This window comes from Medicago sativa, chromosome 1 (assembly GCF_051527215.1).
Source record: "Medicago sativa cultivar Bolivia chromosome 1, Bolivia_mono, whole genome shotgun sequence".
Taxonomy (NCBI): domain Eukaryota; kingdom Viridiplantae; phylum Streptophyta; class Magnoliopsida; order Fabales; family Fabaceae; genus Medicago; species Medicago sativa.
The window spans coordinates 92777773-92849073 of NC_140749.1; the positions used below are offsets into that span (position 1 = coordinate 92777773).

The 71301-nt window shown below is 34.5% G+C and overlaps 7 protein-coding genes across 8 annotated transcripts; 1 reads left to right on the plus strand and 6 right to left on the minus strand.

The window, feature by feature from the left end:
* Window positions 1-5899: 5899 nt before the first annotated feature.
* On the plus strand, window positions 5900-7460 carry LOC146959234 (pentatricopeptide repeat-containing protein At2g17033-like). Its single transcript, XM_085740775.1, has 2 exons — window positions 5900-6196; window positions 6277-7460. The coding sequence occupies exons 1-2, from the start codon at window positions 5915-5917 to the stop codon at window positions 7378-7380; spliced, it is 1386 nt and encodes a 461-aa protein (XP_085596901.1). The 5' UTR covers window positions 5900-5914; the 3' UTR covers window positions 7381-7460.
* LOC146959235 (uncharacterized) lies at window positions 7153-11503 on the minus strand. Its single transcript, XM_085740774.1, has 5 exons — window positions 11353-11503; window positions 10475-10942; window positions 9807-9899; window positions 8844-9259; window positions 7153-8664 (listed from the first exon to the last, which is right to left on the minus strand). Exons 1-5 carry the CDS (start codon window positions 11408-11410, stop codon window positions 8008-8010), a joined length of 1692 nt encoding a protein of 563 aa, XP_085596900.1. The 5' UTR covers window positions 11411-11503; the 3' UTR covers window positions 7153-8007.
* A 3255-nt stretch (window positions 11504-14758) lies between these two features.
* LOC146959236 (uncharacterized) lies at window positions 14759-19460 on the minus strand. The gene is made up of 5 exons (XM_085735840.1): window positions 19253-19460; window positions 18419-18886; window positions 17330-17422; window positions 16741-17156; window positions 14759-15459 (listed from the first exon to the last, which is right to left on the minus strand). Exons 1-5 carry the CDS (start codon window positions 19299-19301, stop codon window positions 14839-14841), a joined length of 1647 nt encoding a protein of 548 aa, XP_085591966.1. The 5' UTR covers window positions 19302-19460; the 3' UTR covers window positions 14759-14838.
* A 1681-nt stretch (window positions 19461-21141) lies between these two features.
* On the minus strand, window positions 21142-25128 carry LOC146959237 (uncharacterized). 2 transcript variants are annotated; one of them, XM_085740786.1, is made up of 7 exons: window positions 24922-25128; window positions 24444-24524; window positions 23534-24004; window positions 22883-22975; window positions 22335-22756; window positions 21707-22130; window positions 21358-21613 (listed from the first exon to the last, which is right to left on the minus strand). In XM_085740786.1, exons 1-7 carry the CDS (start codon window positions 24986-24988, stop codon window positions 21474-21476), a joined length of 1698 nt encoding a protein of 565 aa, XP_085596912.1. In that variant the 5' UTR covers window positions 24989-25128; the 3' UTR covers window positions 21358-21473. The 2 variants fall into 2 exon arrangements, with proteins under 2 accessions (XP_085596911.1, XP_085596912.1); XM_085740785.1 differs by having other exon boundaries at window positions 21142-22130.
* A 293-nt stretch (window positions 25129-25421) lies between these two features.
* On the minus strand, window positions 25422-38464 carry ATR (Ataxia telangiectasia-mutated and RAD3-like protein). The gene is made up of 13 exons (XM_085740784.1): window positions 37905-38464; window positions 37293-37588; window positions 37059-37183; window positions 36669-36813; window positions 35949-36527; window positions 35801-35876; window positions 34934-35249; window positions 33116-34408; window positions 29176-32512; window positions 28460-29029; window positions 27142-27765; window positions 26521-26715; window positions 25422-26220 (listed from the first exon to the last, which is right to left on the minus strand). Exons 1-13 carry the CDS (start codon window positions 38326-38328, stop codon window positions 26053-26055), a joined length of 8148 nt encoding a protein of 2715 aa, XP_085596910.1. The 5' UTR covers window positions 38329-38464; the 3' UTR covers window positions 25422-26052.
* Window positions 38465-43028: 4564 nt separating this feature from the next.
* On the minus strand, window positions 43029-44820 carry LOC146959239 (mechanosensitive ion channel protein 5-like). Its single transcript, XM_085740787.1, has 4 exons — window positions 44657-44820; window positions 43901-44194; window positions 43598-43800; window positions 43029-43498 (listed from the first exon to the last, which is right to left on the minus strand). Exons 1-4 carry the CDS (start codon window positions 44792-44794, stop codon window positions 43213-43215), a joined length of 921 nt encoding a protein of 306 aa, XP_085596913.1. The 5' UTR covers window positions 44795-44820; the 3' UTR covers window positions 43029-43212.
* A 17806-nt stretch (window positions 44821-62626) lies between these two features.
* LOC146959240 (mechanosensitive ion channel protein 5-like) lies at window positions 62627-64418 on the minus strand. The gene is made up of 4 exons (XM_085740788.1): window positions 64255-64418; window positions 63499-63792; window positions 63196-63398; window positions 62627-63096 (listed from the first exon to the last, which is right to left on the minus strand). The coding sequence occupies exons 1-4, from the start codon at window positions 64390-64392 to the stop codon at window positions 62811-62813; spliced, it is 921 nt and encodes a 306-aa protein (XP_085596914.1). The 5' UTR covers window positions 64393-64418; the 3' UTR covers window positions 62627-62810.
* Window positions 64419-71301: the final 6883 nt, after the last annotated feature.

The following is a 71301-nucleotide window of genomic DNA, read 5'->3' on the forward strand; positions in this document are numbered from 1 at the left end:
AACATGAAAATAACGATAAAAGACCGACATCCTAATCAAAGTCCTAAACTAAGACTCCCAAAGCAAAGAGACGAGGTAGCTCCAAAGTTAGCCTCAAGCATACTCATAACAAATCAAAGCAACTAATCTTGCAAGCCGTCTACCCATTCATAGAAATAGGCAGCGCGGTCAACCAAACGATCACTAGGGGTTAGATAACATGCCAAAAATAAACGTATAATCAAATGAAAATAAAACAGCATATATAATTTTAAATGATTAATGACAATTAATTAAATCATTCACAATGAATTCAACATCATTATTAAACATTAAGCATACAGGCATGAAGCTACAACAAGCACGATTCCACATCTTCAGATATTCATCAAATTTCATCAAGTATAAAAATCATCAAGTTTCACCAATGCACATAATCACCAAGCACATAGCAAGTATGACACTTATCAAATGTATGCAATGCATTCTAGACCCAACTCTACATGCATGTGGTACCAATCATTGCCTCTTGAATACAATGCATACGTTCATTCAACAAATTGTATTCATTAACATCAACATTTTTCATACATGCATACACCATCAATATCATCATCATTTTGCATGTAAGAATTTGCCACCATTAATAAATCATATTCATTAAAATCAACATCATAATCAGCATCAAAACATCAACATAACTCACCATCAACTTTCACCTTAAAGAAACAATACCGTTTCAAATTCACATTTTACATGAAAGACGGACAACAACAACAACATCAAGACATGCATCGTATAAAACACATATTCATCATTGATTCATCATCATTCCATCATATAAACATGATTGCAATCCATTCACAAATCATCATACTGCGCACATATTTCTATTCCCTTTCAATCAATGGTTTCATACGTCTGTCACGTATACTATATTTTCCACAATCACTTAGCCTAACTCAATTTATTCTAAATGTTTAATATACGGAAGACATATAAACATGTAGGTAGGGGCGAACATTGATAACTTTAAGTTTAGACTTATCTTTCTTGAAAACTTTCAAGGACACATATCTGGTACCCCGACCAAGTCACCATGATGTATAGATGTTACTTTTCGAATTTAGAAGAATGAAGGATTGCAAATGTGACAATAATTTAAACCACTAAAATGAAAAGTGTCACACTTTTCAAACAATGTATAGTCGAAAAATATCTGAACATTTAACTTCAAACATTTAATTAAGTTATTGGATATTGTCATTGAGGTATTTGACACCACAACTCAAATACAACTTAATATTTAAAAATATATTTGAACATTTAACTTCAAACAATGTAACTAAGTACAATAATTATTAAGTTAGAAAAACAATGTTTCTCTAACTTCAAACAATAAGATATTTGACACCTAATGTATAGTCGAAAAATATTTGAACATTTAACTTTAAACAATGTAACTAACTACAATAATTAAGTTAGAGAAACAATGTTTCTTTAACTTCAAATAATGTAACTAACAATGAATCTTCAAATAATATAGAGTCGAAGAATATTCGAACACTTAATTTCAAACATTTAAAAGTTATTTGGATATTTTCAATAAGGTATTTGACACCACGACTTAAATACAACTCAATGTTCGAAATACATTTGAACATTTAACTTCAAACAATGTAACTAACTGCAATAATTAAATTAGAGAAACAATGTTTCTTTAACGTCTACCTTTCTACATTTTTCATCGACATATTTCAGCAACTTAGTACTATATTTTACAAACTCTTTTCCAAAGTACTTGATGTTCCATCCCTCTTTCCAACATCACAATTGCAAATCAATCTCAGTTACTTTTTTGTACAGATAAAAAAGGAGGCCACTTTCAATTATTAAATTAACTATTTTAATTATTCTTTATAATTGTGTCTTCTCCGTTAACAAATGCAAAACAAGAAGAAAAAAGAAAAAATCAAGAAAAAAGAAGAGAACAAGAGAAGAATCTTTCTTTTATAGCAAGGTTAGTTTGCAAGCATATCTAATATATTTCAGATTTTTCTATTCATTGTGAATATAGTTAAATACACTTTCATGTTTTTAGGATAATCTTGGATTCCTCGTACAGATACTACGAATTTATGGATGATCTTGTTGAGATCTTACTGAGATCTGCAATAGTGCAATTGACTGAAAGGAAAAAAGAATATACCAAGAATAACTTAGTTTATGTTGTTCATTGCTCTGTTACTCAACTCCCATTCAAAATACAACACGCGGAAAGTCCCCCGAATTGGTATCTAAGAGCATCCACAATGGAGACCCTCAACTTTGGGGTCTTAAATGGGTCCCACATGGACACGTCACTTTTTAATAATTTTTTAATAATAGTACTTAATAGGTACTCAACCACTCAAATGGAAATCCTCTAACAAAAGGTCTAATAGGGTCCCACAAATATTATTCAATAGCCATGAAAATGATTATTTTAATAAAAAATAATGTGGGCACATTTAAGAATGGGGTCTTAAGTTAGACCTTGGATCTTTTAAGACTCCCAATTTTTTTTCCACAATGGGGGTACCTATTAGGTACGAGGTCTTAAATGGTGAAGACCTCACCATTGTGGATGCTCTAATGGGACTTTGAGAACTTACCTCTTGGTAAGAGACTCGGTCTAGATTAGTTTGAGAAGAGGCTAAGAGAAGTTCTACAAATTAATGGGTTCATAGCGTCTACTGTAGAGGATTTGCTTTCAATAATGTTGTACTCAAATCCCAAAAGAATGACTCATGAATTGACTGACGGCTTCAACTATATAACATAGCTATTTGCCCAAAGGAAGCAACGCAACTCATTCGAGAAGCGAATCGCCATATAAACTAGAAACCTGTTGTGTGTCAACATTTTTTAGTCAGTCAAATTTTACAGAAATGATGGAAACTCAATGACATGTCCTCCACCATCATGATGGAACCAATCACTTTTACAGAAATGAGAAGTGATGTACTTTTCATTTTATTTGTCTAACAATAAGGAGTTCGATAACTAATGTATTCGTGAAAAATATTTGAACAATTAACTTCAAACAATGTAACTAACAATAGAACTTCAAACAATATATATTCAAAAATTATTTGAACATTTAACTTCAAACATCAAATTAAGTTATTTGCATATTGTCAATAAGGTATTTGACACCACAACTCCAATAGCTCAATATTTGAAAAATATTTGAACATTTAATTTCAAACATTATAACTAACTACAATAATTAAGTTAGAGAAACATTGTTTCTCTAAGTTCAAACAATAAGGTGTTTGACATCCAATGTATAATTGAAGAATATTAGAACATTTAAATTCAAACAATATACATAACTACAATAATTAATTTCGAGAAAAAAATGTTTCTCTAACTTCAAACAATAAGGTATTTGACACCAAATATAGAGTCGAAAAATATTTCAACATTTAACTTCAAACAATATAACTAACTACAATAACAATGTATCTCTTAATTAATTATGTTAGATAAACAATGTTCATTTAACTTCAAACAATGTAACTAACAATAATAACTAAGTTAGAGAAACATTTTGTTAACTACATACAACAAAAAATTATTTGACAATAAAACAAAAATTATTTAAACAAAATTATGATAAAAAAAAATCTAGGAATTAACTTCCTCGTCACTACCATCAGATTTAGAAAGACCTGAAACTTCCTCGTCAAACATTTTTTAACTTCAAACAATAGGGTATTTGACAAATAATGTATAGTAAAAAAATATTTGAATATTTAACTTCAAACATTTAATTAAGTTATTTTCAAATTGTCAATAAGGTATTTGACACCACAACTCATACAGCTCAATATTCAAAAACTGTTTGAACTTTTAACTTCAAAAAATGTAATTTACCACAATAATTAAGTTACACAAATAACAAAGTATTTGACATCTAATGTATAGTCGAAAAATATTTGAATATTCAACTTCAAATAATTTAACTAACTACAATAATTAAATTACATAAACAATGTTTCTTTAACTTCAAACAATCTAATTAACAACAATAATTAAGTTAGAAAAATATTTTTCGTTGCTAAATACAACAAAAAATTATTTGACAAACCCAAAAAAAAAATTACAAACAAAACAAAAATTATTTGAACATTTAACTTTAAACACTATAACTAACGACAAAAAATCAACATTTTTTTTTTAAAAAAATAACTAGAGAAACATTCAATCAAAAAGTGTTAAGAAAATATTTGACAAATATAACGAAAATTATTTGAAGAGATACTTCAAACAAATATTAACGAATCTTACCCTGCTTCATTCTCAGCACTGACTCAATTCAAATTAAGACCAAAATCGAACATATTAGCCTCCTCATTGTTGTTGACATTGTTGTTAGTGTCTACCATTTGAAACCAACGACAAAAAAAGAGTTAGTGTGATTCTAAAACTGTGTGCAATAAATTAAAGTAATTACCCTTAAAGCCTCTCAACTCATCCAGGGTAATTTCTTCAATAAAAAAAAAATCAAAATTACACTAAAAAGAGTTTACAGTAGAATGCTATGAAAACTAATTAAATGTCGTAAAAATAACTCAAGGATGCAAAAATCCACGTCCCTGGTATAAAAAATTCTTTTGACTGGGTCAGTCCTGACGCATTGCGTTCGAACCGGAATGAGTTGTAAGTCAGGACTGAGTTGTATACACCCCCACCTAAATCCATGCCGCTTGTATCAAAGTTACATTTTATCTCTTAAATTAATAACTTACAAACTCTTAAATTAAATTAATGTTTACTTTTATTTATAATATGAGCCATAAACAAGTTTTTCTTCTTCTTTTAAACGGTACATTATTGAGGTGGATTGCGCAGCTCAACTCATTTGAACTAAGAGATAAGAAGTTGGAGATTCCGAGTTCAAAGCAAGATGAAAGAGGAAAAAATAAACCTAATAAATAACATTAACATTTATCATTTAATAAAAAAAGTTATGTTGCTGAAAGGTAAAACAACATAAATTTGAACTTTTATTTATTTTTAACAAAAAATTAACAAAATGCGATAAAAGTTCATGTTAAGATGGAGCGGGAGTACTTAAAACTAATCGAGTGCAAGATTGGAATTCTATTTTTTCACCCCATTGAAAATTAGGACAAGTACAAGGGATGATGAAGGCAAAAACCGCCTCCTCCCTGCTAGCATGCCAATATAGCAATTGTTGGTATTTGACCGACAAAACAAGCGGGTTGGGCCAGGATTGATATGCACAAGAAATCAGGTTTTTCATTGAATCGGATGGGTAACCGCCTTACTAAATTACTTATGAGACTTACCTTTTCCACCCTATCCATTTAAGGACCGTAGTAATCATTCTAACCTCATCCTTGTGTTTTTGGTCATTGTTAGTTGTTGTCGCCATGTCTCAATAGAAAATGTGGTTTTCAGGCTATTTGATCATATTGCTCCGAAACTTTCCGAGAAAATCAGAAGGAAAAAAACAAGGATCAAGACTCTCTTAAAAAGAACTTCTTATGAGACTTCGCCACTCAAAATCCAAAGTTCTATCGTTTCAACCAATTTTTCATATTCTCAAAAAAAATCGAAAAAACTTGCTCCAGTTTTATTTATATGTTTGATCATTTTTTACTGTCTTGTTTTTAAAAATAAAATTCACAACGGTTAAAAGGAGAGATTCTAATTGCAGCTTATATATAAACGTACTCGAGTCTATAATAAAAAAACAAATTCAAACCGTGTTTGGATTAAAGAATAAAAAGCCCCCCATAAACATTTTTGAAAATAAAAATAAAAATAAAAATAGACACGTGAGAAAATAAGATAACAGAAAAAGTAATAATAATTACTACTTATATCAGAAAAAGAAGGAAAAAACATTAGAGTTGAGAGGATGACGCTGAGATTTAAACTCGAAATTCAACAATGTCTTCTTCCTCCTCCTCAACTCCAAACCCAGCTTCGTCTTAAAAAAAACAGTAACACCATTCGTTGCACTCTAACGAAACAAGGGCAACGATTCCTCACAAAACTCTCAACCACAAACACCAATACCGAATATCTCATTCGTAAATTCGTACAATCCTCACCCAAATCCGTACTACTCTCCACTCTCACTCACCTCCTCTCTCCCACCACCGCTCACCACCACCTCTCTCCCACCACCGCCCTCCCCGTAAGTTAACTCTTTTCTCCCCAAATTACCCTCATCTCATTTCATAATCTCCAAACTAACCCTTCCATTTCTTGTTGCAGCTCTACATAAGAATAAGCGAATCACAATGGTACACATGGAACCCAACCATCATCGCCGATTTAATCACCCTACTCCACAAACACAAACGCTACACCGAATCCCAGACCTTAATTTCCGAAGCTACTTCAAAACTCAACAACAAAGAACGTGACATTGTTCTCTTCTATGCAAAACTCTTGGACTCACATTCCAAACGCGCTTCTCAAACTGGCTTTGATTTCGCTTATTCTCACCTCAATAACCTTCTTCGCACTTCCTCTTCAATTTACGTCAAACGCAGAGCTTATGAATCCATGGTTAGTGGATTGTGTGCAATGGATAAGCCTCGTGAGGCTGAGAATCTGGTTCGGGAATTTAAACAAACAGATGGTGGTGGGAAGATTCAGCTTCAACCTTCTGCTTTTGAATTCAAGTCTATTTTGTATGGATATGGAAGATCGGGTTTGTTTCATGATTTGAACAGAGTTGTTGATGAAATGGAGAATAATGGGTTTGTTATTGATACTGTTTGTTATAATATGATTCTTTCAAGTTTTGGAATTCACGAGGAGTATGTGGAAATGGTTTCTTGGCTTACAAGGATGAGGAATTCTGGTGTTCCGTTTTCTGTTAGAACTTATAATTCCGTTTCAAATTCTTGCCCAACGATAATGAGGAATGTTGTGGATTTGAATGATTTGGCATTGTCGATTGAAGAGTTGTTGAATGTGTGTATGGAAGGATGGGAAGCTACGGTGGTTAAGGAGTTGCTATCGTGTAATGTGATTTTCGATGAGGTGATGGTGTGGGATTCTAAAGAGGTGAAATTGGATTTGCATGGATTTCACCTGGGTTCAGCTTATTTGGTTACGTTGCTTTGGTTGGAGGAGATGCAGAAGAGGTTGTTAAATGCTTCAAATCATGAGATTCCTGCTGAAATCACTGTGGTCTGTGGGGTTGGAAAGCATAGCAATGTGAGAGGAGAATCGCCGGTCAAAGTATTGCTTAAAGAGATGATGATGAAGATGAAAAGTCCACTCAGGATTGATAGGAAGAACACTGGCTGCTTTGTTGCCAAAGGTAAGGCTGTCAAAATTTGGTTATGTGAATTGAGGAAGCAATGATTTCATTGTATTATGAATGGAGACACCAATGCAATTTTGCTGCTATATATGAATGATGATGATGATAAACTTGACTTAAATGATACATGCTGTGCTATGCTAATTGTGTTTATTGATTTAAATTCCTTTGCTGCTGTTTTCAACTTTTATCAAATGTTGCTTATCCAAGGAAATGCCAAACAAGTAAGAACATTAATTGATAATATAAAGTAGAATTAAGGGATACTATCAATGTAAAAATTGTTTACTCACATCTTATCATATTTAACTACACGTCACTTTATTTTATTAGTTTCTATAATATTTCCACAATTATCTATGTTGATTTGATGCATATGTAAAACTTTGTTACACTAATAGTGTGTTTATCATCAATTAAAATCTTATAGGAATTTTGCTGATGATAACTTATATAATATAAGAATCAGAATTATATCTTTAGTTATCACCGGTTCGATAACAGGTTGACGAAACATAAGCACAAAAGTTTCAATGAAAAATATAAATGCAATATAGCACAAGGTAACAATATATATTCAAGGTTATATTGAGATAGTTATTTTACATATCATTGATAGAAAAGAAAATTATTTTACATCATATCCTCCCAAAACATTATATAGTTGACTAATCCAAGAAGAAAGGCTCCCAACTAATTTCAAACCCCAATTTCGTTAGCGTTATCGCTCCATATTTCTGGCAAAGGGCCAGTGTCAAGCGAACAGAGAGAAGCAAAGAACGGTAAAGAAACACATAAAACATGGCAGTTGAAATGCCACAACATGCAACAATAACATAAAAGATCCAGTTAGGCAAGAAGGTGTAGACCAAAATAACACCGGATATGGTACAAAAAATACCTAGGATTCCTATAGATGTATAAATAAACAAATACCCAAATGTAATCCTTGCTAGACTTGAGTTAACACAAGTTATGTTTGGACTCCAGCTTGAAGGTAGTATAACTGAGGTAAAGCAATGCATAGATACAACACATAAGCTCACTCCAACTCCAACTGATAGCAGGAATATCATGTACCATATATTTTCCTCAAAAATCGGATGCTTTCCGCTTGTATTGTTAGTTTTTATTGTGAGAAGTGCGCTCATCCCTATGGAAACTAGAAGAGCTGCTACAACTAAAAAATTACTTGCAATTCCTTTCAGTTCAGTTATAGCTTTTTCAGACAGTTCTTTGTGTTCCATATAAAATACTTTTTTTGGGGTCATGGATTTTTCATTCTCCATGGTTTTATATATTGGAGGAACTATCTTCTCCACTTCCTGCAGGTTAAAAAGAAATAGACATTAAATTAAGAAGAGGATATATATATATATATATATATATATATATATATATATATATATATATGGGGTTCTAGCAAATCTCTCTCTCTCTCTCTCTCTATATATATATATATACACACACTTGTATATCGAACACGATGAATTATGCAATCTACCTGAAACCATAGTTCTTCACTATGAATAAGAAATTGATGAATTGGTGATCCAAATCTTTCTTCAGCCGCTAACTTTCCAGCTAAGTGGAGAATATTGTTTCCTTCACGATCAACATGTAGCGCCAACATGGTTTTGTATGCACCCTTATGCAATATCAGACGAAATACACTTTTTTGTCGATTTGAAATTGCAATGTGAAGTAAGTTTTGCCCTTGAGGATTGACTTCCATAAACAAATTGGGATTATAGTTAAAAATAAATTTTAAAACCATGATGTTTCCTGATTTTGCTGCTCTGAACATTGCTTCTGTAGTCTTTTCAGATTGTAGGACCTTGTTCTCTTCCTCTTCCTCTTCCATAGCTTTGAACAACAAGCTTAGAAGATCATGGTAGCTAGTAGCATGCTTGTCAAAGGCTAGCATTGAATTGAATATAAATAATTAAATGAGCAAGTTTAATGGATATAATTAAGGGAAATGCTAACGAGTGCCCCAAGGGCACTCTTTAACAACCTTAAATAGTAAATTTTTGTAAGTTTTTATAGAAATTGATGAATTCAATGCATTGGAAATAGAATTATTTGACTTTTTCAATAAACATTTTCTTAATTAGGAATTCTTGAAGAGTGCCCTTAGGGCACTCGTTAGCAAAACCCTATAATTAACTATCAATTCATAAATTCAATTCTGTTTGTTCATTTGTGGCTACATATTCTATGTGTTGAATTGTGATTAGAGAACGGTAAAAATATTGCACACAGAAACTACACATAAACTTTGACCAATTTAAAATAGACATCATGTAAATAAAAAAGCTGACGTTTACACAAGTATAAGGTATAAGGTTAAAACTACCGAGGTCTAACGCAAGTAGTTGGTGCGTGTGTGAGTGTTGTAAATCCTGGGGTGCCAAGTTCAATTCTTGCTCATAGAAAACAGGTAGTATAAGGTTAGAGAGCTAACGTGATTCAGCAAGTACTTGCAAGGCAGTTAACCCCTTTTCATTTTCTGTAGTGGCTAGTCTTGGATATCTATCCAACAAACTCAATGCCATAGCTGTGATTGATCAGGGAAAAAAATGAGTGTAATGAATAATTTATTGAAATTGAAATATTATACAATCCAACAAGAACAAAAGGTAAATGAAATTGACATGTAAACAAGTTGCCATTTCAGTTTTTGGATGAGGATATGTTCCACTTATAATTCAACAAAATTAGTAGGACACATAAAGAGAATAGTCAAATGGAAAGTGAGAGGTGAGCTGGGAAGTTGGTTAGTGAGAAAAACAGGTAACATACGTAGCAGAGTGATGGGTGAGGTGTGTGATCTATTTTGTTATAAGAGGATGTGAAGGCAGGGAGGAAGTGTCTTTGATCATTTGGGCAATGTGGGGTTCTTCCTTCCTTTGAAGAGCTTGCTCCGGGATTATGGGGCTTCAGTCTCTGTAATAGTTACTGAGTTCACAATTAATAATACGCTTTCTTCTTTTCTATAATTTGGTTCCTATCAAAAATCTTGAAAATTTGTTATGTAAAAACATGTAACAATATATTTGGGAACTTATGAGAAATATATGTACTCGACGACTTTTTAATGCATTTGTCAACAACAAAAGAAGAACGACTTACTATAAATGCTGCATGTAAACGTCAAGAAAAACATCTTGACTATGTCTTCAAAGGGTAGATTGATGTGCATCTCATCTAGAGTTTTTTCAAACAAAAAATTAACCATATGAAGATGCCCAGCTACAGATGCCAAATGAATTGGCAACATATCATTTTGGCCTCTAATCCACAACAATCTTGGGCTATTGCCAAATAATATTGCAGCAATTTTCACATTTCCTGAAATTGCAGCTATACAAAAGGCAGTATTTCCATCTGTCTTGCGAATTTCTAAATCTTCCATGTTTGTATGTTTCACTAACTTCGCCACAAATCTAGTTTTTTCCATTGCCACCGCAATGTGGATTGCCGTGTCTCCATTTGCAGTTAAGGGAGTAGATATCCAATCAGGATGAGTTTTATCGTATGATGAAGCCATAGCCCAATCCCCTGATGCAGCTGCCATACAAATACTCATTTTATATGCTCCTAGACATTTCATGTGCATTTTAGAGTATGTATCAGTTTTGTCCAACAGTAATCGTATTTCTTATTATTGAACTATTGTACTTAAACCTTTGTGAATTATGTTAAATTTGTGAATCTCACTATGAGTTTCCACTATATGTGTGCTAAGAAACCTATTTTTTATCCTACAGATGTTGTGATTACCTCGTTTGAACACACAAGGATTTTGTGATACATACATAGGGGTGAAAATGGTTTTATTTAACTCATTGCACCTGGTTGCCATTATATGAAATGAAATATATATATCTGAAAATAGTAACTGATGTTGCAGCAATGATATTATGACAACACAAATGCAAATGTATTGCTAATATGAAAACAAACCCATGAGAGTACATGATTTGGTTTTTTTTATATAACTAAATTACCTGTAGGCTTGTACATGTCACCTACAACTGATACAGCAATTGAATCAGAGCTGGACATAATTTTTTTATCTACGTAAAATCACTAAATAGCTTGTGATAATGATCGAAATGTTTTTTTTTTTATTCGATCTGTGAGTATATGTAAGTAGTGGATGAGCTAATTTATATATAGGTGCAATTGAATGATAGCCTATTAATTACGATACTCTGATAAGCAAGGTTCCTTGTCGTTAACAAGTTGATTTTTTTTTTTTTTTTTTGAGGAATATTATTTACTTCATCTCGATAACCAAGTATGGCACAATAAAATATTAATCTTTTTGGATCTCCACGCATACATTTTATGCTTTTTTGAGTAAAACCTAGTTTTGATACTGACAGTAGAAGGGGCTGGTCACTTAAGTTACTTCAATTCTCACGAATTCATCTCATCAATTCTATACATATTCTCATGAAACCATTTGTCATCTTATAATAAGTTTTTTTTTTTTTTTTTATTCCTCTTCAATAGAGTATAGCATGATATCTCATAAGTGGCAAGAACTTAACTTTGTAACTTTAAAAAACTGGATTCAAATATATCGATAATGGTTGTAAAATGGTTATTAATAAAAAAAATCCTCTTCTTCAATTTAAAAAAATAAATAAATAGAGTGTAGTATGTGTATATTGGTATAATACACACATTATTACCATAAGTTTATTTGTTCGTTTATTTGTTATTCAGAAGGAAATGACGATTATAATGTGTATGTATTTATGCACATACTATACTTTACTGAAAAAAAAAAACTGAATTGAGTTGTACCTTTGAGTGGTGTGAGACCTTTTTTACAAAGGATCGTAAGTGCAAAATAGACAATAAAGAACATGCACTAGCTGGAAAAAAGATAAACATTTGGTCGTCCAAATTTTTCTGCAGTTTGTATAGTAAAGTTGATCAAACAGTCAGAAACTAAGAAAGTAACATGTGGCATAAGAGTATAAGACCAACATAGGAAATTCGTTCTTATAAGATTGACTAACATAACCATCACCTTCCATTGGAGTTAAACCATCTGGAAATTGGAATAGTGACTTTAATGCAAAATAAACAACAATAAACTACAATTTGACATGGCCTAGGACTTTCCATTATCAATCTCTTCCTCAAGCTCCTTGTCCACTAGTCCCTTCTTCTTTCTTAGCATCTTCCCCAGAGCTTCTAAGGGCTTGTAACTGTATCAACCTCTCCAATGAGGTCTCAACATCTTCATTAGCTATCTTAGGCATCAAATTTTCCTCAACATTAGCTGGTGTCATATTAGTCTCTTCCAACAAGCACCGAATAGTCTCGAACAAAAAATGAGATTCAAGATTAAGATAATTCATAATTCATTGCCAACATTTTGAATCCATCAAAACCACAATAAGACAATTCAATATGCATATCCATTCTTCCTCTACCAATTAGAGCCTGATCAAGTTTCTCCACGTAGTTAGTAGTAAATATAATCAATCTCTCAGCAGTACTAGCGGACCAAATCCCATCAATGAAACTCAACAATCCAGAAAGTGTTACAAAAATAAATAAATTATAATTTTAGAATTTTCAATTACTAGTCTCAACAACAAATAAATCAGCGATCCGATGTCAAGATGACTTTGAGTTTATTTATGAATTAAGGGGGTAAGTAATTTAATTAATTTTGGACACAGTTCATTAAAAATTAATTAAAAACAATCAAGGACTATGTCATAAATTAATGTTTATAAGTGTACCCCAATTATTAAGGGTAGTTATAATGTCATGAGAAAAATTCAAAAAATTGTTTGAAATGTCACTAGCATTGGAGTAAACATGTTAAGGGCACGTTCGTTTTAAATTACATTATGAAAAGAAAAGTACTTTGTAAAATATAATGACTTCTAACATGTTTGGAATAACATTTGACACGACACGAGTTTCTCCACGTCCCAATACAAAATTAACGCAATTTTAAGGAAACTAGAATTTGTAGAGGTGGGTGAATGCAGGTGTTTTTTGCTCTATACCACCACATAAACAGACATTGACTTCATGTACTCTCTTTTGTTAGAAGAGAGAGATAAGTAAAGGAAAGAGAAATTGAGATAACATTTTAATTGTTTGGTAAGACGAAAATTAGAATGTAAGAAGAATTGTAGTTTTTTATACTCTTGCTTCATAGATATCAAATAAGAGGAACTCAAGTAAAAACAGGATAAATAAATGGAATACAAATAAACTATCTGTTTTTAGAACAACCCAACATGTTTAGACTAGAACCAAGTGATGAAGTTCAGTGGCTAATGAGTTTTACTAAGGACGAATCATTTGGAGGAATTCATTCGAGTTCGATTCTTTGGTGGAACAATTTTTGATCAAACTTTACTTACCTTTCAATCGAACTTCAGATTACCAGGACCGATTTTTCTTAGGAATCGGAGGGTTAACACTAGAGGCTTAAACATATTTTATAGTGAGGTATTTTTTAAATAGAATAAAAATAATACAAGACTAGCATCCTAAGAGCATTTGAATTAGATGATATGAGATCTCTTTCCGTTTAACTACAAGTTTTGAGTTCAAATCATGTTATGAAAATGTAATAGTGAAATCTCTTGAAGAGTTTTGTTAGCCATTACATATCTAATTCACAAAAAAAATAGAGTAGAAAAATCATATTTTGTTAAGTTCAAAGCTCAAACTTGGATGGGGGGATATGAGGCATCATCTTGTCTAATTGAGTTATGGGAACATCTATACTTATTTTGTCCTATTATATATTTATAATAATTAAAACGAATTTTCGTGGCCTTTTGTGTCCCAAAAATTTGAAGGTTAAACTCCTAGGTTGTGTTGCTTGGCCTTTAAACTGATATCTTGGTTAAATTTATTCGTGTGTATTTTTTTAAGAAATTTATTCGTGTGTATTGAAAGTGAGAAATAAAATCTAAATTAATTTACAAGTTTATTTAAGATTAATGATATTTGTACGATTATTTTGCGGTAAATTTTGGACAATTTTTTTGTTCTTTTGTAGGTAAAAAACAATATAGAGAAAAAAACGGAAGAGAGATTAAGAACACAATTAAAACATGTAAGATAATTTGTTCAAAAGTTGACATAATAGTTGTACAAATATCATTTCGACGTGTAAAACTTTATACTCCTTGTACATATAAACTAAATTCCTATTTTATTTATAATCAAATCATTTAGATTATTACTTTCTAATCAAATGAAATTCATATTATTATTTTTAAATGGATTGTTACTAGTTAAAGAGAAATCAATTGAGAAACATATAAATGCAGTACTGCTAAAGATTATAATTAATATTTCAACTTTAGGTTACACTAAAGAATCATTAGTATAAATTAATATATCACTAAGAAACAAACGTCGAAAATAATTTTACATCACAATATTGTCTAATATTACAAATCCAACAAGTAATTAAAAAGGATCCATTTTACAGGGAATCACCATTTTGACATAATCATTGTTACACGTCGAGTGTAGAAGGCTAGTTTTAAGACTAAATAAAAATATAAAGGATAAAATAAAATAAAAAAATTCAAGGTGATTGGAATAGCACAAAGTAGGTCAATGACATAAAAGACCCAGCTGGGGAAGAAGCTGTAGACCAAAATGACCCCAGAGAAAATAGAAATGATAACCAAGACAAGAAAAGAGGAATAAAGAGACAAATAACCAAGTGACATCCTTGATAATCGAGAATTAACATAACCTCGTTTTTGTGTCCATGTTGATGGAAGTATAATTGAGTTGAGAAGAAGCATTGATGTTGCACACAAGCTCACTCCATATCCAATTGATAAAATAAATAACTTGAACCATTTTTTGTAATGAAGAAAATGAGTATTTTCACTAATCTTATTATTACGAATTGATAGAGCTGCAGTTATGCTTAGTGTTAAAAACAAAGCTGCCACAACTATAAAAGTATTTGCAGTTCCATTCACTTCAGTTACAGATTTCTCATATGATTCTTTATGTTCCTTGTAAAATATTTCTGTTGGGGTCATACCATTTTTATTTTCCATGGTTTTCAATGTAGGAGGAACTATCTTCTCCACTTTCTGCAAGTAATTAAAAATAAACTACTATTAAATATAGGACACTAAATATAAACAAACTATCTTATCCAAAACCTATATAAATGCCATGTCATGTCAACTATCTTAATATATATTGTTAGAAAATCGGTTTTTGGGGAAAATGTTGCAACACTTAAAACAATGAAGAAAACAATGAAGGTTGCACGTTGATCATCAATAAGTGTGTTTTCACTTTAACCTTTAGGTTTAATTCACCCTCACCAATAAGTATATATTAATAGTTGCAAATGGTATGAACATCATGTTCCCTTCATGATACATTGGATGTCTTAAATGTGATTTGTATAAACACACTAAACGTATCTTTTGATAGTAGTGTACAGAAGAATGTTTCCCGCACTTCACTCATACATTAGAGAAGGGGATATGATGATTTAGAGTAAAACAATGGTATGAACATCATATTACCTTCATGATACATTGGATGTGTTAATGTGATTTGTACAAGCACACCAAACATATATTTTGATAGTAGTTTACAGAAGAATGTTTCCCACACTTTCCTCATACATTGGAGAAAGGGGATATGACGATTTAGAGTTAAAAAATGGGAGAGAATAAGACTGTGAAACTTGCCAAATTCGTGTACATTATGGACATCGACCATGTATTTATAACACATGATACATTACTTCACATGAGAAAACAACATTTCACCAAAAATTGCAAATGAGATTAGAACTTTTGATTCAAGAAATGTATTGGTTAACTTACCGTTATGTAATAACAATGAAACAATGCATTCCAATCAAATCTATGAAAAGTTATAATCATTGGAACCCAAAAATATGAGAAAAACACACAAAACAAAGGTTTTTTCGGGCCAAAATTCCACCTGATACTCGGCCCAAAATCACATCTCAGTCTCCGGCGCCTAGCACCCAGTTATAGGGAACCAGCGCCTAAGTTTCTTTTTCTAACGTCCAACGTGTGTTTTGACAATTTTCTTAGTGTTTTGCATCATGTAGTTGTCTTGGATACTCCAATAAATTTAAGATGATTCCATTATTTTGAAAATTACATTTAAGTGTTATATTCCTTAAAAAAAGTTAAGTGTTATATAATTATACATAGAGTGGTTGAGGATGGGTAACTCACTTGGTTGGTCTAAGATATTATAAAGAATGTAAGAAGTAAAGGTTTAGACTTCGAATTCTGATAAGGAAAAAATACAACATAACTGTTAAGATACTAATATTTGTCATTAAAAAAAATATACATAAATTGATGGAAATCATGTACCTTAAACCATGACTCATCACTGTGAATTAGAAGATCTTGATGTATGGATGGTGATCCAAATCTTCCTTTAGAAACAAATTTTCCAGCCAAGTGAAGAACATTGTTTCCCTCGTGATCAACAATTTGCACCAAAACATTTTTGTATGAACCCTTACTCAATATTAGATGGTACACAAGATCTTGTCGGTGTAAAACCGCAACGTGAAGTAAACTTTGCCCTTCAGAATTGACTTCCATAAATATATTCGGATTGTAGTCGAAAATAAATTCTAAAATTAAGATGTTGCCTAATTGTGCTGCATCAAACATTGCTTTTGAAGTTTTTATATATTGTAGAGATTCATCTTCTTCCTCTTCCATTCTCTCAAACAATACTCTTACAAGGTCTTTGTAGCGAGGAGCATTTTCTTCGAAAGCTAACATATTGATTGTAAATATGAGTTAGATTGTTTGACTAATGTAACATAATTACTGATTCGGAAATTAATTTTTTTCATAATATTTCAATATTTGTTTGTGATATATACAGTCAATAAAAATTAGTCCACAAGTTCCTTAAAAAAAACAAGTATAAGGTGGGAGAACTAACGTGATTGAGCAAGCAATTGCAAGGCATTTAGTCCATTTTCATTTTCTGTATGAGCTAGTTCTGAATTTTGAATCAGCAAACTCCATGCTGCAGCTGTGATAAAAATTAGAATAATAATAAAGTTATTGAAACAATATAAAACTAACATGAACAAAAGATGAATTGAAATCAACATATATTCTTTCTCCAGTCTCAAGTATAAGCAAAAATTTATCAAAAAAATTAATGTATTTGATCTGAAATTCAAATCAAATATATCAACTTTGTTTGACCAATTTTTAACTTAAAGGTAGGGACGTTGCCATTTGAGTTTTTAAATATTGAATAAATTCGTTCCACTATAACTAATTTCAACAAAATCTTTTGGAAAATTTAGTACCGTAAAAAGATATTAATTAGCAATATATTTTAAAGCATATTAAATACATATATAGTATTTTTCAATCAAATAATTAAGTTCCCCTAAAATAAAGTTCAAATAGTTAATAAACTACCATAGAACAAATCTTTTAGAACTTGTCAAAAAAACAAATCTTTTAGAAGAATCCGTGTTCGATTTCTAGATGAAATACTAAACACATAAAACATACATACATATACGGATATACGGTACTACTCCACTTTTTTCTTTTAACAATTTTTTTTACAAAATATAGTACTCCACCTACCCTCCAAGATAAGAAGCAATTTTTTTTTTTAATAATCTACAATGTAAGTAAGTATATTATGTCCTCGTGAGCTTAACTCGGTTGGTAAGGACCTTGCATAAAATATGAAGGTCCGGGGTTCAAATCCCGGCCACCAAAAAAAAAACTACTTTTATAATATTTAATAAATTTGTTTCCACTGGTTACTCATAAAACGAACAAACTTTTAAGAAAAATTAATGTTTTTTTCTTTACAATAAGATAAACATGCAAAATTTGAAATTCTAACATATAATATTGAGGATTTTTTTATCCATTATAAGTTATAAGTTATAACCCTACCCAACTAGAAAGATTAATACATGCAAGTTATGTGTAATAGATGTATATTTGATTCACACCAAAACAATTGTGACACATATTGTGCGCACACTCTACTTACCGTAAATGTTGTTGGTAAGGGTCAAGAAAAATAGTTTGATTATATCTTGAAATGGTAAATTAATGTTGTTGTCTTGTTCAATCCTTTGAAACAAAAACTTCACCATATGAAGTTGTCCAGCTGAGGATGCCAATTGAATTGGCAACTGTTCTTCATGGCCTTTAATCCATACCAATTCTGGATTCTTTTCACATAAAATTCTGGCAATTTTCTCATTTCCTGAAATAGCAGCTAAACAAAAGACAGTATTTCCATCACTTCTACGAATTTCCATATCTTTTTTGTTTGCATGTTTAACCAACTTTTTCACAAATTTAGTTTCTTCCATTCTCACTGCAATATGAAGAGCTGTGTCTCCATCCATAGTTAAGGGAGTAGACATCCAGTTAGGATGAGTTTTATCGTAAGAGGAAGCTATTGCCCAGTCTCCTGTTGCTGCTGCCATAGAAATACACCTTTTATATGTTCCTGGACATTATGCACTTCATATATCATTACATTCCCAATGGGGTATGTATAAAAATTAAAGGACATACACAATGTTCATCCAGTAAAATTTGACTCAAATTAAGTAAACAATATTTCGAATTTAAATCTTGCAAATGAAAAGACATCAATCTTGACGAATATTAGTCATTGACAAAGTCGATGAATATTTAAATACTATATCGGTGTAAATATTTTCCGGGCAAATAGTATAAAAATAAGCAAAGAAACTATTTAAGTGGTTGATATATGGTAGTATTTAAATCACAAACAAATTAAATTGTTTTATTTTACTCCATGTGTTAAAATTAGAAATAGATAGTTTGGGATGTTGTTAAACAAACGTACCGTCCTCAGCAGCTAATGAGGGAATGGTAATTGAATTAGGGGTTGACATAATTAAACTCTAAGGTCAGTGCAGTGATCAGACACAGAGAGAGAGAGAGAGAGAGAGCAATGAATCTAAATGATGGTCCGTTAAGTTATTTGTACCTAATGAATAGAGTTCCTTGTCATTGACAAGTAGTTAATTAACCCTAAGCATTATAGATCAATCCGTTTTTGGTGATGACATTTAACTGTTAAGTACTTGAAATTTGGATAATGTGATGTGGCGGCCAAGTATGGCATATTTTATTTACTTTATCTTGGTAAACCAAGTATGGCAGGTTGGAATTTTTCTGCTTTTGGCATCTATCTCCACGCAAGTTGTTAATTTTATACTTTTCTTTTTGTGAAACCAAAGTAGAAACACTAACGATATGATTATTGATCACAGTGGCAAAATTATTGCATGACATTGATAGATAAAGAAAGAAGAAAAATCATATTTATATATACAACTATTTTATATTCTAATTGTGCTCATACTCTCTATTGTTTTAGTTTTCGGACTAATAGATACATTTCTTTGTATATCTTTAAATGTCTCGTAAATTGTTCTAAAAAATGATTGTTCAAATAACATGGAGTTCTTCAACAAAGAACCACAATTGAGTTTACTCATTTGCATGTTTAAATGGATTTTGTATGTACACAACATTCAAGTGAGTGGTCCGAGAATAATTTCATAGCTAAAAAATTTTGCAATAAAAAGTGAATAGTTACTTTCCGAATAATTTTACTGTCAAATTCTTATTGTTTGAGTAATAGCTCTTTACTCAATGCAGAAATAAGCTTTGTTTGATAATTTTAGCACATGTTATTTTCTCCTCTATTCAAGAGTTTGTCAAGGCTTAACCTCCTCTAGCTCTTAATATCAAAGAAGTTTACTGGATGCAGCCTCCTCGTTAACTAGATTAAATACAATATTAATTGTGCATTTAGAGGTTCATCTAATCATGCAGCATGTTGTGGTATTATTAGAAGTAGAAATTCAGCCTCCATTGACAATTTTGTTTTTCATGTTGATATTCAATTTCCTCTTTATGCAGAGCAATATCATGCACTTTTGGTTATTAAGATAACTCATTAAAAAGGTTGAAATAATATGTGGTTGAAGACTGATTCTCAACTTCTTGTTTTAGCTTTCACCAATCAATTTGTTGTATTTAAACATTGGAATCAATCACGCCAAATTAAAATTGATAGTTGACGGTCCTCCTCGTGAGTATAACTCAGTGAGCAGGACAATACATTGTTATATGTAGGGGTCAGGGTTTGAACCCCGGACACCCCAATTATTCACCTTAAAAAGTGAATTCTAGCAAGAGTAGTGATATATGTACATCCATTTGGTACAACTTTGTTGACAACTTTAATTTGTTATCTTCTCATTGGTCCAAAACAATAGAGAGAGAGAGAAAAAGGAAGAGAGAGAATAAGAATATAATATGAGTATGAGAGAGAAAGTTGTCAAAAAGTTGTAATAAAGTGGTTGTACAAATATCATTTCTCTTCTAGCAACTAACCTACTTGACCCAAAAAAATTGATAGCTGACATAATCCAATTTGATTGAAAAAATTGGAGAATTGATAAAAAGCTCCACTAAAACCACCAAGCTGAGGAGCTCTACCCTTGTTCAAGTAAAAAATGGATGACTTAACTTTCTCTATAGAAGGTAGCTTATAGAGCAAGTTAGTATCCTCATGATAACAAGCTTGGGGATCACTTTGGAAATTAAACCATTATCTACACAATCATTAGGGACATCATAGAGATTATTGTAAAATTCCAAAACATGATTCTTAATATGAGTAGGATCAAACAATTAAATCATCTTATTGAATCATAGTCATTTGCTTGGAAGCATGTCAAATTTTAGCCATTATGTGGAAAAATACAATTTTTCTATCCCCATAAGTAAACCAATTTAAAGAAGATTTTTGTTTCCAAAAAGCTTCATCATAACTTAAGGCTTGTTGCAAGTTGGATTGAGCCTCAGTTTCCTTGTTGAATGAATTACACATCCTTGATGTGTTGATCAACTCTGACTTTAACATTGCCAAAAGTATCAAGATTCCAAACTTCAGGTTGTATATTATTAAGACAATTAATTACTTTACATATGTCTCTTGAGATTACAAATTCAATCACTTACAAATTCAATCACAATCTAGTATAAATTTTTCATTCCATGTAAAAAAGAGGCCAGTTATAGTCAATCCCCATTATGGACAAAATCTTAGCTGCACATTCTTGGAAAAAGACTCGTAGCAAACGCGCAGCGATATATAAAGAATAATAGGAAAAGCAAACAAAGGCGAAACCTGGCATAACACAAAGTGGAAAAATGGAATAAAAGACCCAACCAGGGAGGAAATCATAGACCAAAACAACACCAGACATAGTAGAAAACAAACCCATGACCAAAGCAGAGGCATAAAGGAACAAGTATCCTATTGTCATCCTTATTATCCTCGAATACACATAACCTCCTATTAGCCTCCAAGTTGAAGGGAGAATCACTGAGGTGAATAAAAGTACCGATGATGCACAAAAACTCACTCCAACTCCAATTGATAGAATGAATATCATGTACCATATGTCATCACAAAATAATATTGACTTTGGACCGACAGGATTAGTACGAATTGTGAGTGCTCCAGTTATCCCTAATGTGATAATAAGTGTTGCAACTACTATAAAAGTATTTGATATTCCATTCACTTCTTCTACAGCTTTTTCAGATGATCGTTTGTGTTTTTCATAAAACAATTCTATTGGGGTCATACCATCATGATTTTTCATGTTTTTGAATGTAGGAGGAGTTATCTTCTCCACTTCCTGTAAGCAGTTTAAAATAGTTATTAGACTAAAACAAATCCTTCCAGTCATTATTATAAGCAAAAGTTTACTTTTCAGATACATTGAATAATTAATATATTTAGTCTATATTATAACCCAATGTAACGGAGTTAAACGGTAAGACATGCATGATTTTGACTCATAAGAAATGGATGTTATTGATGTAAGAAATATGTAATGTACCTTAAACCATAACTCTTCACTACAAATAAGAGCTTGATGTGTAGGAGATCCAAATCTTTCTTCAACTGTAAACTTTCCAGCCAAGTGAAGAATATTGTTTCCCTTGTGATCAATATGTTGAACTAAAACATTCTTGTATGAACCCTTCTTGAATATTAAACGATATACACTTCCTTTCCTATATAAGATAGCAATGTGAAGTATGCTTTGCCCTTTTGAATTGACTTCCATGAATAGATTCGGATTGTAGTTGAAGATAAAATCTAAAATTATAATGTTTCCTGATTTTGCTGCCTCAAACATTGCTTTTGAAGTTTTTATAGATTGCACAAGTTGGTCTTCTTCTTCTTCTTCTTCTATTCTCTCAAACAACGATCTTAAAAAATCTTTATAACCACTGGCGTGCTTTTGAAGTTGAAAGGCTTTATTGATTGTAAATATATGTAAATGAGTTAGTAATTTGATTAATACGTACATATTAAATTATTTTTGTGATACAATTGAAAGGAATTTTTTTATAAATAATAAAAATTGGGGAAAGAACTAACATGATTTAGCAAGCAATTGTAAGGCAGTTATCCCATCTTCATTTTCTATACAAGCGAGTCCTGGGTTTTTTTCCAATAAACTCTTTGACGCACCTGTTATGACAAAAAAATTAAAATTAATAAATACTTTATCTTAACAAACCCAACATGATAAAAATAACTTGAAAATAAAATATACAAATATTGGGAATATTAAGATTTACACTGTGAAAATAATTAATTTGAAAAGCTCATGATGATTAAGTTTAGAATTTAATTGTAAATCAAATCCTATTTAGTTAAAGTAAGATGAATTTATTTAAAACTGAATCTGCTCTTAAATTTAATTTTTCACATTATTATTATGTTAAAACCAAGGAGACAAACGTGAAAATTTTGAAATTGTGACAAGTATATATGTGCTTGATCTAGTATAAGCTATGAAGCACGGACACCGTTCGTGTTTCGGTGTCGTGTGTCGGTGAATTGTGTCATTTTTTCAAATTAATATTGATATTCGTGTGTCGGTGTCACGCATGGTGTCGGTGTCCATGTTTCATAGAGTATAAGTGTTTTTTTTTCCAATGCCTGTGTAAGTGTTGTTGATAGTTTCATAGTATATATTTGTACTATGCTTACCGTAAATGTTTTTTTTTTGAACAAGATGCTTACCGTAAATGTTGTTGGTAAGGGTCAAGAAAAATAGTTTGACTAAATCTTGAAATGGTAGTAAATTAATGTTGTTGTCTTGTTCAATCCTTTGAAACAAAAACTCCACCATACGAAGTTGTCCAGCTGAGGATGCCAATTGAATTGGCAACTTTTCTTCATGGCCTTTAATCCATACCAATTCTGGATTCTTTTCACATAAAATTTTGGCAATTTTCACATTTCCTGAAATGGCAGCTAAACAAAAGACGGTATTTCCATCAGTTCTACGAATTTCCATATCTTTTTTGTTTGTACGTTTAACCAACTTTTTCACAAATTTAGTTTCTTCCATTCTCACTGCAATATGGAGAGCTGTGTCTCCATCCATAGTTAAGGGAGTAGATATCCAGTTAGGATGAGTTTTATCATAGGATGAAGCCTTATTCCAATCCCCTGTTGCTGCTGCCGTACAAATACACCTTTTATATCTTCCTGTATTTCATGTGCACACACTTCATAGCATAACATTTGACATATAAATGGAATATAAACTATCTGAAAAATTCACTATATAACAAATAAAATAGTTTATATTAAGGGTAAAATAAAAATGGAAAAAAGTCACACCAAAAGTTTATATTCTACTCCCTCCGGTCCTTATTATAAGAAACAATTGACTTTTTTGGTTCATAGAATAATTAATGTATCTTGTTATAAATATAGACTAGATACATCACTAACACAATGAATCTAAAAAGTCAACTTTTTCTTATAATAAGGACCGGAGGGAGTATTTATATAGCGTAGATAATGTTCGTAAGCTATATTAACTAATCCGTTTAAAATAAAATAAAATAAAAAAAATTAAACACTTGTTTGATTTGATATCTACAATGGAACATAATTTAAGAAAATAAAATAAAAGACGTACTGTCAGATGCTCGTGAAAAACGTTCTTGAGATTCATTATGCCTTGCTTCTAATTCCACAACAACATCATTCTGTTGTCTCGCTGCACAGTTTAACAAAGATGTTACTATTACTTCTTTTCTTTTCTTTTTTTGAATGGCAAAGATGTTGTGAATAATATGTTGATTATAAAATGCCTAATATGTTGATTATTAAATCAATAGAATCTAACAAGTTGTGAATAAACAAATCAAACCTATTCTTCTACCAAAAAAAAAGAACTAATCATACCTATATTAGCTTAATTTTATGAAATTTTATGTAAAGAAACGTAAGTGGTTTCCCTTTTTAATATAAAAAAGGCCATCCATTTTTATCATGAATAAAATGTAGAACGACATAAAATAACGAAATACATTAATTAATTTAAACCAATCACATGAGCTCAAAAGATATAAGATTTTCATTACATTGAATAATAAAGAATTTGAAAATCATACCCTCAGGCATGCACACTTCCCGTGCAGCTGGTGAGGTAATAGCAGTAATTGAATCAGAGTCGGACATAGTTAAAACATATAGGTGGGAGGGAGGCTACTGATCAATCTCTATCTGAAAATTCCTACTGGCTACTGGTGATGTGAAGATGATTATTACTTATATAGAAAGAGTTCAATTGAACGATGACCCATTAAGATACGTACTGATTTGAGTTCCTTATCATTGACAGGTTGAATATTTTTTACTTGGATGCTACATTAATTGCTAAGGACATGAAATTTTGATCAAGTACCGACCAAGTATAGCATATTATATTTTACTTTACCTTGCCCTGCATGCAAACTAAGTATAGCACTATACAGAGTCAGGAATTTAGCTATATATGTTTTGCATTTCCACGCAAGTTATTATATACTTTTCTTTATTTGTGACCCCGAAGAGGGGGAAAATGACATGGCGCCAGTAAATATTTTTACGTCACTTTGATATGCAATGGAACTTATGCATCCACAAATCATCATAATATCTATAAATGATATAAGCAACAAACTAGGATTCATATACAAGATGTTCGCAATTACCCTGAAGAATATACATTGCAATGCCAACTCTAAAACAAGTTTACATGAGAGGGATATTTGTGAAGCAGACCCCAAGCAGTTGAAACTATGTAATGTAGCGTCAGGATTCATTTAGATGCAGCTTCAAGCAAAGTCTGGACTCTGGATCTATGTCGATGTTGACTATCTCGCATCTCAAGCCAATTTCACCATGATTTTTCAAAACTACAGATCAGTGAGTTTGAAGGACACATGTCATCACTGTGAATCTCCATTTTTCCAAACAGGCGGTTGGCCCAACCCCATGAGCCATGACAAGGACAATATATCTGCATAAATGCTTACTTTATGCATTCATCTCCAATAGTCTCACAGTCCAAGACTTGGTTTGACCATAATAAGAAAAGCTTGATCCATTCTTTCCTCAGCATTCTGTTTGCACATCTAAATTGCTTCTATGTATACATGCATAAACAACATTCAGTGATTACACCAAGGATCGAAATGAAACTGATAACATCATACTCGTCTGAATCAATAAGTGAAGATCTTCTAGAGCCATTTAAATCTTCAAAACCAAGGCATCCACCATACATACATCTTTCCTAGATTCTTGTGAGAGACTGCTTCAGCAATTAGCCTGCGTGCCTGACCTTCTACAGCTAGAGGTAATGACGGTGCAGCTCCAACACCAACAACCACTCCTTGTAACCTTGCCTCAATATTACTAATAGCTCGCTGAAAAATAAATTCCATAAAATTTATTTAAACAATAATTTTAATTGCACTAGTCTTTTGCAAACTATATAACCAAGGATATAGGTCGTCTACTTAAATGAATATAAGATAAACCACAAACACTGACGCTTTTTTTTAAAAATTGTTTTAATATAAACTATTCCTAATGAAATAATTATGATCCATCTCATTCAGTGAAAAAAAGCTTAGTTGACATTGTATCCCCAATAGAAAAAAAATCAATTTTCGGAAGCAGCTGATTTAGAGCCAATTCTTGTAAACAACAGCTCAATATCAAACCTGTGCATGAGGATTCTGAACTTCTACGCCGCTGGACTTGTGAGATTTTGTCCATTCCACAAGAGGATCGTGGATAAAAGTTTCAAGCACGCTCAAGAGAGTCTCCCTGTGTGTCCTCAATACGGAAAGTGTGATTTCGCAAACCCTCAAGAAGATACCCTCATATCCGGTGATGCCTAAGCCATCAATCATGTTCTGTAGGTTTTATTGCAAAACCAACCAGAACCAAGAGGTCGGCATTCGTACACATGAGAACAAAAAAATTAGCATCAAGTGTGATAAAATATCATCAGCATGAAGTATATAAAAATTATATCTTAAGTGCAAGTGCATGACCTGCATTGCTTGTAGAAATAATATGTATGATATATTATGATTTATTTTCCTATTTAGTTATAATTAGGAGACCATTATCAGTATATGTCAGAGTTAGTACTTGGAAGCTTCTGTCATCGCCGTAATCATTTATAAGCAATAATCATAATTCAAGTCTTTTTTTTCCTTCTCTCTGTATATAATTCAAATAATTTCAAGAATATCTATGTCTTTTCAGAGGGAAAAGATAAATAACATAAAATATGGCAGATTTGCATATGTTTTCCAATTACGGGCCTCTCTTACCTGTGTTAGCCTGAAAGGAACAAGTTCGGGTTTCTCCAATTGCAAACCTTTGTCAAATAAGCAACTGAAATCAACGTGAACACAATCACCGCTGGTAGAATCAAAAAGAATGTTTTCACCGTGCCGGTCACCCAGTCCCACAATATGCCCAACCATGGACCAAACAGCAGTCGTGTGAGCGTAAGCAACACGTGCTCTGAACCACGCAGCAGGCTCAGAAAATGTTGTCAAGAACCATTTATGGAAAACAGGAGGAAACATTGGAAGTATTTTGTCCTTCAGCATCTCATCCTCTGCCATTTTACCTTGACATTGATCATAAATTCGCTTAATTTGAGGATTTGTTTTCTGCCGATCAAACTTCCCACAAGTAATATATATGTCTTGAAGAATTTGTCGAAGCCCACGAGTGTGGGGTACCCACTCTACCAGACCACAGTCCTCTGTCAGAGGAATCACGGCAAATGTGCGAATATATAGCTTCCTTCTACGACTTTCAGGATATTTGGATAGCAGTCGGTTAATCATTGCTGTGAACTCCATCATACGAGCATCTTTACGAAGGTCATCCTTGGGTTTGCAGAGAAACGGGCGCTCAAGGCCGTCACTGCCCATTAGAATAATCTGAGATAGAAAGGCATTCATCAAGAAGAAGGTAAAGTGATACATAACAGCAGATAACATTGGCATTCAGTTAAGTTCTACTGAAGACAGATTCCTCAGACCTGCCCAGCATCTTAAGTTAACCAAATGGATCAAGGGAAATGTTAGCATGTTCCCTAAGGCACAAGTTAATGAACTAAATACAGAGATATTTTCTCAGAATTTGTGCATTCAATTCTTCAAAAGTTTAAAAATCGTTTCTTTAAATACAAATTTCTATTTTTAGATAACTTAACATGTTCCCCAAGATTCATCGTTTAATATGAAAAATTAATCACCCGGTCAAGTACAGAATGGTCTGGGATGAAAAATTAGGGTTGCATGTCACATCAGTTTTATGTGAAATGCAACCCTAAGAGAACCATTTTTCCTCTGGGATGATATGGTCATCCCTCCATGAAATTTCAAAACTTGATAATAAACATGTGCATTTGGAGATTACCCATCCAATTATTAATGTGCATATGCAAAGAATGTTCCTAATTATAAGCAATAACAATATCGTATTTTGTTCTCATGAGTTATGATGCTTACTCGTTTTAAATTATGTAAAAAATGTTGTACCACACCATGCACGTAAACAAAATTAACTGCCTACTCAAAAATCACTAAAACAACACAGGCATATTCAGGGAGAAATTCAGTAATAACGTACTTTCTTAGGCCGCTGAAGTGATGATAGAATTTCAGCCTCGTCAGCAATACCTAATATAGTAGGAAGATCTGTGGCAGAAAATATATTAGACATAAGTGAATTACCCAGATTCCCATCATAAGCTGGCAGATTTACAGTAAGAGATTGTTGAATTGGCATTATAATTCCCAGGGGCATCATCCTCTTTAGAGCACTAAATTCAGTTGAGAGATTAATTGTCCTTGCTCTTGACTGACCAGCATGGAAGCATAACTTGATCAAATGATCGATTAGGCTAGCAAATTGAATAAACAATCTGTTCTCATCACTTCCTGGCTTGAAATCTTTACGTGCACCTTGTATAATTTCAGCTGCTGCTTCGCGCCTTGAAGGAACGGTGGATTTTGAAACTGCAGCCATAATCCATAGGCCCTGTTGTGGATACTGTTTGAGAACAGTGGTAATGATAGATTTGACTAGTTTAACAATTTCACCATTTTGATGGCAAATTCTTGAAACCAATTGTGGTAGCACTGTCAACCAATGGTATGTTGGTAAATCCCTCAAACAGAGTGCCATAATCTTCGTTACCTGCCAAAGCAAAAGACAAAATGGTAATTACTATAAACGCAAAAAGCAGTGAACAAAAAGAATGTGAATGTTTCGTAAAAAAAACTAAAGAAATGTCTATGTATTGAAAACAGAAAACAAAGAGAGAAGAAAAGTTATCCACCCACCTGATTTAGCACAGGCTGTAAATCCTTTTTTGATGAACCACTTCTTAGACACATGCTTCCAAAGTCAAACCAAAGGGTTAATAACCTTGGAAGTGCCTGAAATAGATTCTTGTGTCCCCTGTGAAGTCCTTTTGCATACAATAACAACACATCAGGAACATAAGACCACCAACGCTTCTCATTATTTAAGTTTGAAGAGCCAATAGCAACACTTGCAAAAGGAACTAGTCTAGGGCCAAGTTCAACATTCTCCTCCTGGCGTTTCCTGGCATCAACAAGCACTTCATCACAATACTTAGCGGCATAGAAGTATCCTTTCTCCCATTTAGGTTGCAGTTCCCTCACCCTGGTATAAAGACTTGTTACATCTTCCTTCTGTTTCTGCCCGGTGTAATGAGTCCACCTTGAGTACAGAAGAAGGGTCTTCGCAATGTCTTTGTTCTCATTTGGAGCTTGACTTTCACAAACAATAAGTGGGGGATTAAGTGGTACAAGGGAAAGGCTAGTAATAGATGAAATTACAGCAGCACCTAAGACCTCAGCAGGCATGTTCAAGAGAGACTGTTGCAGCACTGCTATGGCACCGTCAGCCCGCCGGGTGCTCCAGAGGAGTTTTGCTTTTTCCATGTGAACGTTAGGTGTGCCAGAGGCCTGGGCTTCTAAAATTGCTCTGTTGGCTGTTTCATAATGACCAGCCAAGCGACATAGTTTTGAATATTGAAGCCAGCAATTGCCAACTTGAGCACCAAGACTACTTGAACCAAAAATCAATCTCCTGAAAGCTAGGAGTGGCTCCCTAGCCCAGAGTGATGATTGTGTAATTCTAAGTCGATTCTCCCAGTTGTCAACTAACTTAGAGAAAGCTGGATCATCTAAATGGAATGATTTCTTTAAGAAAAGGTCATCTCCCAAAAGAGAATGGAAGTCCTCCAATTCCCGTAGAAAGTGAAGTTTTACAACAAATGGGTAGGCCCGCGTGTAAGAATCCATTCCTGCAGCAGCTATGGAAGCAATTAGTGACTGCTTGGTTAAAGTAATTTTCTCTGCAACTGAGTAGTGATCCCTCTTCATCATTGCTTGGAGAATCTTTGCGACATTCAAGTCAAATGAAGCATTACTTTCCGAGCTACTGCAAACTAAACTGTTATCTTCAGCTCCACTTAGGTACTCATCCATCAAATCCCACCTTCCAAGCCTCCAGGCAGCCTGCACACCTTGCATGCACCATGCTTTCTTGTACCGAGGAATCCTAGAAACTAAACCATCAACATGAGTGACCATTGCCTGAAGGTGGCACATATTTAGTAAACAGTCAAGAACATCTGAATGCCTCTGAACTGAGGTCGGTTCCATCTGCAAAGCTTGTTCACAAGAAGTTAAAACATCAGCCCAATTCCCAGCCTTTTTGTTCATTAATAGATGATCTTGTAACCTCAAAGATTTACTTAAACATGACAGGCCAGATAGTCCATCAGGCTCATCCAAACAGCTGTATATTTCCATAAGATGGGAAACATCTTCATCCTCGAAGATGCCACTCTTCTCGGCAGCAGGGTTGAAAGCACCAGACTTTTCCCTCACATGAGACTCAAAGTACAGCAACGACCTGGCATAAGCCTGGCACCTAAGAGAAGCCTTAGCAAGAGTCACCTTCGGAATCACAGATAGAAGCTCTGAGACATATTTACATTGTACAATGAGTTGGTCTTGATCTGTCAGGGAAACTGGACTTTGATCCTTTGACTTTTGTTGCTTAGAAAGAGATGATTGAGAAAGGGAGAGAGCAACTTCTTGTTCAACATCATCCACCCACTGTCCAAGATTATCAAGAAGAGTGAACACGGATTGAATACAGACTTCACTTTGACCACCACTGAATCCATTAACTGGAGCTCCACTATTCTCTGATGCAGCCGCATCAAGAACAGATAGGATTTCCTGTGTTATGCTGTGGCGTGCCTCCTCAGTACCATGACATACAGCATTAAGAACCAAGTAGGGAAGCAAATATATTGCTGTTTGCATATCATGGCGTACAATACCTCGACAAGCATTAAAGATGCTTGCACGAGATCCAGTGGCATGCACAGTCAGTTTTTTTATCCAAAAGAAAATCCATCTTCTAAATGACAGAGATGGATGGTAAATAGGGCCAGCAGATGTTGAGTCGGCTACTTTTGGAAGAAAAAACTTAGATGTTAAGCATGGGGCTATTATCTCTTTCACATAATTAGAAAACCTATCCCATAATTTCTGGCCCCTATTATTCGTCTCGTCACCACCATTGGTAGTCCCGATCTTAGTTGAAGCATTCTCATCCAGTGAAGCCCCACAACCAGCAAACTTTAGCAAATCCTGTATAGCCACTGCAGCAGAGTCTTGAATAACAGTATCAGGTGCAGATCTAAATGCCCGTGCTAGATGCTTGTGGATCAGCTCAAATATAAGGTCATCATCAGAGCATTGAATTTTGAAACGTTGACATGAAAACCCTTTTACCTTAGCAGGGTCAACAGCACCAAGGGCTCCAAGACAATCAGCACAGACCACCTTCAACCGCAGCCCAACTGTGGTCCTTGATTCTTCTGCACATCCTCTTAATAATGATGTAATCAGAGAACTCAAAACATCCAAGTCTGAACCAGCTTCAGCAGAGATTAGATCCGTAATATCCTTCCATCTCAAGTTCAGAAGTTTGTGAAGCTCAGATGCTACCATGTACCTCACATTTAAGTTCTCATGATTTAAACCATCAACCACGTCTCGTAGTTGATCCTTCAAAGCCATTGTCCCGCGAGCATCCTCAATTTCTTGGTTCACTTGCACCAAAGCAGGTATACTGGGCAGCGGAGGGAACTCGGATATATGCTGCTTTAGGATATCCCTATTCTTTAAAACAAGTTCTTCTAAAATTTTTACCACTTTGCCCAAATGTATTGAGGGATTTTCTTTGTCTCTTTCCAAGAAGGGAAGAAGAGAAGCAAAAACTTGAGAAATTATATGCTTAATGCTAGATGGTGAAACTTCAGATAATTGCTTTATGAAAAAATGTAAGACAGACAGACCCTCCAATTGCAGTGATTCTTTATCAATAGCATGCAAGAGAAGCACCATCAGTTTTGGCACATAAGTATTAAGGTGAGAACCCATCATTCTAATCAGCATCTCGATTCGGTTTAATGCTTGTTTACGAAGCAAGAGATCGTCAGAATGGAGCATTTTTCTGTCTATGCTGTTAAGAAGGAAGACAAAATGATTCCTCAAAAATCCTGGAAGATCTTCTGCACCGGTTAGAACTTTGGCAATGCCTTTAATCATCTGAGGCACTCTAGCTAATCTGTCAACAAACGGAAGAATAAGTGAAGGACATGCAAAGCTCATGTACCCTTTGTAAGAAATATAGTATAAAAACCATTTATATCTCTTCAACTAACTGCTTGAACTTTCGGGATAATTGGTTCACCGTTAATGACCTGGTATCAAAGCATCTATAACCAAGCTTTTTAGAGCTTGGTCCTTGCTAACCTCATTCTTCCAATAAAAAGGTTGAATTTGACGCATAGGGTTGGAGAGTCTATGTGTTGTCCGTGCTTCAAACACAAATGCCTCTCACTTGAGAGGGGGCGTTAAAAATAAACATAAAAAACTATTCATATGTCTTCCCCTAACAAGTAGAGCTTTTGGGATTGTTAGTTCATGACACTCTTAACATTACTTTCTTTGTTGTTAGAACTTGTACAAGTATGAAACCTTCTTTTTGCTTATAGTATAATATAACACTTAATATAGCTAAATCTGAGGCAAAAGCAACATAGTTTCTGAGACAAACATATGAATTTAAAATATTAGTATCCAGATTTTATAGTAGCCAACCACAATGTGATCGACAAAGTGCACCCGTGAAAAAAAGTGCAATCAAGTTTCAGACGTATCTAGTTACCTTTTGCTTATCTCATCTGAATCGCCAGCATCTGTAAAGCATACAAGTTCATCTAGAAGATTCGGTAAAGCAACAACAAATATTTCCTTCTTGTCAGAACCAACGAGTGCTTGGTAAAACTGCACAGCAGAAAGTAGCGATTGGTCATCTGTTTGATGAAGAGCGAAGGCAAGCACTTTTGGCAGCCAATCAATTATCAGAAGCGCCATAGGGCTTTGTGGGTCCTCTATCGCACGCACCATATGAGTGTTTACGCACTTGGCCAACTCATTTAAGGTGTCAACTGCTTGACTATTATACTTCTGAGCCACCACAAGCTTTGGGAGAACAGAAGGAATCATTATCTTGACAAGTTTTTCAGTCTCAACAGCAAAAACAGATTCTGCAAACTCCTTCACCAAGACCGGGCGGCTACCAAGTCTCTCAGAGAGATAATCATACAGTTCATTACGAATATGAGCATATTTAGAAATAATTAGTTCAAGACCTCTACTAAGATGGAAGTGACACGATTTGTGTATTAATCTTGACGCATTCATTCTCACAGTCACATGTTTGCTATCAAGCTTATCAACCAACAGTATAAGAGAAGATAAAAACAGTTTGCTACCTATATCAACAGAAACCATTATTTCTGCAGTACATTCCATTAAAGTCTCTAATATATGTGGATCTGGACTATCAGTGACTGTCATGCCATGTTGAACTGTATCCAAAAAACTTTGCTCCTTGCTTTTATCCGGATCTCCAGCAAATATTAAACTCAAAATACGGCCATCCATAAATGAACTAATATGACTGCAAAATGCATCTCTCAATTCCTTGCTCCTACTAGTCAATAAATATTTTACACATTTTATCCACTCAAGCCTTGTATTGAGCAGAATATCAGGGGCACCATGTGCAAGGATGCGATGAATAACTTTCACGCAGGAAATCTGGACATCCTCTGATGAATCATCAAAAAGAAGATTAAAAAACAAAGATTGCAGCTGCATGAAACTACAGTCCAAACTAACTTCTGCATCTACCAGACACGCATCAGATCGAAGAATGACGGGAGGATGCCGCTCATTGTGATTGCGAAGAAATTTTTTATCGCATTTTGAACAGCTGAAACCTTGCAGTAAATCATCTATCGTCCAACTCGATCTTCCACTTTCCCCCTTTAGAAATAACCGGCACTCGTTCCTAGGAAGACCGGATTCAGCTCGTCTGCATCCATGAAGGCATGACAATAGGCCAAGAGATATGGGAAGAAGTTTCTTTACCTCTTTATCTGTTCTTAAGTACCTGCATATTGTACAGAGAGAAGTAAACAACCAGAAGACTTGTCTCTCTATTTTATTCGCAAGAAACAACTTTCATCCACATACTTCTGTGCCAAAAACTTAAAAGAACTATTACATTACTGGGTAAAAAACAAAAAGAAACTGCTTAACAATAAAGAAAAGTCATCATAAATTTGAAACAGTGAAAACTGTTTAAAATCAAATCAATTATAGGACAGGCAACCCACTTAAAGAAAAAAGATTTTCTCATTTCAAAGTGTGTGGTTCATTAACTGAATCCAACTAGACTAAATAATATTGAAAAGCAAGCTCCATGTGCATACATGATGACTTTTTAACAGAAAATCTGTTCTAGGAAATAGACCCAACGGTTCAAAGGAAAGAAAATAACTTAAGAATATAATCTTTGAATCAGCTCCTGCAATTGAGACATTGAAATTAATACGCCTATATTCAAACTAACCAAACGACAAGTCTGACATGTTATTGAAATATGTATGCAAAAGTATCTACAAAGTTTACTTACTCCATCCTTTCAAAGACAGGAGGTGATACATCAAGACCAGACCACAAAACCATCACTGGCATAGAAATAGCTGCTTCAGTCCTGACTTCTTCAGCTTCATCACGAAGACCCAAATCTAAAACTTCAAGAACAGCTTCAGTGCTCAAGCCTGGACCTAACTTCGATAATACTTGAAGAGAGAGGCATTTAATTTTCCATGGCAATTGATTATCAATAGCAATGAGCGTATGAGTCCAGGGAAGTTTAAGCACAAAAAGCATAAGGTCTACATGGTAATTCTCATTCTGTAATGGGTTGTTCTCCTTGAAAGAGGCACCTGATTGAGAGAAGTCACAAGTAAAGGATATATCGAGAGAAATCAGTGAAATCCCTATATTTGGTTGCTTAATAACAACGCCCCCCCCCCCCCCCAGAAGAAACAACACCCTAGCTTAATGTGCACAAGGGCACAAGAGGACAGTACCGTAAATCTAGAATGCTACTAGCAACAAGATATTAAAGAACCCTTAAAAAGAGCCATGGGTGGAAATGGTAGACTTGGCTCTACAATAATATAGTATTTAACAAGACTCTCAATATTATTTTAATGCCTTCAATGCCGTTATTTATATCTAGAAACATTTCAACACAAAACAAAGCATTGAGAGATATCAAACACGTCATCATGATTCATGTCCAAAGTCTACCAAAATCCAAAGAATCCATTGAGAGAATAATAATCCTTATAATCTACTTGCCATCAAAGAAAATCAGACACAAAGTAATGTAATCACCTAGAAAGCAGTATGGTGTTTTCATGCTAAGGAATAAAGGAAAAAGTAGATGTTAATTCACAGAATCAGTTAAGAGGTAAGGTCCAAAACTTACTTTGCAAAAGCAATACGCTGTGAATTCCTTCTAGGTAGGTGGAAATATCTACAATAATCGAACTTCCTTGTTTCGCCTATAAAGACATAGAACTTAGTTTGTTGGAAAATAAACAAATTATATAATAGGACTTTGCAACCGTTCCTACCTGCTCAGCTATCCAAGAAAGCCATACAAGCATCTGCTGAAAGATTCTGATAGACAGATCACTCTCTGGATACATAGAGAAGGCAATGCATAGATTGCTGAGTGCAGATAAAGCAATATCTGGCCTCAAAGAACAAGGTCCAGCAGCGGGAGCATTTAACGATTGAACAAATGTTAGAAGAGATTTATTCATATGGTTAGCATAATCTTCTACTCTTTGCCAAGTAACTATACAACTATATTTGCATTCCACCTCAATACTGGCATCTGCAACATTAATTTCTTCATTTAGTTTTTGGCGTTTGATCTTAAAATTATCCATATCCTGAATGGACCTCTTTTGGCCATGCCTCTTGCTTTCAATTGACTTGTTTTCATTTGATAAAAGGGCTACATTCTTAGTGTTTCCTAGGATTCCCACAAAAAGATGTGCACCAAGAGTAGATACAGCTACTTGAAAGCACTCTATCAAAGGTAAACATGGTTCCGGATGACAGAGTGTAGATATGAGATGCTCTGGCTTCCATACATGAGGGGGGCAAACTTTAGCAATTCTAACATAAGCACTGCATAGTGCAACCTGAAAAGAATAATTTTAAGTCCTCTTGATCAATTCCCTTCAAATCTATAAACTTGTAGAAACTGGAATAAAACTTTTATGAATAGCTCTCTAGTTAACAAAGCTGCTCTAACAAAAAAATAAGTAAGTATCAATGCTAACCTTAAGTTCCTGGCTTTTAGTTCTCCTCAGTGATCCAAAGAATACACCGACTAAATCAGTAGCTGTTAATTTGACGATATCTACTGGACAGCTAGAGTGGAGTGTATTGAGGCAAACACCCAACGATGAATCATAAGCCATGTTTCTGCAGGTGAGCTCCATCTTAATTTTAATGTTTGTACATTGTAAAAGACTTCGAAAAAATAATATTTACTTTGTTTTTTATACATATTTTTTTTTCTTCAAAACAAAACATCATATTGTAATAAAAGTAACAATTTAATCAAAAAGGAAGCATAATTTCATAAGAAAATCATTGAGCAGGGGCCTAGCCATAGTGTACTGTTAAAAGACCATTCATATGAGAAGAAAAAGCAAACATATCCAAACCTGAAAGAAGGAAACCCCTCCTTATCCAAATTCAAGATAGTAACTATTGAGCGGATTAAATTCTGATAAGGAATTAGTTCATAGCTTGTCACCGTCGCAATGATGTGCACAAAGTCAAAACATGCCTTGCAGAAAAACATAAATTGTCAGACAATTGGCATCATTTCCGATAAAATATAAGTGAAATAAGGTGGAAAAACATGAATTTTCAAATTTTCATCAACCATCACCCACCATATGCAGATCAGAATCCCCATAGCATAAAAGAGAACACACGGAAGAGACAAACGAAGCGTGGATCAATCCTTCAACACAGAGTGTTCCTTCAGTTAGACATTTACTAAGAAGCTTCAAAATCCAAGTTGCAAAAGGTTGCAACCTGCTTTTGCCAGTCAGGTCAATCAACAAACCACAACCATCAACTGGTTTATTAGCGGGTGGAAGATCTTCAACTCCAGAGAAGGTCTCGGAGAAACACTTAACCATCACCCTAGAGGAACCGTGTGATAGAGAAGCCACGTGTAAAATATCTATCAATGTGAAAACAAAACAAAACAAAAACAGTTACTAATTGAAAATAAGGTATATTTGGATAAAACAAATTAATTAAGCGCTTATAGCACAATTACTTATCATATAAATGCATGAATAAGTTATTTCTACAACAAAAGATAAAATAAAATCAAATTGTATTGTATTTGTAGTATAAGTTATAAGCTGAAAACAATTTAATTTAATTTAATTTATAGACATGTGGTAAGTTGTTTTGCATAAGTTAGAAAACAAGTTGGGAATAAACCCTAAAATGCTTGCGTAAAACAAGTTAGTTAGTTTAGTACGTAATACCTTGAATGAGGAACATGCAATCAACGAAGAAATGTCGATAAAAATCTCGTTCAGCGGATCGAAGTAAGGATAAAAGTGAACCGATAGTTTCAAAGAAAATCCCATGACGAGAGCGAAAAAGAGGATCGGCGAGAAAAGGAAGCAAAGGAGCAATGACAGGTAAAACCCCAGTGGCTTTGCCGTGATAGAAGACTCCGGGATTGTTTTTGGCCGTGTAAGAGATGAGTCTGACTGCAGCACCGACTTCTTTCTCTTTTCCGGCGGAAGAAGGGAGGAAGTAAGTGTGGAGAAGATTGAGGATGATTCTACGGAAGCGGATATTCAAAACTTCGTCATCGGAATAGTTGTTAGAAGTTGGAGAAGAGGATGCTGTTATGCCTTCTCGAATTTGCTCTACTAAGTTACCGAAGGTTGCCCTTGTCATCTTCTCGCTTTTCTTTTCTTTTCTTTTCTTTTCATTTCATTTCATCTTCCCTCCCAAATCTACGCTTTTCTTTTCTTTTCTCTTTCCGGAAATTCAATTTCATTTCTTATTTTACTGTCGTTTTCTTATACTCACTCACTTTACACGCACTATGACCAATTTTGACCCGTTTTGACCAAGAGGCTGGACATGAACATGGGCCTGGAACTCGATCTCACTTGGGATTAAAAAAAATACCTTACTACATACACCCTCACTATTGTTACTCGCAATTCCTTATATTGTGGATGTTTGGGATTTGGTTTGAAACAATTGAGACAAAAAGTCATCCATTCGAAAAATAAAATAACATCTTGTTTTGTTTGGTATAGCTTCCTTGAATTTTTATTTTTTGGATTCAATATTGTTGTTTTAATTTGATTGGTTCCTTCAAAACAAATTACGGGTGTTCCTTTATTTTTTTTATCAACATATAATAATTATGTATTTATATTGTATCAATACAAAGTAAATAAAATCAATATATAATAATCATTTGGAAGAATTTGAGTTTGATTCTTGTGTAGAACAATTATTGACTAAACAATCCTTTCTTTATGGTCGAGCTTTAGATTTTCATAGTCTTTTCCCCTAAGAATCAATTACAAGATTTACACACAAAAGCAACGGTATATAATATTCTAAAAATTAACAATATAAAATAACAAGAGTCGATTATAATTGGAACATTCTTGTCAAAAAATTTGTGTTTGGAACATATGAAATACAAATAAAAATAATAGTATATTTTTTTTGGTAGTGAAAATAATGGTATATTAAACTAGTAAGAATTGTTAAGAAAATAAAAATCAACAAAAATAAATGTATAATAATTTCTTTTGAGGGGAAATGTACAATAATTTAAATAAAAAAGTGTTTGTGTCTAATATCATAAGATAAGATAAGAACTAGTCAAAAATAAATAAATAAGAATAAGATGATGCATTGTGCCTTTCTTTTTCAAAAAAAAAAAAAAGTCTTTGTTGTATTTTACTCTGAAGTGTCACAATTGTTCCAAGTTTAATTACACAAGTCAAATAATTAGGGCATGAGTTTGATGATAGAACAACACAAAATAAGGTAGCAAAGTACAATACAAAATTTTATGATATTGAACAATTTTTTCTTATGCAAATCTTGATTGACAAACAATTATGTTGGTATTTTAGACAACTTATACACAAGACAAAAAGTTGTGGTGTGATTTAGTGAACAAGAAATTTTTTAGTTTTTGTCATTTCATTTCCCCGAGTTTGTCTATCTCTCTAATAGTTTTACAATTTAACACGATACAACACATGCCCTTTTTTTTAGCAGATCAAACGCACTCTATGAGTATCTATTAATTATAAGTTGACTATTTTTTAAGAAAATCAACTGAGGTCAATTTATGTGGCTATTAGATTGGTCAATCACATAGGGGAGTATTACTAATACGATACAGGTTTGTTCAATGGTGCACGGGCATCACTTGACAATTCGCATTCATCAACGATCAATGCACTAAACCCTAACCACACATTCAAAGCAAAAATCTTGCCAACCCTACTCTACTGTATTGCATTGTGAAGCCTAGTGTCAATGTAGGTGTCGCGTGAAGGCAGTTGGCGTTATAGTGTATTTGGTTTCATTATTAGGAAAGTCAAAATGTATTGAATTTAGCCTAGTGTCTTTGTTGAGTAAAATAAATTTTGCATGTAGAGTTAAGGCTAAATTACATTCGAGGTCTTTAAGTTATTTAATTGTATTAAATTGGTTTTTAGTTTTTTTCGTATCATTCACGTCCTTTAAGTTATTTAATTGCAATAAATTAGTTCTTTTAAGTATTGTTTATAACACTTAGGTCCTTTAAGTTATTTAATTGTAATTTTTAGGTCCAGAATAACTTACATTTTTAAGACCTGAAATCTCCCAAATTATTATGGTAAAATAACTTTAAGACTTTGTTGGTACAGGAATAACTTAAAGATCAATTTATTACAACCACAAAGATGGAGAAGAATATAAACATGTTAAGCTTGAGTTTTTCTCGTTTTCAAATTCATAAACAGAGAGATAGTGAAATGGCAACACAATTTTAGGTGTTTTATTTTGGAAGTTTTAATATTTTGACTGTGTTATGGTACAATTGATGTGAGACTTGGTTGGACACTCATTTTTAAAATTTGATGTGAGACTTTGACTAATGAAGTGTTTTAATTTTGAATATTTATATTTGACAAAGTTCATATGCTTTTGTAGATTTGTTTTTTGATATACCCGATTAATTCAACCCAAACCAACCCATTGTTTATCGGTTTGGTTCAATTTGGGTATTATCCCAAAAACGTGTAAATTCAACACAAACTAATTTGTATACTTTTGATCGATTTAGACAATGAGTTCATTCAAAATCGAACCAAACCGATCTGCAAACATCCTTACGGACAAGTGTTGCATCCCTTATATGGGATCATCAAAGAAAAAGAAGTTCATGATCCAAGACCACAAACTCGCGATGGAAGAAGTTGAAGGTGAGAGGTGGAGTTGATGGCGTTGTTTGTCCAAGAACAGACACAAAGATTTGACAACACACTTGATGCTCGATATTTTGATTGAAAAATGATTGGTGTATACCTCATATCAGGGGCGGACCTGGCCTGGGCCTAGTGTAGCAAGTGCCACACCAGCCCAGGCCCAATTTTTTTTTTTTTTTAAAGTTATGCAGAATCTATCGTTCTTCCCCTTTCTACCCAGACAGACATGCTCACAACACACAAAACACCCTAAGAACAAGAGTAAAACCCTTCTCACCTTCCGACCAAAGCTTCAAACTTTCCAACCAAAAATTCAAACCCTTTTCTTCACTCCAACAATGGCTTCAGTTTCTGAGTTCAGAACAAGAGTAAAACCACTATACACCTTGGATAATTCTTCTTCATCTTCATCAGCAGTAGCAAGTGATGATGGGTCTGTTACATTGATGGAGTATATGAGTAAGGGAGGAGGAATTGGTGTGAATGATGATTTGGTGATTTTGATTGATCATATACAGTATGCTTGCAAGAGAATTGCAGCTCTTATAGCTTCTCTTTTCAATTATAGCATTGATAACCTAAGTAGTGGTTCTGATAGGGATGCTCCAAAGCCTCTTGATATTATATCAAAGTGTTTTTATTCTCTTGAATTTTATGAGTTTCGATGATGATGTTTCCTTTTTGTTTGTCTTGGTTAGTTTTATTATGTTTTTCCATTATGTTTATGTGTTGTTAATTGGAAATTCTAACAAAATGGATGGTTGAAAATAGTGGGAAAAATTCAGTATAGCATGAATCATGAATAAAAAGCACTTTAAAAGTTGGTTTTGTATCTTTAAAAAAAAAAAGGTTTTGTAAGCATGAATTAGGTCAATTATAGCATTAGAGTCTATCTATTTGACATACTGTATTGGAGTAATTTAATATCAATTTGTTGTATAATTGATTCAGAATGAAGAAATTTTTTCCAGTTTTGCTTAGAGATAAAGGTATTAGTAATGATGTAATTTTAACTTATTTTTAACAAATAGAAAATAGAGCATTTTCTTTGTAATTTTGGTTGTTACAACTATTTTTAATATAACTTCTTACCATAGTTACTATTATTTAATTATTTGATACAAATATTGTGCCTCAGTGATTTTCCGAGTCCAGGTCAGCCCCTGCCTCATATGGATGCGTACACCTTGAGAGAGAAAGAATGAGAGAAAAGCATGTGATAAATAGAATGAGAGAGAACCATGTGATAAATGTGAAAGGTTGATAATATTATATATATATATATATATATATATATATATATATATATATATATATAGAGAGAGAGAGAGAGAGAGAGAGAGAGAGAGAGAGAGAGAGAGAGAGAGAGAGAGAGAGAGAGAGAGATGAAGATAAAATAGGATGCTGAATGAGTGTAGAAAAATAAATGATATACAAATATCATTCTTTATTTTGTTATTATCTACATGATTTGAGGTGGCTTATGGTGCAATTGTTGCATGTTTAACAAATAACTTTTTTAAGCATACCCGACAATCATTGGGGCACCCCAACTCAAATAAAGACTTCTACATAATCATAAATATGAAATGTAAAACTTAACTGTACATAATTTTCTTTTTTAAAAATCAGTATCATAAAAATGACTTTTATGGTGGAGAAAAAAATATATAAACCACAAAGATGACTTTTACTGTGAAAAAGTAATCATCGCAAATGTAGGGCATTTTTATCCTTTTGTACAATAATGTTGGGTACAAAAAAAAGGTGGTAGGCCTGTCATGATCTTCCAAAAGGCAGCGCAAGCTAGATTGAGGGGCATTCCATAACCATTTAACTATGGAGAGCAAGAACAATGGGAGGATTGGGGAGAGGGTCATGATGACCCAAGACCACACAGGATTCAAAAGCATGTATGAGGAATTGTAAGTGTTCTAAAAATTCCATTTTTTTTAGTCCATCAGACAACCATGTGTTCATCCAGGATCGATAGATTTGGCCAAGAACAATCCTCGACACCAATCACACACCGATTACGCGGTCAAACTGTTATACACATCTAGAGAGTCGCGACTCAGTAAGGTGTTGGATAAGAGGTATCAACGAATACTCATTATTTAAACAAAACTGCATGAGAAAAGCATGTACCAATAGAAACTCTTTGATTTATCAGCTAAAAACTAACCTTAGTAGATATCAAGCTAATCTACAGAAATAACCATAAGAAACTCTTTACATAAAGCCTACCCTGCTAAAATGTAACACTTCGGAGCACATAATGCCACGCAACATGAGGCTACTAAGTACATGGTGGATTTCACCCTTCTACTCAATTTGTGATTGTTGTCCAACTAGCTGGAAGACGATCAGAAGTGGTAGGCAAAGCTCTAACATTAATGTCGAGAGGCATGAGACGGTACTGAATGTCGAGATCCCTGAAAATCTTCATCAACTCTTCAATAAGAAGAGACCTCCTGATATATCTTTCTCCCATGTCTTGGAAGTTCATTCTATGAGTTGGCCAGATTGCCACTTTAACCATGTTCAATTGATCGTGATCCTTCAAGACTATAAACGGTGAAGGATACCAGTGCTCCTTCTTGTTATCAATGAAACTGCATTGTAGTCAATAACGATTTTAGGTCATCAGATATATATACCAACAAATATGCAAAGATAATAAAGGAGAGACAGCTTTCAGTTTCAATACATACTTATGTATTCTGTGTTTCATGAGTGAAATCTTTTCAGGTGGGGTAGCTACATGGATACAGAATTCAATAGAATCTCCCATGTCAGGACTACGGTAGAAATTATGTATGGCCTTAGTAGCAAGGACACTGTTAGGGATCGTTATCTTTTGATTATCGTATCTCAGAAATACGGTGGTCAAGATGTTCATCTCTTCGACAACCATCTGAAACCACAAGCAAAAATGAGGGGAGGGGGACAAAATTAGACCAGGTTTGCATTGCAAGAAGACAGAATCTATAAACTCCTAGAGATATATACATTACCTGGGTCGCATCAATTTCACATCTATCTCCCACATCAAATGGATGCATTACAAATAAAAATATGATTGCTTCAAATACAGTCTTGCATGTGTTTCCGAATATAAATGCAACCAAGACAAGTTGTGAGCTCACAAAAAGAAGAAATTTGGTAGTAGCAATTTCCAATATCAAGAGCCAAATAACCAGTATGATAATGGCAACTAAGAAATTGAGCATTCGATGAAGTTTGTTCACTGCGGTTTTGGTGTCATTCAATGTCAAAGCAAGCGCTCTCCTCTCCCTGAAGGCATTAACCTGGACAATAAAATGAGCAATATTGCTGTAATTTGTAAATATTATAGAAGTAAACACATTATACTTGTATGTAAAGTGTAAACAAAATCAAAAGTAACCAGGCACGAATACTCTCTCGATGCAAATTTTTGTCTTAAAAAGATTCGTCAAAGCATGTATGATTGAAAATGAGCACAAGAAGAAGAAAAAAGATAAAGCCAAGTTTAATCAGATGCAACTAGTCTTAGGCAGGGTCAAACAGAGCTTAGGTAACTATGGGTTTATCTAATATATATACTACGGCGGGTAAATGTTTACAACAAGTGAATAATGTCAGGAAACCATAATGAAAATGTGATGCACATCAAGGAAGTGCTATCAAATTTTGCCTCTAAAAGGTATTCCATCAGACAAACAACACTAAAGAAGAAAAGGAAACATATGAAATTACACGGTTTATGCATCATACGCGTTAAATCTTACCACCCAGTTCTTCAACGCGGATTTGCTGATTTTCCCAGAATCAGACGCTCCTTCAAATAGATTTATGGTTTTTATAGCCTCATCTTCTCGCATAAAACGCATTAAGTCCTCAGGATATATAAACCTGCAGTGCAGCATAAAGGAAGAAAATAAAATGACAGAGAGAAAGGACTAATAAACAATGGACCACTTGTCATTTATTACATGTAATGCATATTAAATTAGACAGAAACCTTTTCTTTATTGGTCACACTAAACACTCAATTGATTATGTCACATAGGAGAGAGAAAGAGAGTTTAAATAACACATAGTAGTAGTAGTAGTATAAGTCCAAGACGACGACTACTACTACTAAGATTAGACATCTTCTCGCATAACCATTTACGAATTTCCTACAATGTTTATCTTGATTTTTTTTAAAATTATGTCATATATTTTAATAACAAATGCACGTAATTGTCAAAAAAAAAATAACAAATGCACGTAAATGTGTTTTAATATATAAAAAAAAAATTCTCTATTATAAAGATTTGGCTTCATAGAATGCAAAAGTACACGTGTACATATATGGTGCTTAAGCTCACTAAATGTTATTAAACTAATCCACATCAGCATGTACATTTTCAGTTTTTAGTGAGAAAGGAATGCATTAATATGATATTTAAGATTAGACATTTATCATATCATTAGTCAACTATGCATTTATCCTATAAGATATCCATACATTGATGATATCACAAAATTAAAGGGGTAATTGATGTTTTTCTTTTTTGAGGGGAAGGGGGTAATTGAGGTTATTTAATTGATTTTTATTTTATAAAATATTGTTTCTAACTTTCAACATTTTCACACTGTTTCAAAATTCAACGTGTTGGAACAAAATGTGTTTAACAATGAACCTTAAAGAGTTTTGATGATAACAAGGTATTAAAAATTGTAAATTGGACTAGCTAATATTTGTTCAAGTATACAGGACCATAATTATAAAGTTACATCATCATTGGTTCTGAATGAGCAAATAAAGAGCAAAAGAAAATGAAGCTTAGATGATTCTGAAGGCAAAGCGCTCCTGAAGTCAAGCTGCTCCTGAAGAAATACCGCTTCTGAAGTAAAGCTGCTCCTGAAGAATAGTGCTTCTGAAGTCAAGAGGTCCAGAAGCCACATCGTCAGAAGCTGCGTCATCAGAAGCTGCAGAAGTCATATCATCAGAAGCTGCATCATCAGAAGCTGCCTCATCAGAAGCTATTTCACCAGAAGCTGAAGATCAACTGGATTTGCAAGAACATTCAAAGATTGAAGAATCTACATTGCAAAAGCTGTCTATTGGATTCGAAAACACAAACAAAGGATTAGTGGAGTTTGCAACGGTCATTTCAAAGGTGTTTGAAGGCGTGTGCTTGCATTTTGGACGAAAGCGTTGACATTGTACTTTGTACGAATTATACAACCACGTTCTCCACTACTCTGCTTTGTGTCCACGCTACAGGACAAGAAAACAGCTCCAGAATACGGTCTCGCCTGCATAGATGTTCCTTTGGATAAGGAATGGATTTCAAATTTGTTCTTCATAGGACAACAACCAAATCAGGCAAAAGATCATTGGTGAAAGATCAAGCTTCAATAACGACTCTTTGGTGTGCTGGCAATTTCACAACGTCTCTTTCACACCTCTATATAAAGGAGTGAAGACCTAGAGATTTTGTAATGCAAGAACGCTGAACGAAAGACTCACAACATTTTTACAAGTGCCAAACCTCTGCTGAAATTGTTCTGCATTCACTTAGAATTTCTGTGTCTTAAAGTCATATCTTAGAAATTCTTAAGTCCATTGAGTCTGTATCTGATTTGTATTGTGAGCACCTCTGATTGTATATCAAGTGTTCAACCTTAAACAATTTTCTGTGTAATTTTGTTTAGTTAGGAAGTCTCTTGCAATTGTGCTTGAGCAGGAAGTCTCTTGATTGTGTTCTTGAGCAAAGGAAGTCTCTAGCTTGTGTGCTTGAGCAAAGGAAGTCTCTTGCTTGTGTGCTTGAGCAATTGTAATCAGATATTACTCTTAGTGAAATCTCCTTGGAAGTGCAAGGGGGACTGGACTACTTCCGGATTGTGGAAGGAACCAGTATAATTGCTTTGTGTCGTTCTTCTTCTCTCTCTCTGTTTTATTCCGCTGCATTTAGATTCTGATTATCACTTCAGAAGCTGTCTCGCTTAGCTTCTGATCAGTGTGTTCAGTTTTTAGGAGAAACGAAGAATTTTTCTAAAACACAATTCAACCCCCCTTCTTGTGTTTTTCTCACCTTCAATTGGTATCAGAGCCTGGTTTGTTGTGTATCACTTAACCGTGCAACAGTCAAAGATCTGAGAAAAACATGTCTACTCCTCCTCCTACTGGTTCTGGTGAAACTAGCTATAAACATGTCTCACATGATTATATTGATAGTAAGAAAACCAGTGTTGGAAAAGTTCCAAGGTTCAATGGAGATGCTGAAGAGTTCTCTTGGTGGAAGACCAACTTTTACAGTTACATCATGAGCCTGGATGAAGAATTATGGGATATTCTGGAAGATGGTGTTGGTGATTTAGTCCTTGATGAAGAAGGAGCTGCTGTGGATAGAAAGAAACATACTCCAGAACTGAGGAAACTTTACAAGAAGCATCATATTATCAGAGGAGCCCTTGTCACTGCCATACCCAAAGCAGAGTATATGAAGATGAGTGACAAATCCACTGCTAAAGCTATGTTTGCTTCTCTCTGTTCAAATTATGAAGGGAGCAAGAAGGTCAAAGAAGCAAAGGCTCTTCTGCTTGTACATCAGTATGAGCTATTCAAGATGAAGGATGATGAAACTATTGAGGAGATGTACTCAAGGTTTCAAACCTTAGTTTCTGGGCTACAGATTCTAAAGAAGAGCTATGTTGCTTCTGATCATGTAAGCAAGATTCTCAGAAGCTTACCTGCCAGATGGAGACCAAAAGTGACTGCCATTGAGGAAGCTAAAGATTTAAACACTTTAAGTGTCGAAGATCTTGTTAGTTCTCTCAAAGTTCATGAGTTAAGTCTTAATGAACATGAGTCTACTAAGAAGAGTAAATCAATAGCTCTTCCATCCAAAGGCAAGTCATCAAAAGCTCTCAAAGTGGTTGAATCTGAAGAGGAAGAACAGTCAAGTTCAGATTCTGAACCAGATGCTGCTGAAATGGCCATGCTCTCAAACAGACTTCAATATCTGGCCAAGAAGAACAGAAAGTTTCTCTCCAGAAGGGGTAACTCCAGAAGCTCAAAGAAAGAAGATCAGAAGGGATGCTTCAACTGTAAGAAGCCTGGACACTTCATTGCTGAATGCCCTGATCTTCAAAGAGAAAAGTCAAAGGACAAGTCAAAGAGGTCTACATTCAAACCAAGCAAACTCAAGAAGCAGATTAAGCAGAGTTTAATGGCAACCTGGGATGATTTGGGTAGTGAATCTGGATCTGATAAAGAGGAAGCTGATGAAGATGCAAAGGTAGCTGTTGGGTTGGTAGCAACAGCAACTTCAGAAGCTGGATCAGATTCAGACTCAGAAGATGAAAACGAGGTATATTCCAAAATTCCCAGAAATGAACTTGTTGAGTCACTTAAAGAACTTCTTACACATTTTGAAGTAAGAACCAATGAGTTGAAGGATTTAAAAGAAAAATATGCTGATTTGGTACAACAGCAAAAATCAACTCTATTGGATCTGAAAGCTTCTGAACAAGGACTTAGGGGCTTTGACTTCATGTGTAAAACATATGAAGATCAGCTCAGGTTCTTATGTCAGAAGCTACAAGAAAAGTGTAATGAAAAACCTTTAAGTAACCATGAAATTGCTCTTGAAGATTTTATTATATCTGGCATTGACAGAAGCAGAGTAGCTTCTATGATTTATAGCATTTACAAGAACAACGGCAGAGGAATTGGTTTTCCAGAAGTGAAACTTGAGAAAACCAATCTAAAATCTTGTTGTGAATGCATCAAGGAAGGTCTGAAAACATTCTTTGTACCAGAAAGGGCTGAGTTGGAAACTGTTGTTCAATCAGAACCTGAAGCTTCTAGTTCTAAGGCTAAGATTACTTCAAAGCCAAAGAACTATAAGTCAAAGGCTATGATCAAATCTGATTCCAAGACTTCAAAGGTCAGGATCCTGAAAAGATCAGAACCTATTCCTCAGAGTCTAGTGAAACCAAAATCTGGGGTTCTGAAGTCTAAGTTTCAGAAGAAGATAGTTACTGCTTCTGAAGTACCAAAACCTAAGGTGATGGTTAATCAGAAGCAACCCAACTCACAGCACAAGGTACAAGAAGTGAAGAGTAAAGCCTTAAGTACTAACCTTCCAGGACCCATAGAACAATGGGTACCTAAATCTAAAAATGTCAATGATGCAGGTATGTCTAAGAGCAGTGCCAAAGCAAAGATCATGGTACCTAGACAGCGGTTGCTCAAGACACATGACAGGAGACAAGTCCATGTTCCTCAGCCTAACAATGAAAGAGGGAGGAAATGTGAAATTTGGGGGCAACCAGTCAGGCAAGATCATAGGTACAGGAACTATTGGTAATTCCTCTACCTCAATTAATAATGTATGGTTGGTAGATGGTCTTGAACATAACCTTTTGAGCATTAGTCAATTTTGTGATAATGGTTATGATGTGCTTTTTGAAAAACCCAACTGTACAGTAATCAACAAGAAAGACAAATCCATTGTGTTCAAGGGAAAGAGAGTTGACAATGTCTATAAAATCAATTTTTCTGAACTGGCTGATCAGAAGGTGGTTTGCCTACTATCAGTGAATGATAAGAAATGGATGTGGCACAGAAGGTTGGGACATGCTAACTGGAGGTTAATCTCTAAGCTTAGTAAGTTACAACTTGTGAAAGGGCTACCAAACATTGACTATCATTCAGATGCACTCTGTGGTGCATGTCAGAGAGGGAAAATTGTGAAATCATCTTTTAAAACCAAAGACATTGTTTCAACCTCAAGACCTTTAGAATTACTCCATATTGATTTATTTGGACCAGTGAGTACTGCATCCTTATATGGAAGTAGATATGGATTAGTCATTGTTGATGATTACAGCAGATGGACTTGGGTGAAATTCATAAAGAGTAAAGATGTTGCGTGTGATGTATTCAGTAGCTTCTGCACTCAAATTCAATCTGAAAAAGAATCAAAAATTTTGAAAGTCAGAAGTGATCATGGTGGAGAATTTGAAAATGAGCCATTTGAAGCTTTTTGTGAAAAACATGGAATTTTCCATGAGTTCTCTTCTCCTAGAACACCACAACAAAATGGGGTTGTAGAGAGAAAGAATAGAACTTTACAAGAAATGGCCAGAACCATGATTCATGAAAACAATTTACCAAAACATTTTTGGGCAGAAGCAGTGAATACAGCATGCTATGTTAAAAACAGGATCTATATTAGACCTATTTTGGAGAAAACAACATATGAACTCTTTAAAGGAAGAAAACCCAATGTCTCTTACTTTCATCAATTTGGATGTACATGTTACATTCTGAACAACAAGCTCTACCTAAAGAAATTTGATGCCAAGGCCCAAAGAGGAATCTTTTTAGGTTACTCTGAAAGGTCAAAGGCATACAGAGTGTATAATTCAGAAACACTCTGTGTTGAAGAATCTATGCACGTTAAATTTGATGACAAGGAGCTTGAAGATAAAACTTCAAAGCAAGGTGAAAGTTTTGCAGAGATACAGGTTCCTGAAGCTACTCCAGAACCTGATCAGATAGCTGAGTCTGAAGATAGTCCAGAAGCTGAACCCACATCAGAAGCGCAAGATGAAGCTGCTTCTAATGAAGCACAAGATGTCTCACATCAAGTAGATCCTCCCAGAAACACATTCAAACACAAGTCTTCACATCCTGAGGAGCTAATCATTGGAAACAAAGATAGTCCAAGAAGAACACGATCACATTTCAGACAAGAGGAGTCAATGATTGGACTAATCTCAATGATTGAACCTACAACAGTTGATGAAGCACTTTCAGATGATGGATGGATCCTAGCTATGCAAGAAGAGTTGAATCAATTTCAAAGAAATGATGTGTGGGATCTGGTACCCAAACCTCAGCACAAGAACATTATTGGAACAAAATGGGTATTCAGAAACAAGCTGAATGAGCAAGGTGAAGTAACAAGAAACAAAGCCAGGCTTGTTGCACAAGGGTATAGTCAACAAGAAGGCATTGATTACACTAAAACGTTTGCTCCAGTTGCAAGATTGGAAGCAATCAGGTTACTTCTTTCCTATGCAGTTAATCATGGCATAATATTATATCAAATGGATGTCAAGAGTGCATTTCTAAATGGTGTCATAGAAGAAGAAGTGTATGTCAAGCAACCTCCTGGATTTGAGGATATTAAATATCCTGACCATGTTTTTAAACTGAAGAAATCACTATATGGCTTGAAACAAGCTCCCAGAGCTTGGTATGATAGACTAAGTAATTTCTTAATCAAGAATGATTTTAAAAGAGGACAGGTTGATACTACACTCTTCAGAAGGACCCTTGGGAAAGATATTCTTGTTGTGCAAATATATGTTGATGATATAATATTTGGTTCTACTAATGCATCTCTTTGCAAGGAATTTTCTGAGTTAATGCAGGATGAATTTGAAATGAGCATGATGGGAGAGCTGAAGTTCTTCCTTGGCATTCAAATCAATCAATGCAAAGATGGAGTCTATGTTCATCAATCAAAGTACTCAAAGGAGCTTCTGAAGAAGTTCAAACTTGAAGATTGTAAAGTGATGAACACTCCAATGCACCCTACGTGCACCTTAAGCAAAGAAGATGAAGGAGCTAAAGTAGATCAGAAGCTGTATAGAGGTATGATTGGTTCTTTGTTATACCTCACTGCATCTAGGCCAGATATTTTATTCAGTGTATGCTTGTGTGCAAGATTCCAATCAGATCCTAGAGAATCTCATATGACTGCTGTCAAGAGAATCTTCAGGTATTTGAAAGGAACAACTAATCTTGGACTCCTTTATAGGAAATCCTTAGATTATAAGCTAATTGGATTCTGTGATGCTGATTATGCTGGTGATAGGATTGAAAGAAAGTCAACCAGTGGCAATTGTCAATTTCTGGGTGATAATCTTATATCCTGGGCTAGCAAAAGACAAACAACTATTGCTATGTCTACAGCAGAAGCAGAATACATTTCAGCTGCAAGTTGTTGTACACAACTACTTTGGATGAAACATCAGTTGGAAGATTATCAGATAACTGCTAACAGTATTCCCATTTATTGTGATAATACTGCTGCTATTTGTTTGTCTAAAAATCCAATTTTGCATTCAAGAGCCAAGCACATTGAAATCAAACACCATTTTATCAGAGATTATGTTCAAAAAGGAATTTTAGATATACAATTCATTGATACTGAAAATCAATGGGCTGATATATTTACTAAGCCTTTAACTGTTGAAAGATTTGATTTTATAAAGAAAAATTTGAACATGCACTTTGTATCTGATTAAATGCTTGCTTGCTCCTGAATAGGATTTTAGGTTCTGAAGTTAGTTCAGAAGCGGTAGTCCATCAGAAGCTCTTTATTGAGGTTCTGAGGAAAACTCGCTTCTGATGACGTCAGCATCTGAAGTCCAGAAGCTGGATTTATTGCTTCTGAATAGTTGAATTAGTGGAAGCGTTGGGAGTTACTTTTTAAAGTAACTTCTGGCCCACTAATTTGGTAGTTACTCTGTGAACTTCTTACGTGGCCTGTATGTGTTGGTGTATAACTAAAAGGGCAATGATGATTTAATAGCTTTGAAAGTACTTTTCACGCGCCCCCAATTTTGTCATTAATGTTATGTTTGTTTGTCTCTTTTGAATTGCAATCGTTTTACTTTTAACACTTTGACAATTCACACACTACTCACTCACAACAAACACATTTGCTCTCAAACCTCTTGCGAAGTAAGCGCATTCTCTCAAAACTTAGAACCCTAAAATCTTCATCTTCTTCAAATCTTCGTCAATCATCAAATGGCATCATCAAGCTCAAAAGTTTCAGAATCTACATCAAACAAGCAAAGCGTATCAGAATCTGGGTCAATCTACAAAGAGAAGACTATGGATATTCCATGGGAATCCTTAATAGTTCAAGTAGAGTCACCGGTGGATTTTGCTTCACTCAAGAAGTATGAAGTAAACATGGAAGGATTGATAGAGACTCAGATGCTGTCTGAGTATTTCAAGATGCTAAATGGGCCAACATATGTGAACTTGGTCAAGGACTTTTGGTTAAAAGCTGAAGTGTACAATGAAAAGCCTGCAAAAGTCGTAAGCAAACAAGCTGGGTCAAAGAAAGGGAAAATGGTCATGGATATGAATCCTACATCATTTGATAGCTTAGAAATAAGGTCTGAAGTGATGGGCATTCCTATAACCATCACTGAGGACGTTATAGCTAAAGCTTGTAGGATGGATGCAGAGGGAAGATTCTAAGAAATAGTCAGGAAGGAAGATGTCCTGCTACAAGGTTACTACAACACTCTTTTGGGTGGGAAGAAAGATGCAAAGCCTTCTGAAATGGAGATTCACAACAGGATGTTGGTGAAATTCAGTAATGATTGCTTCTTTCAAAGAGCAGGAGGATCTGACCAACCTAACAATCAACAGAAGCTAGCAATTTACTTCATGGCTATTCTGGAAAAGATAAACTTCCCAAGATATGTAATGGATCATCTCTGCTGGGCCATAAATGAAAGCACTATCAGAGGAAGAAAATAAGTACCCTATGGAAGATTGCTGTCTGAAATCTTTTATCAAGGAAGGGTGCTGGAGTTCTTAAAAAGGACAAGGAGTGCTTCTGATAGATGTTTCGAAGTCTCTACTGCTGAAAGGACTATCAGTAGCAGGAGCTTATGCTCTATGAAGTTCATCAAAGAAGCCCCTAAAGATGAAAAGTGGTTAGAGATGACAACTGCTGAAACTGAGATAATCAGGGACTTTCCTCCCATCTTTAAGGAAAGTGACTCTGATTTCCTAGTTCAATCAGTAGCTGAGTATGTCCTGGAAGAAGATGCAAGCACTCAGGAGGAAGCTGTTCCTGCTAAAGTAAAGAAGGTAAAGAGTGCCACTGCATCAGAAGCAATTACTGATAAGGGCAAGCAAAAGAAGGATGTCAAAAGAAAGAGGGGGAAAGCTGAAACAGTTTATCACAAGGAAAAACTGGATGAAGCTTTGGATGAAATAGAAAAGGAGGAAGCTGAGCCCAAGCTGAAGAAGAAAAAGGCACCTGTTGATATAAAAAGCTCTATGGTTGAGCTGACTCCTGCCAAGGCCAGAATGGCTAAGGAATTTGCTGCTTTTAAGTTATCAGAGTTACAGGAGAAGAAGAGAATAAGGGCTGCTTCTATTCCTGAGAAAAGAGTGACTTCTGATATGAAGAAAGAAGATAATGAGCAAGCTGTTCAGATGCTAGCTGAGATAAAGAGGAAAGAAGCTCAGCACAATCAGGAAAGGGATCAAAGGCTCAAGGCTTCAGGACTGGAGAATTGTGATGAATTTCTCAAGAAGAAGTCTGAAGAAGTCAAGGAAGTGGCTGTTAAAGCTTCAGAAGCGGTTCTGAAAGCACCTAGTGATACCACTTCTGTAGCTGGCTCTTCAGTCAAGGTATGTCAGATTCCAGTCACCTCTACCCCCATTTCACCCCTTTCACCACAAGCAACTGAGCAAGAAGAAGATTCTTCTGTTTTAGACAGTCTTGCTCTCCACTACTCAGGTGAGTTACCCATTGTCAAGTTTACTTCAGAAAAGGCCTCTGAAGCAACTCCAGAAGCAGCTGCTTCTGAAAATGTTGTTTCAGAAAACCCCCACCAACAAACACCTGAACCACATAAGCCCACAACACCCCCACAATCACCAACAGCTACCATTGACCCCCAACTCAACACTCATACATCAACTTCACCACAACAACCATCAACAGAAACTGACTTTCAACCTTTACCTGAACACTCCCCAGAACCAACTCCCATGGATGTTGACATCTCTCTAGTCAATGTTCAAGCTCCAACCCCTACCACACACATTGCCTCTGACCAGCCTTCATCTTCAAACACACAAACACACTTTACCATCCCAGTTCCTAACCCTGTTCAAGATTTGGAAATCAGTGATTCTGATCTTGAAATCCTTGAACAACCACCCTCAAACATCCTGGAATCTGAATATATCAATGCTGAGCTTCTCACAATCCTGAGTCAGTTGCATAATCTTGTGGATCAACGTAGGACAATTGATCTCACAAGTGCATATGAAGACTCCTGGGCATCTCTTCAGAACCGGGCAGCTGAGCTGATTGAAGAGATCAAGGCTAAATGCATCAGAGTCAAGCAAGCCTCAGTCAGGAAGTTAATGGAGCATCTGAATCAGAGTCTTAGAGTAAGAAGTTCTACACTGCTCCTGGCAAACCAGCCTTTCTTCTTAGAAACGGATTACTTGACCAGAGAAGCCAGGTTGTGTAAGCTTCTGAAGAAACAGATGGCACAGCAGCAGCAAGAAGCTAAGGAAAGGGAACAGGCTCTTCTCCAGAGGCAACAACAGCTTGAAGAACTGTTGCAGAAGAAGATTGAAGAAATGGAGGAGATGAAGAAACAACATCAAACCAACACTTAGTTGCACACCCTTGTGTTTTCTTTTTGTTTGTTGTTTGTTTTGAATTCCTAGTCCTTGCTTCTGAAACCATTCTGTTTTAATTCTCTTTGCTTCTGAATGCTTACTGATTCTGACTGTTTAGCTGCTTCTGATATTTTAGATATTCATGTTCATATATTTTTGATCTGATTAATTTCTTGTATACTCTCTTTTGTTTGAGTTTTTCTCAAATCTTTTTGTCTTTTATGTTTTTTTTATCTTTTTTTGATAATGACAAAAGGGGGAGTATATGTGACAAGTATTTAAAGGCTCTCTGAGCCCCATTAATGGCATTTGAAATTTTTTGAAAAACTTCTATCATTTTTTTTACCTTATTGGTATAAGCTATGAACGAACGAAGGAGTATCAAAATTCAAGTAAAATTAATTGAACCATTCTTCTTATCTATAAGTTAATTCTTTCAATGATTCAATTTTGTTTTTAAGCTCTGATATTTTTTATTGTGCGAAAAATGAATTTAATTAACCTGGATAGAACTTAGGGGGAGCTTACAAACCTCACCTTAAAGACTATCAGACTCAGGGGGAGTTTGAGCTTACAAACCTCAGATTCTGAGCTTACAAACCTCAGAACCCCAAAGTCAACTTGTTAATTAGATTAACAACAATTGATCAATTTTAAATACTTTTGTTTGTCATCATCAAAAAGGGGGAGATTGTTGGAACAAAATGTGTTTAACAATGAACCTTAAAGAGTTTTGATGATAACAAGGTATTAAAAATTGTAAATTGGACTAGCTAATATTTGTTCAAGTATACAGGACCATAATTATAAAGTTACATCATCATTGGTTCTGAATGAGCAAATAAAGAGCAAAAGAAAATGAAGCTTAGATGATTCTGAAGGCAAAGCGCTCCTGAAGTCAAGCTGCTCCTGAAGAAATACCGCTTCTGAAGTAAAACTGCTCCTGAAGAATAGTGCTTCTGAAGTCAAGAGGTCCAGAAGCCACATCGTCAGAAGCTGCGTCATCAGAAGCTGCAGAAGTCATATCATCAGAAGCTGCATCATCAGAAGCTGCCTCATCAGAAGCTATTTCACCAGAAGCTGAAGATCAACTGGATTTGCAAGAACATTCAAAGATTGAAGAATCTACATTGCAAAAGCTGTCTATTGGATTCGAAAACACAAACAAAGGATTAGTGGAGTTTGCAACGGTCATTTCAAAGGTGTTTGAAGGCGTGTGCTTGCATTTTGGACGAAAGCGTTGACATTGTACTTTGTACGAATTGTACAACCACGTTCTCCACTACTCTGCTTTGTGTCCACGCTACAGGACAAGAAAACAGCTCCAGAATACGGTCTCGCCTGCATAGATGTTCCTTTGGATAAGGAATGGATTTCAAATTTGTTCTTCATAGGACAACAACCAAATCAGGCAAAAGATCATTGGTGAAAGATCAAGCTTCAATAACGACTCTTTGGTGTGCTGGCAATTTCACAACGTCTCTTTCACACCTCTATATAAAGGAGTGAAGACCTAGAGATTTTGTAATGCAAACGCTGAACGAAAGACTCACAACATTTTTACAAGTGTCAAACCTCTGCTGAAATTGTTCTGCATTCACTTAGAATTTCTGTGTCTTAAAGTCATATCTTAGAAATTCTTAAGTCCATTGAGTCTGTATCTGATTTGTATTGTGAGCACCTCTGATTGTATATCAAGTGTTCAACCTTAAACAATTTTCTGTGTAATTTTGTTTAGTTAGGAAGTCTCTTGCAATTGTGCTTGAGCAGGAAGTCTCTTGATTGTGTTCTTGAGCAAAGGAAGTCTCTAGCTTGTGTGCTTGAGCAAAGGAAGTCTCTTGCTTGTGTGCTTGAGCAATTGTAATCAGATATTACTCTTAGTGAAATCTCCTTGGAAGTGCAAGGGGGACTGGACTACTTCCGGATTGTGGAAGGAACCAGTATAATTGCTTTGTGTCGTTCTTCTTCTCTCTCTCTCTGTTTTATTCCGCTGCATTTAGATTCTGATTATCACTTCAGAAGCTGTCTCGCTTAGCTTCTGATCAGTGTGTTCAGTTTTTAGGAGAAACGAAGAATTTTTCTAAAACACAATTCAACCCCCCTTCTTGTGTTTTTCTCACCTTCACAACGTTCATTCTAAAATTTGAAATTCTTCTCGAATTCTCAAATCCCTTTTTCGTTGAGTGGAGAGTTTGGTTTTCGATTGTGTCCTCCTTCAATATACGTTGACATCTAAATGTAAATTTTACATATCATATTTGTAATTTTTTTTTCTAAATTAAAAGCACAATTTAAAGAGAATATATGACATCTCAACTAGACTTTATTCATTTTTGCTTATATATATTATATTATTAAAAAAAGGGGGAGATACAAATACAAATTAGGGGGACATAAACCTACCCCAGTAAATCCACACAAAAGTGTAGGTCGACCCTAAACGGATAGTACAAAAAATTAAAACAACACAAGTGGGTCAACTTCTAATTAATCCTAAAACTAATCAAAGGTTTTGCGTATATATGTAACTCATCAAATTATTTCCCTAATTTATCTATCATATAATTTTTTAATAAGCATGTATTTTTTCAACTCAACATATCACATTAGCGTTTTTCCATTTTTAGATTCCTCCAAAGACCAAAAATGAAGGAATTTAAAATAACGCAAAAAAATAAAATGATTTTTTTATATTTAATATAAAAAATTAAGCTAATGATATAAAAACTAACAAAATATTTCATCATAATGTTTGAAGTTATGAGGGAGTCTTCAATGGGTTGGATCTTCATATTTGGCTAAGAGAAACCCCACAAATGAGATTGACACACCCCTAAAAAAAATGAGATCGACACCACATCTCACTTATATGTTACTCAATATGTACTTTTGCATCTAATGTGTAGAAGTTTAACTCACACACGACACATTAACATCTCTCCCTTAAGCGTGAGACTCTTTGTATCTATGATATGGTGAAATAACCAAATAAGGCAATTTCGTAGAGATATGTTTTCACTCATTTATTTCATGAGAAGAGAAAAAATAAAGTAGAAAAAGAAATCAGATGAAAAAAAGAATTTGAACATGAGAGAAAAAGTAAGGGAGAATAGTGAGTTGTTGGTAATTTTATGGGTTTGTTACGTTGAAGAAAATTGAGATAATTTAGTAATTATGCTATCAAAGTACCAAACTCATTAAAAAGTCAACATCAATTTAAAATGTCTAATAAACATCTACAATTTTCCTTTTTCAGATTCCACCAAAGACCAATAGTGAAGGAATTTGAAATAATAGATGTTGAATAAAAATATATATTGCCTTGACAAAAAAAAATGCATGAAAATGAATGACGTCCAACATCTAAATGTTAAGATTAAAAATATTAAAAAAATAACACGAAAAACTAACAAAACAAATTATCATAATGTTGGAATTCCCAGTGTAGCCTACATTAGGTTATATCGTAACATTATGCTAAGAGAAACCACAAAAATTAGATTGATACCACATTTTCATACAATTTTTTTAGTTCATATCGCTTATATGTTATTCAACATCTTCTCTTTTCTCCATTATAATTTTAACTCACATTTGACATATTAACATCTCTCTCTCAAGTGTGCAAGTCTCCACGTCTGTAATTATGTGACATAGGCAAATAAGGTCAAATGAAGGCACAACATTGTCATAAAGATGGGATGGTAGTAATTAAATATAAGGAGGTTTATATTTCTTACTTTTATGAGAAGAGAAAAAGGAAATTGAAAAAGAAAGAAGATGAAAAATAAATTTGAGATTGAGATAAATGATACAGGTAAAAAAAAAAGAATTGTGTATTTGTCGATGAGGTTATAAGAAATAAAGTGAGTTGCTGGTAATTTTATAGGTCTATCGATGAAGTTTGATATTTTTGGGTAATTAATTTGCCAAAAAAATATACCTAATTAAAAAACACTACAACATTTAAATCTTTTTAATAAGCACGAATTATGTCAACTCAACATTCTACGTGAGAATTTTTCTATAGTTAAATCCAACCAATGATCAAAAGTGAAGAAATTTGAAATAATATAGATTGATTAAAAAATAGTGCATGAAAATGAATAACATCCAAAAACTTATATTTAATACTCCCTCCGTTTCAAAATGAGTGTCGCTTTAGCCAAAAAAATTTGTTTCAAAATGAATGTCACTTTCAGTTTCCAATGCAATAATAACTTTTTCTTTTCAATTGTACCCTCCAATTAATACTCTGCACACTCCTTCCAAAGAATTACTTTTAAAACTAACCAATAGTTAATAAGGATAATTTGGTAAAATAACTATTCTCTTTCTTTTAATCATTGCATTTCTTAATATGTGTGTAAACACCTAAAACGACACTCATTTTGAAACGGAGGGAGTATAAAAATGAAATAAATGACATCAAAAAACTAACAAAATAGTTAATCATAATGTTCAGAGTTTTGAAGAAGACTAAAATAGGTTAGAACAACACATTATGCTAAGTGCGACTATAAAAGTGAGATTGACACCACATCATCACCAAAATCTTAACACATTAGTTATATTGATCATCTCACGTATCTATTTCTTAACAATTGACACATTAACATATCTTCGTTAAATGTGAGACTTTCTTCGTTTGAGATCTGGTGACATAGCCAAATAAAGCTAGACGAAGGCAAAACATAGTAAAAAAAGGTTGGTTGATGGTGGTTTCATGGAAGGAGATTTATGTTTGCACATTTAATGAAAAAGAAAGAAAGAAAAATAGAAAAAGAAATAATATGAGAAAGAAATTTGAACATGAGAGAAATGATAACGGAAAAAAAGTAGTGTGTGTTTTGTCCGTGGAAATATTAAGAAAAGAGTGTGTTAGTGATAATTTGATGGGTTATTTGAAGGAGTACGAGATTTATGAGTAATTATTTCACCAAAAAATAGACTCAATAAAAAAACTCCACATCAATTTAAAATGTCTAATAAACATGTACACATGTACTTTATCAACTCATCATAACATATATGTAGTTTTCTATTGTTCAATCTCATCAAAGATCAAAAATGAAGATATTTGAAATATAGAGGTTGGATAAAAAATTGAATGAAATCGAACGACATCAAAAAATATATATTGAATATTAAAAAATTAAGATATTATATTAAAAAAATAAAAAAATTAAATAATTCATCGTAATATTTGTAGTTATAAGGGAGCCTACAATGAATTGAATCATCACATTTGACTAATAAAACTCCAGAAGTGAGATTGAGATTGACGCCACATCTTCACCTAAAACCTCAAGACATTAGGCATATTATCAATTCATTCATATGTTGCTCAATATATATTATTGCATCCAAAGAGAAGTTTAACTCACATGACACATTAACATATCTCCCTTAAGGTTAGGAATCTCTGTGTATGTGATATAGTGAGATCAGATCAAAGATACAACATCGTAAAAAAATTTGGTTGGTAGTGGTTTCATAGAGGAGTGTTTTTGTTTGTTTCTTTCATGCGAAGAAAGAAAGTAAATTAAAAAAAGAAAGAAGATGAACAAGGAATTTGAACATGAGAGAAATTACGAGGGAACAAACTAAGGAAAGTATGTTTTACCCATGAGAGTATAGGTAATATAGTGAGTTACTGATAGTTTATGGATTTGTTGAAGGCGTTGGCGATTGCTGGTAATTATGCTACCAAAATATTAGACTCATTAAAAAAATACCACATCAATTTAAACTGTCTAATAAACATGTATTTTGTGACCTAACACATCTATATTTTCCACTATGATTCCACCAAACACCAAAAGTAAAGAAATTTATAGTAACAAAGGTTGAATAAAAAAAATTGCATGAAAGCGAATGACATCTAAAAATTAAAATTTAAGGCTAAAAATTCAACAAATGACAGCCAAAAACTGAAACAAAAAAATCATCATAATATTATGTCTTATGTGGAAGCCTACAATGGGTTGTATCATCACATTAGACTAAGACCAATCATATAAGTGAAATTGATATTGCACCAAACGTAAGATATTAGATATATGAGTCACCATACTTATATGTTGCTCAACATCTATTCTTGCATATAATGTGAAATTGTTACTCACAATTGACAAATTAACATCTCTCCACTAAGTATCATAGTCTCTGTATACGTGATCCACTACCAAGAACCGCTCCCCCACAATGTTGAACCGGGATAAGATACCGTCGTTGGACCTTCAAGGGGAGACATCACTGGTGTGGATCGGCACATTGGAGAAAGAACAACCACACAGGTGAGAATGATACCACATCTTCATTCAAAACTTTAAGGTTTAAGTATGTGTTTTTTTTCCATTTGTTTGTTGTTCAACCTCCACTATTTTATCAAATCTTTAGCTTTAATCAATACATGATACATAATAATATTCTCTATGTCAAGTATAACCAAATTCTAGCCCGTGCTTGGCACGGGTGTCCAAACTAGTATATATATATATATATATAGAGAGAGAGAGAGAGAGAGAGATGAAGATAAAATAGGATGCTGAATGAGTGTAGAAAAATAAATGATATACAAATATCATTCTTTATTTTGTTATTATCTACATGATTTGAGGTGGCTTATGGTGCAATTGTTGCATGTTTAACAAAGAACTTTTTTAAGCATACCCGACAATCATTGGGGCACCCCAACTCAAATAAAGACTTCTACATAATCATAAATATGAAATGTAAAACTTAACTGTACATAATTTTCTTTTTTAAAAATCAGTATCATAAAAATGACTTTCATGGTGGAGAAAAAAATATATAAACCACAAAGATGACTTTTACTGTGAAAAAGTAATCATCGCAAATGTAGGGCATTTTTATCCTTTTGTACAATAATGTTGGGTACAAAAAAAAGGTGGTAGGCCTGTCATGATCTTCCAAAAGGCAGCGCAAGCTAGATTGAGGGGCATTCCATAACCATTTAACTATGGAGAGCAAGAACAATGGGAGGATTGGGGAGAGGGTCATGATGACCCAAGACCACACAGGATTCAAAAGCATGTATGAGGAATTGTAAGTGTTCTAAAAATTCCATTTTTTTTAGTCCATCAGACAACCATGTGTTCATCCAGGATCGATAGATTTGGCCAAGAACAATCCTCGACACCAATCACACACCGATTACGCGGTCAAACTGTTATACACATCTAGAGAGTCGCGACTCAGTAAGGTGTTGGATAAGAGGTATCAACGAATACTCATTATTTAAACAAAACTGCATGAGAAAAGCATGTACCAATAGAAACTCTTTGATTTATCAGCTAAAAACTAACCTTAGTAGATATCAAGCTAATCTACAGAAATAACCATAAGAAACTCTTTACATAAAGCCTACCCTGCTAAAATGTAACACTTCGGAGCACATAATGCCACGCAACATGAGGCTACTAAGTACATGGTGGATTTCACCCTTCTACTCAATTTGTGATTGTTGTCCAACTAGCTGGAAGACGATCAGAAGTGGTAGGCAAAGCTCTAACATTAATGTCGAGAGGCATGAGACGGTACTGAATGTCGAGATCCCTGAAAATCTTCATCAACTCTTCAATAAGAAGAGACCTCCTGATATATCTTTCTCCCATGTCTTGGAAGTTCATTCTATGAGTTGGCCAGATTGCCACTTTAACCATGTTCAATTGATCGTGATCCTTCAAGACTATAAACGGTGAAGGATACCAGTGCTCCTTCTTGTTATCAATGAAACTGCATTGTAGTCAATAACGATTTTAGGTCATCAGATATATATACCAACAAATATGCAAAGATAATAAAGGAGAGACAGCTTTCAGTTTCAATACATACTTATGTATTCTGTGTTTCATGAGTGAAATCTTTTCAGGTGGGGTAGCTACATGGATACAGAATTCAATAGAATCTCCCATGTCAGGACTACGGTAGAAATTATGTATGGCCTTAGTAGCAAGGACACTGTTAGGGATCGTTATCTTTTGATTATCGTATCTCAGAAATACGGTGGTCAAGATGTTCATCTCTTCGACAACCATCTGAAACCACAAGCAAAAATGAGGGGAGGGGGACAAAATTAGACCAGGTTTGCATTGCAAGAAGACAGAATCTATAAACTCCTAGAGATATATACATTACCTGGGTCGCATCAATTTCACATCTATCTCCCACATCAAATGGATGCATTACAAATAAAAATATGATTGCTTCAAATACAGTCTTGCATGTGTTTCCGAATATAAATGCAACCAAGACAAGTTGTGAGCTCACAAAAAGAAGAAATTTGGTAGTAGCAATTTCCAATATCAAGAGCCAAATAACCAGTATGATAATGGCAACTAAGAAATTGAGCATTCGATGAAGTTTGTTCACTGCGGTTTTGGTGTCATTCAATGTCAAAGCAAGCGCTCTCCTCTCCCTGAAGGCATTAACCTGGACAATAAAATGAGCAATATTGCTGTAATTTGTAAATATTATAGAAGTAAACACATTATACTTGTATGTAAAGTGTAAACAAAATCAAAAGTAACCAGGCACGAATACTCTCTCGATGCAAATTTTTGTCTTAAAAAGATTCGTCAAAGCATGTATGATTGAAAATGAGCACAAGAAGAAGAAAAAAGATAAAGCCAAGTTTAATCAGATGCAACTAGTCTTAGGCAGGGTCAAACAGAGCTTAGGTAACTATGGGTTTATCTAATATATATACTACGGCGGGTAAATGTTTACAACAAGTGAATAATGTCAGGAAACCATAATGAAAATGTGATGCACATCAAGGAAGTGCTATCAAATTTTGCCTCTAAAAGGTATTCCATCAGACAAACAACACTAAAGAAGAAAAGGAAACATATGAAATTACACGGTTTATGCATCATACGCGTTAAATCTTACCACCCAGTTCTTCAACGCGGATTTGCTGATTTTCCCAGAATCAGACGCTCCTTCAAATAGATTTATGGTTTTTATAGCCTCATCTTCTCGCATAAAACGCATTAAGTCCTCAGGATATATAAACCTGCAGTGCAGCATAAAGGAAGAAAATAAAATGACAGAGAGAAAGGACTAATAAACAATGGACCACTTGTCATTTATTACATGTAATGCATATTAAATTAGACAGAAACCTTTTCTTTATTGGTCACACTAAACACTCAATTGATTATGTCACATAGGAGAGAGAGAGAGTTTAAATAACACATAGTAGTAGTAGTAGTAGTATAAGTCCAAGACGACGACTACTACTACTAAGATTAGACATCTTCTCGCATAACCATTTACGAATTTCCTACAATGTTTATCTTGATTTTTTTTAAAATTATGTCATATATTTTAATAACAAATGCACGTAATTGTCAAAAAAAAAATAACAAATGCACGTAAATGTGTTTTAATATATAAAAAAAAAATTCTCTATTATAAAGATTTGGCTTCATAGAATGCAAAAGTACACGTGTACATATATGGTGCTTAAGCTCACTAAATGTTATTAAACTAATCCACATCAGCATGTACATTTTCAGTTTTTAGTGAGAAAGGAATGCATTAATATGATATTTAAGATTAGACATTTATCATATCATTAGTCAACTATGCATTTATCCTATAAGATATCCATACATTGATGATATCACAAAATTAAAGGGGTAATTGATGTTTTTCTTTTTTGAGGGGAAGGGGGTAATTGAGGTTATTTAATTGATTTTTATTTTATAAAATATTGTTTCTAACTTTCAACATTTTCACACTGTTTCAAAATTCAACGTGTTGGAACAAAATGTGTTTAACAATGAACCTTAAAGAGTTTTGATGATAACAAGGTATTAAAAATTGTAAATTGGACTAGCTAATATTTGTTCAAGTATACAGGACCATAATTATAAAGTTACATCATCATTGGTTCTGAATGAGCAAATAAAGAGCAAAAGAAAATGAAGCTTAGATGATTCTGAAGGCAAAGCGCTCCTGAAGTCAAGCTGCTCCTGAAGAAATACCGCTTCTGAAGTAAAGCTGCTCCTGAAGAATAGTGCTTCTGAAGTCAAGAGGTCCAGAAGCCACATCGTCAGAAGCTGCGTCATCAGAAGCTGCAGAAGTCATATCATCAGAAGCTGCATCATCAGAAGCTGCCTCATCAGAAGCTATTTCACCAGAAGCTGAAGATCAACTGGATTTGCAAGAACATTCAAAGATTGAAGAATCTACATTGCAAAAGCTGTCTATTGGATTCGAAAACACAAACAAAGGATTAGTGGAGTTTGCAACGGTCATTTCAAAGGTGTTTGAAGGCGTGTGCTTGCATTTTGGACGAAAGCGTTGACATTGTACTTTGTACGAATTATACAACCACGTTCTCCACTACTCTGCTTTGTGTCCACGCTACAGGACAAGAAAACAGCTCCAGAATACGGTCTCGCCTGCATAGATGTTCCTTTGGATAAGGAATGGATTTCAAATTTGTTCTTCATAGGACAACAACCAAATCAGGCAAAAGATCATTGGTGAAAGATCAAGCTTCAATAACGACTCTTTGGTGTGCTGGCAATTTCACAACGTCTCTTTCACACCTCTATATAAAGGAGTGAAGACCTAGAGATTTTGTAATGCAAGAACGCTGAACGAAAGACTCACAACATTTTTACAAGTGCCAAACCTCTGCTGAAATTGTTCTGCATTCACTTAGAATTTCTGTGTCTTAAAGTCATATCTTAGAAATTCTTAAGTCCATTGAGTCTGTATCTGATTTGTATTGTGAGCACCTCTGATTGTATATCAAGTGTTCAACCTTAAACAATTTTCTGTGTAATTTTGTTTAGTTAGGAAGTCTCTTGCAATTGTGCTTGAGCAGGAAGTCTCTTGATTGTGTTCTTGAGCAAAGGAAGTCTCTAGCTTGTGTGCTTGAGTAAAGGAAGTCTCTTGCTTGTGTGCTTGAGCAATTGTAATCAGATATTACTCTTAGTGAAATCTCCTTGGAAGTGCAAGGGGGACTGGACTACTTCCGGATTGTGGAAGGAACCAGTATAATTGCTTTGTGTCGTTCTTCTTCTCTCTCTCTGTTTTATTCCGCTGCATTTAGATTCTGATTATCACTTCAGAAGCTGTCTCGCTTAGCTTCTGATCAGTGTGTTCAGTTTTTAGGAGAAACGAAGAATTTTTCTAAAACACAATTCAACCCCCCTTCTTGTGTTTTTCTCACCTTCAATTGGTATCAGAGCCTGGTTTGTTGTGTATCACTTAACCGTGCAACAGTCAAAGATCTGAGAAAAACATGTCTACTCCTCCTCCTACTGGTTCTGGTGAAACTAGCTATAAACATGTCTCACATGATTATATTGATAGTAAGAAAACCAGTGTTGGAAAAGTTCCAAGGTTCAATGGAGATGCTGAAGAGTTCTCTTGGTGGAAGACCAACTTTTACAGTTACATCATGAGCCTGGATGAAGAATTATGGGATATTCTGGAAGATGGTGTTGGTGATTTAGTCCTTGATGAAGAAGGAGCTGCTGTGGATAGAAAGAAACATACTCCAGAACTGAGGAAACTTTACAAGAAGCATCATATTATCAGAGGAGCCCTTGTCACTGCCATACCCAAAGCAGAGTATATGAAGATGAGTGACAAATCCACTGCTAAAGCTATGTTTGCTTCTCTCTGTTCAAATTATGAAGGGAGCAAGAAGGTCAAAGAAGCAAAGGCTCTTCTGCTTGTACATCAGTATGAGCTATTCAAGATGAAGGATGATGAAACTATTGAGGAGATGTACTCAAGGTTTCAAACCTTAGTTTCTGGGCTACAGATTCTAAAGAAGAGCTATGTTGCTTCTGATCATGTAAGCAAGATTCTCAGAAGCTTACCTGCCAGATGGAGACCAAAAGTGACTGCCATTGAGGAAGCTAAAGATTTAAACACTTTAAGTGTCGAAGATCTTGTTAGTTCTCTCAAAGTTCATGAGTTAAGTCTTAATGAACATGAGTCTACTAAGAAGAGTAAATCAATAGCTCTTCCATCCAAAGGCAAGTCATCAAAAGCTCTCAAAGTGGTTGAATCTGAAGAGGAAGAACAGTCAAGTTCAGATTCTGAACCAGATGCTGCTGAAATGGCCATGCTCTCAAACAGACTTCAATATCTGGCCAAGAAGAACAGAAAGTTTCTCTCCAGAAGGGGTAACTCCAGAAGCTCAAAGAAAGAAGATCAGAAGGGATGCTTCAACTGTAAGAAGCCTGGACACTTCATTGCTGAATGCCCTGATCTTCAAAGAGAAAAGTCAAAGGACAAGTCAAAGAGGTCTACATTCAAACCAAGCAAACTCAAGAAGCAGATTAAGCAGAGTTTAATGGCAACCTGGGATGATTTGGGTAGTGAATCTGGATCTGATAAAGAGGAAGCTGATGAAGATGCAAAGGTAGCTGTTGGGTTGGTAGCAACAGCAACTTCAGAAGCTGGATCAGATTCAGACTCAGAAGATGAAAACGAGGTATATTCCAAAATTCCCAGAAATGAACTTGTTGAGTCACTTAAAGAACTTCTTACACATTTTGAAGTAAGAACCAATGAGTTGAAGGATTTAAAAGAAAAATATGCTGATTTGGTACAACAGCAAAAATCAACTCTATTGGATCTGAAAGCTTCTGAACAAGGACTTAGGGGCTTTGACTTCATGTGTAAAACATATGAAGATCAGCTCAGGTTCTTATGTCAGAAGCTACAAGAAAAGTGTAATGAAAAACCTTTAAGTAACCATGAAATTGCTCTTGAAGATTTTATTATATCTGGCATTGACAGAAGCAGAGTAGCTTCTATGATTTATAGCATTTACAAGAACAACGGCAGAGGAATTGGTTTTCCAGAAGTGAAACTTGAGAAAACCAATCTAAAATCTTGTTGTGAATGCATCAAGGAAGGTCTGAAAACATTCTTTGTACCAGAAAGGGCTGAGTTGGAAACTGTTGTTCAATCAGAACCTGAAGCTTCTAGTTCTAAGGCTAAGATTACTTCAAAGCCAAAGAACTCTAAGTCAAAGGCTATGATCAAATCTGATTCCAAGACTTCAAAGGTCAGGATCCTGAAAAGATCAGAACCTATTCCTCAGAGTCTAGTGAAACCAAAATCTGGGGTTCTGAAGTCTAAGTTTCAGAAGAAGATAGTTACTGCTTCTGAAGTACCAAAACCTAAGGTGATGGTTAATCAGAAGCAACCCAACTCACAGCACAAGGTACAAGAAGTGAAGAGTAAAGCCTTAAGTACTAACCTTCCAGGACCCATAGAACAATGGGTACCTAAATCTAAAAATGTCAATGATGCAGGTATGTCTAAGAGCAGTGCCAAAGCAAAGATCATGGTACCTAGACAGCGGTTGCTCAAGACACATGACAGGAGACAAGTCCATGTTCCTCAGCCTAACAATGAAAGAGGGAGGAAATGTGAAATTTGGGGGCAACCAGTCAGGCAAGATCATAGGTACAGGAACTATTGGTAATTCCTCTACCTCAATTAATAATGTATGGTTGGTAGATGGTCTTGAACATAACCTTTTGAGCATTAGTCAATTTTGTGATAATGGTTATGATGTGCTTTTTGAAAAACCCAACTGTACAGTAATCAACAAGAAAGACAAATCCATTGTGTTCAAGGGAAAGAGAGTTGACAATGTCTATAAAATCAATTTTTCTGAACTGGCTGATCAGAAGGTGGTTTGCCTACTATCAGTGAATGATAAGAAATGGATGTGGCACAGAAGGTTGGGACATGCTAACTGGAGGTTAATCTCTAAGCTTAGTAAGTTACAACTTGTGAAAGGGCTACCAAACATTGACTATCATTCAGATGCACTCTGTGGTGCATGTCAGAGAGGGAAAATTGTGAAATCATCTTTTAAAACCAAAGACATTGTTTCAACCTCAAGACCTTTAGAATTACTCCATATTGATTTATTTGGACCAGTGAGTACTGCATCCTTATATGGAAGTAGATATGGATTAGTCATTGTTGATGATTACAGCAGATGGACTTGGGTGAAATTCATAAAGAGTAAAGATGTTGCGTGTGATGTATTCAGTAGCTTCTGCACTCAAATTCAATCTGAAAAAGAATCAAAAATTTTGAAAGTCAGAAGTGATCATGGTGGAGAATTTGAAAATGAGCCATTTGAAGCTTTTTGTGAAAAACATGGAATTTTCCATGAGTTCTCTTCTCCTAGAACACCACAACAAAATGGGGTTGTAGAGAGAAAGAATAGAACTTTACAAGAAATGGCCAGAACCATGATTCATGAAAACAATTTACCAAAACATTTTTGGGCAGAAGCAGTGAATACAGCATGCTATGTTAAAAACAGGATCTATATTAGACCTATTTTGGAGAAAACAACATATGAACTCTTTAAAGGAAGAAAACCCAATGTCTCTTACTTTCATCAATTTGGATGTACATGTTACATTCTGAACAACAAGCTCTACCTAAAGAAATTTGATGCCAAGGCCCAAAGAGGAATCTTTTTAGGTTACTCTGAAAGGTCAAAGGCATACAGAGTGTATAATTCAGAAACACTCTGTGTTGAAGAATCTATGCACGTTAAATTTGATGACAAGGAGCTTGAAGATAAAACTTCAAAGCAAGGTGAAAGTTTTGCAGAGATACAGGTTCCTGAAGCTACTCCAGAACCTGATCAGATAGCTGAGTCTGAAGATAGTCCAGAAGCTGAACCCACATCAGAAGCGCAAGATGAAGCTGCTTCTAATGAAGCACAAGATGTCTCACATCAAGTAGATCCTCCCAGAAACACATTCAAACACAAGTCTTCACATCCTGAGGAGCTAATCATTGGAAACAAAGATAGTCCAAGAAGAACACGATCACATTTCAGACAAGAGGAGTCAATGATTGGACTAATCTCAATGATTGAACCTACAACAGTTGATGAAGCACTTTCAGATGATGGATGGATCCTAGCTATGCAAGAAGAGTTGAATCAATTTCAAAGAAATGATGTGTGGGATCTGGTACCCAAACCTCAGCACAAGAACATTATTGGAACAAAATGGGTATTCAGAAACAAGCTGAATGAGCAAGGTGAAGTAACAAGAAACAAAGCCAGGCTTGTTGCACAAGGGTATAGTCAACAAGAAGGCATTGATTACACTAAAACGTTTGCTCCAGTTGCAAGATTGGAAGCAATCAGGTTCCTATGCAGTTAATCATGGCATAATATTATATCAAATGGATGTCAAGAGTGCATTTCTAAATGGTGTCATAGAAGAAGAAGTGTATGTCAAGCAACCTCCTGGATTTGAGGATATTAAATATCCTGACCATGTTTTTAAACTGAAGAAATCACTATATGGCTTGAAACAAGCTCCCAGAGCTTGGTATGATTGACTAAGTAATTTCTTAATCAAGAATGATTTTAAAAGAGGACAGGTTGATACTACACTCTTCAGAAGGACCCTTGGGAAAGATATTCTTGTTGTGCAAATATATGTTGATGATATAATATTTGGTTCTACTAATGCATCTCTTTGCAAGGAATTTTCTGAGTTAATGCAGGATGAATTTGAAATGAGCATGATGGGAGAGCTGAAGTTCTTCCTTGGCATTCAAATCAATCAATGCAAAGATGGAGTCTATGTTCATCAATCAAAGTACTCAAAGGAGCTTCTGAAGAAGTTCAAACTTGAAGATTGTAAAGTGATGAACACTCCAATGCACCCTACGTGCACCTTAAGCAAAGAAGATGAAGGAGCTAAAGTAGATCAGAAGCTGTATAGAGGTATGATTGGTTCTTTGTTATACCTCACTGCATCTAGGCCAGATATTTTATTCAGTGTATGCTTGTGTGCAAGATTCCAATCAGATCCTAGAGAATCTCATATGACTGCTGTCAAGAGAATCTTCAGGTATTTGAAAGGAACAACTAATCTTGGACTCCTTTATAGGAAATCCTTAGAT

Coding starts and splice junctions, on each gene's coding strand:
- LOC146959234 (XM_085740775.1), top strand. CDS start 5,915: ATGACGCTGAGATTTAAACTCGAAATTCAACAATGTCTTCTTCCTCCT. Junction 6,197..6,276: donor CTCCCACCACCGCCCTCCCC/GTAAGTTAACTC, acceptor TTCTTGTTGCAG/CTCTACATAAGAATAAGCGA.
- LOC146959235 (XM_085740774.1), bottom strand. CDS start 11,410: ATGTCCAGCTCTGATTCAATTGCTGTATCAGTTGTAGGTGACATGTAC. Junction 9,900..10,474: donor GTTTACATGCAGCATTTATA/GTAAGTCGTTCT, acceptor GATCAATCACAG/CTATGGCATTGAGTTTGTTG. Junction 9,260..9,806: donor GCAAGTACTTGCTGAATCAC/GTTAGCTCTCTA, acceptor ATTCAATGCTAG/CCTTTGACAAGCATGCTACT.
- LOC146959236 (XM_085735840.1), bottom strand. CDS start 19,301: ATGTCAACCCCTAATTCAATTACCATTCCCTCATTAGCTGCTGAGGAC. Junction 17,423..18,418: donor CCTTACCAACAACATTTACG/GTAAGTAGAGTG, acceptor TTTTTATCACAG/CTGCAGCATGGAGTTTGCTG. Junction 17,157..17,329: donor GCAATTGCTTGCTCAATCAC/GTTAGTTCTCCC, acceptor TCAATATGTTAG/CTTTCGAAGAAAATGCTCCT.
- LOC146959237 (XM_085740785.1), bottom strand. CDS start 24,988: ATGTCCGACTCTGATTCAATTACTGCTATTACCTCACCAGCTGCACGG. Junction 22,976..23,533: donor CCTTACCAACAACATTTACG/GTAAGCATCTTG, acceptor TTGTCATAACAG/GTGCGTCAAAGAGTTTATTG. Junction 22,757..22,882: donor ACAATTGCTTGCTAAATCAT/GTTAGTTCTTTC, acceptor CAATCAATAAAG/CCTTTCAACTTCAAAAGCAC.
- ATR (XM_085740784.1), bottom strand. CDS start 38,328: ATGACAAGGGCAACCTTCGGTAACTTAGTAGAGCAAATTCGAGAAGGC. Junction 27,766..28,459: donor CACTTCAGCGGCCTAAGAAA/GTACGTTATTAC, acceptor TTTCTATCTCAG/ATTATTCTAATGGGCAGTGA. Junction 26,221..26,520: donor TTCAGAATCCTCATGCACAG/GTTTGATATTGA, acceptor TTTATTTTTCAG/CGAGCTATTAGTAATATTGA.
- LOC146959239 (XM_085740787.1), bottom strand. CDS start 44,794: ATGCTGCACTGCAGGTTTATATATCCTGAGGACTTAATGCGTTTTATG. Junction 44,195..44,656: donor CCGCGTTGAAGAACTGGGTG/GTAAGATTTAAC, acceptor TTTATTGTCCAG/GTTAATGCCTTCAGGGAGAG. Junction 43,499..43,597: donor ATGAAACACAGAATACATAA/GTATGTATTGAA, acceptor ACTACAATGCAG/TTTCATTGATAACAAGAAGG.
- LOC146959240 (XM_085740788.1), bottom strand. CDS start 64,392: ATGCTGCACTGCAGGTTTATATATCCTGAGGACTTAATGCGTTTTATG. Junction 63,399..63,498: donor GTGAAATTGATGCGACCCAG/GTAATGTATATA, acceptor TTGTGGTTTCAG/ATGGTTGTCGAAGAGATGAA. Junction 63,097..63,195: donor ATGAAACACAGAATACATAA/GTATGTATTGAA, acceptor ACTACAATGCAG/TTTCATTGATAACAAGAAGG.